The sequence below is a fragment of the Megalopta genalis genome, chromosome 9 (assembly GCF_051020955.1).
Source record: "Megalopta genalis isolate 19385.01 chromosome 9, iyMegGena1_principal, whole genome shotgun sequence".
Taxonomy (NCBI): domain Eukaryota; kingdom Metazoa; phylum Arthropoda; class Insecta; order Hymenoptera; family Halictidae; genus Megalopta; species Megalopta genalis.
This window is the reverse complement of record NC_135021.1, coordinates 9026325-9098413: the sequence shown is the minus strand read 5'-3', so window position 1 is coordinate 9098413 and position 72089 is coordinate 9026325.

Here is a 72089-nt window from a genome sequence, read left to right as displayed (position 1 = left end):
TCATTTGTTCATTTGTTCATTTGTTCATTTGTTCATTTGTTCATTTGTTCATTTGTTCATTTGTTCATTTGTTCATTTGTTCATTTGTTCATTTTTCATTTGTTCATTTGTTCATTTGATCATTTGTTCATTTGTTCATTTGTTCATTTGTTCATTTGTTCATTTGTTCATTTGTTCATTTGTTCATTTGTTCATTTGTTCACTTGTTCATTTGTTCATTTGCTCATTTGTTCATTTGTTCATTTGTTCATTTGTTCATTCGTTCGATTGTCTATTCGCCAAATTGTTCATTCGTTCATTAGTTCATTTGTTCCTTTGTTTATTTGGTCATTTGTTGACATGTTCACTTTTTCAATTGTTCATTTGTTCATTTGTTCACTTGTTAATTTGTTCATTTGTTCATTTGTTCACTTGTTCATTTGTTCATTTGTTCACTTGTTCATTTGTTCATTTGTTCATTTGCTCATTTGTTCATTTGTTCATTTGTTCATTTGTTCATTTGTTCATTTGTTCATTTGTTCATTTGTTCATTTGTTCATTTGTTCGTTTGTTCATTTGTTCATTTGTTCATATGTTCATTTGTTCATTTGTTCATTTGTTCATTTGTTCATTTGTTAATTTGTTAATTTGTTCATTTGTTCATTTGTTCATTTGTTCATTTGTTCATTTGATCATTTGTTCATTTGTTCATTTGTTCATTTGTTCATTTGTTCATTTGTTCAGTTGTTCAGTTGTTCATTTGTTCATTTGTTCATTTGTTCACTTGTTCATTTGTTCATTTGTTCATTTGTTCATTTGTTCATTTGTTCATTTGTTCATTTGTTCACTTGTTCATTTGTTCATTTGCTCATTTTTTCATTTGTTCATTTGTTCATTTGTTCATTTGTTCATTTGTTCATTTGTTCACTTGTTCATTTGTTGATTTGTTCATTTGTTCTTTTGATCATTTGTTCATTTGTTCATTTGTTCATTTGTTCATTTGTTCATTTGTTCATTTGTTCATTTGTTCATTTGTTCATTTGTTCATTTGTTCATTTGTTCATTTGTTCATTTGTTCATTTGTTCATTTGTTCATTTGTTCATTTGTTCATTTGTTCATTTGTTCATTTGTTCATTTGTTCATTTTTTCACTTGTTCACTTGTTCATTTGTTCATTTTTCATTTGTTCATATTTCATTTGTTCATTTGTTCATTTGTTCATTTTTCATTTGTTCATTTGTTCATTTGATCATTTGTTCATTTGTTCATTTGTTCATTTGTTCATCTGTTCATTTGTTCATTTGTTCATTTGTTCATCTGTTCATTTGTTCATTTGTTCATTTGTTCATTTGTTCATTTGTTCATTTGTTCATTCGTTCGATTGTCTATTCGCCAAATTGTTCATTCGTTCATTAGTTCATTTGTTCCTTTGTTTATTTGGTCATTTGTTGACATGTTCACTTTTTCAATTGTTCATTTGTTCATTTGTTCATTTGTTCACTTGTTCATTTGTTCACTTGTTCATTTGTTCATTTGTTCATTTGTTCATTTGTTCATTTGTTCATTTGTTCATTTGTTCATTTGTTCATTTGTTCATTTGTTCATTTGTTCATTTGTTCATTTGTTCATTTGTTCACTTTTTCAATTGTTCATTTGTTCACTTGTTCATTTGTTCATTTGTTCAGTTGTTCATTTGTTCATTTGTTAATTGGTTCATTTGTTCATTTGTTCATTTGTTCATTTGTTCATTTGTTCATTTGTTCATTTTTTTCGTTTGTTCATTTGTTCATTTGTTCATATGTTCATTTGTTCATTTGTTCATTTGTTCATTTGTTAATTTGTTCATTTGTTCATTTGTTCATTTGTTCATTTGTTCATTTGTTCATTTGTTCATTTGATCATTTGTTCATTTGTTCATTTGTTCATTTGTTCAGTTGTTCATTTGTTCATTTGTTCATTTGTTCATTTGTTCATTTGTTCACTTGTTCATTTGTTCATTTGTTCATTTGATCATTTGTTCATTTCTTCATTTCTTCATTTCTTCATTTCTTCATTTCTTCATTTGTTCATTTGTTCATTTGTTCATTTGTTCATTTGTTCATTTTTTCATTTGTTCACTTGTTCATTTGTTCATTTTTCGTTTGTTCATTTTTCATTTGTTCATTTGTTCATTTGTTCATTTTTCATTTGTTCATTTGTTCATTTGATCATTTGTTCATTTGTTCATTTGTTCATTTGTTCATTTGTTCATTTGTTCATTTGTTCACTTGTTCATTTGTTCATTTGCTCATTTGTTCATTTGTTCATTTGTTCATTTGTTCATTTGTTCATTTGTTCATTTGTTCATTTGTTCATTTGTTCATTTGTTCATTTGTTCATTTGTTCATTTGTTCATTTGTTCATTTGTTCATTTGTTCATTTGTTCATTCGTTCGATTGTTTATTCGCCAATTTGTTCATTCGTTCATTAGTTCATTTGTTCCTTTGTTTATTTGGTCATTTGTTGACATGTTCACTTTTTCAATTGTTCATTTGTTCATTTGTTCACTTGTTCATTTGTTCACTTGTTCATTTGTTCATTTGTTCATTTGTTCATTTGTTCATTTGTTCATTTGTTCATTTGTTCATTTGTTCATTTGTTCATTTGTTCACTATTTCAATTGTTCATTTGTTCACTTGTTCATTTTTCATTTGTTCATATTTCATTTGTTCATTTGTTCATTTGTTCATTTGTTCATTTGTTCATTTGTTCATTTGTTCATTTGTCCATTTGTTCATTTGTTCATTTGTTCATTTGTTCATTTGTTCATTTGTTCATTTGTTCATTTGTTCATTTGATCATTTGTTCATTTGTTCATTTGCTCATTTGTACATTTGTTCATTTGTTCATTTGTTCATTTGATCATTTGTTCATTTGTTCATTTGTTCATTTGTTCATTTTTCATTTGTTCATTTGTTCATTTGTTCATTTGTTCATTTGCACATTTGTTCATTTGTTTATTTGTTCATTTGTTCATTTGTTCATTTGTTCTTTTGTTCATTTGTTCATTTGTTCATTTGTTCTTTTGTTCATTTGTTCATTTGTTCATTTGTTCATTTGTTCGTTTGTTCGTTTGTTCATTTGTTCATTTGTTCGTTTGTTCATTTGTGCATTTGGTTACTAGTTCATTTGTTCATATGTTCATTTGTTTATATGTTCATTTGTTCATTTGTTCATTTGTGCGATTGTCTATTCGCTCATTTGTTCATTCGTTCATTTGCCTATTCGCTCATTTGTTCATTTGTTCATTTGTTCATTTGTTCATTTGTTCATTTGTTCATTTGTTCATTTGTTCATTTGTTCATTTGTTCATTTGTTCATTTGTTCATTTGTTGACATGTTCACATTTCAATTGTTCACTTGTTCATTTGTTCATTTGTTCATTTGTTCACTTGTTCACTTGTTCATTTGTTCATTTGTTCACTTGTTCATTTGTTCATTTGTTCATTTGTTCATTTGTTGACATGTTCACTTTTTCAATTGTTCATTTGTTCATTTGCTCATTTGTTCATTTGCTCATTTGTTCATTTGTTCATTTGTTCATTTGTTCATTTGATCATTTGTTCATTTGTTCATTTGTTCATTTGTTCATTTGTTCATTTGTTCATTTGTTCATTTGTTCATTTGTTCATTTGTTCATTTGTTCAGGTGTTCATTTGTTCATTTGTTCAGTTGTTCATTTTTTAATTTGTTCATTTTTTAATTTGTTCATTTGTTCACTTGTTCATTTGTTCATTTGTTCATTTGTTCATGTGTTCATTTGATCATTTGATCATTTTTTCATTTGTTCATTTGTTCATTTGTTCATTTGTTCATTTGTTCATTTGTTCATTTGTTCATTTGTTCATTTGTTCATTTGTTCATTTTTTCATTTGCCCATTTGTTCATTTGCTCATTTGTTCATTTGCTCATTTGTTCATTTGTTCATTTGTTCATTTGTTCATTTGTTCATTTGTTCATTTGTTCATTTGTTCATTTGTTCATTTGATCATTTGTTCATTTGTTCATTTGCTCATTTGTTCATTTGTTCATTTGTTCATTTGTTCATTTGTTCATTTGCACTTTTGTTCAATTGTTCATTTGTTCATTTGTTCATTTGTTCATTTGTTCATTTGTTCATTTGTTCATTTGTTCATTTGTTCATTTGTTCATTTGCACATTTGTTCATTTGTTTACTTCTTCATTTGTTCATTTGTTCATTTGTTCATTTGTTCACTTGCTCATTTGTTCATTTGTTCAGTTTTTCATTTGTTCATTTGTTCATTTGTTCATTTGTTCATTTGTTCATTTGTTCATTTGTTCGTTTGTTCGTTTGTTCATTTGTTCATTTGTTCGTTTGTTCATTTGTTCATTTGGTTACTAGTTCATTTGTTCATATGTTCATTTGTTCATTTGCTCATTTGTTCATTTGTTCATTTGTACATTTGTTCATTTGATCATTTGTTCATTTGTTCATTTGTTCATTTGTTCATTTGTTCACTTGTTCATTTGTTCACTTGTTCATTTGTTCATTTGTTCATTTGTTCATTTGTTCATTTGTTCATTTGTTCATTTGTTCATTTGTTCATTTGTTCACTATTTCAATTGTTCATTTGTTCACTTGTTCATTTGTTCATTTGTTCAGTTGTTCATTTGTTCATTTGTTAATTTGTTCATTTGTTCATTTGTTAATTTGTTCATTTGTTCATTTGTTCATTTGTTCATTTGTTCATTTGTTCATTTGTTCGTTTGTTCATTTGTTCATTTGTTCGTATGTTCATTTGTTCATTTGTTCATTTGTTCATTTGTTAATTTGTTCATTTGTTCATTTGTTCATTTGTTAATTTGTTCATTTGTTCATTTGTTCTTTTGATCATTTGTTCATTTGTTCATTTGTTCATTTGTTCATTTGTTCATTTGTTCATTTGTTCATTTGTTCATTTGTTCATTTGTTCATTTTTTCATTTGTTCACTTGTTCATTTGTTCATTTTTCATTTGTTCATTTGTTCATTTGTTCATTTGTTCATTTGTTCATTTGTTCATCTGTTCATTTGTTCCTTTGTTCATTTGTTCATTTGTTCATTCGTTCGATTGTCTATTCGCCAATTTGTTCATTCGTTCATTAGTTCATTTGTTCCTTTTTTTATTTGGTCATTTGTTGACATGTTCACTTTTTCAATTGTTCATTTGTTCACTTGTTCATTTGTTCATTTGTTCATTTGTTCACATGTTCATTTGTTCATTTGTTCATTTGTTCATTTGTTCATTTGTTCATTTGTTCATTTGTTCATTTGTTCATTTGCTCATTTGTTCATTTGTTCATTTGTTCATTTGTTCACTTGTTCATTTGTTCATTTGTTCATTTGTTCATTTGTTCATTTGTTCATTTGCTCATTTGTTCATTTGTTCATTTGTTCATTTGTTCATTTGATCATTTGTTCATTTGTTCATTTGTTCATTTGTTCATTTGTTCATTTGTTCATTTGTTCATTTGTTCATTTGTTCATTTGTTCGTTTGTTCGTTTGTTCATTTGTTCGTTTGTTCATATGTTCGTTTGTTCATTTGTTCATTTGTTCATTTGTTAATTTGTTCATTTGTTCATTTGTTCATTTGTTCATTTGTTCATTTGTTCAGTTGTTCATTTGTTCATTTGTTCATTTGTTCATTTGTTCATGTGTTCATTTGTTCATTTGTTCATTTGTTCATTTGTTCATTTGTTCATTTGTTCATTTGTTCATCTGTTCATTTGTTCATTTGTTCATTTGTTCATCTGTTCATTTGTTCATTTGTTCATTTGTTCATTTGTTCATTTGTTCATTTGTTCATTCGTTCGATTGTCTATTCGCCAAATTGTTCATTCGTTCATTAGTTCATTTGTTCCTTTGTTTATTTGGTCATTTGTTGACATGTTCACTTTTTCAATTGTTCATTTGTTCATTTGTTCATTTGTTCACTTGTTCATTTGTTCACTTGTTCATTTGTTCATTTGTTCATTTGTTCATTTGTTCATTTGTTCATTTGTTCATTTGTTCATTTGTTCATTTGTTCATTTGTTCATTTGTTCATTTGTTCATTTGTTCATTTGTTCACTTTTTCAATTGTTCATTTGTTCACTTGTTCATTTGTTCATTTGTTCAGTTGTTCATTTGTTCATTTGTTAATTGGTTCATTTGTTCATTTGTTCATTTGTTCATTTGTTCATTTGTTCATTTGTTCATTTGTTCATTTTTTTCGTTTGTTCATTTGTTCATTTGTTCATATGTTCATTTGTTCATTTGTTCATTTGTTCATTTGTTAATTTGTTCATTTGTTCATTTGTTCATTTGTTCATTTGTTCATTTGTTCATTTGTTCATTTGTTCATTTGTTCATTTGATCATTTGTTCATTTGTTCATTTGTTCATTTGTTCAGTTGTTCATTTGTTCATTTGTTCATTTGTTCATTTGTTCATTTGTTCACTTGTTCATTTGTTCATTTGTTCATTTGATCATTTGTTCATTTCTTCATTTCTTCATTTCTTCATTTCTTCATTTCTTCATTTGTTCATTTGTTCATTTGATCATTTGTTCATTTGTTCATTTTTTCATTTGTTCACTTGTTCATTTGTTCATTTTTCGTTTGTTCATTTTTCATTTGTTCATTTGTTCATTTGTTCATTTTTCATTTGTTCATTTGTTCATTTGATCATTTGTTCATTTGTTCATTTGTTCATTTGTTCATTTGTTCATTTGTTCATTTGTTCACTTGTTCATTTGTTCATTTGCTCATTTGTTCATTTGTTCATTTGTTCATTTGTTCATTTGTTCATTTGTTCATTTGTTCATTTGTTCATTTGTTCATTTGTTCATTTGTTCATTTGTTCATTTGTTCATTTGTTCATTTGTTCATTTGTTCATTCGTTCGATTGTTTATTCGCCAATTTGTTCATTCGTTCATTAGTTCATTTGTTCCTTTGTTTATTTGGTCATTTGTTGACATGTTCACTTTTTCAATTGTTCATTTGTTCATTTGTTCACTTGTTCATTTGTTCACTTGTTCATTTGTTCATTTGTTCATTTGTTCATTTGTTCATTTGTTCATTTGTTCATTTGTTCATTTGTTCATTTGTTCATTTGTTCACTATTTCAATTGTTCATTTGTTCACTTGTTCATTTTTCATTTGTTCATATTTCATTTGTTCATTTGTTCATTTGTTCATTTGTTCATTTGTTCATTTGTTCATTTGTTCATTTGTCCATTTGTTCATTTGTTCATTTGTTCATTTGTTCATTTGTTCATTTGTTCATTTGTTCATTTGTTCATTTGATCATTTGTTCATTTGTTCATTTGCTCATTTGTACATTTGTTCATTTGTTCATTTGTTCATTTGATCATTTGTTCATTTGTTCATTTGTTCATTTGTTCATTTGTTCATTTGTTCATTTTTCATTTGTTCATTTGTTCATTTGTTCATTTGTTCATTTGCACATTTGTTCATTTGTTTATTTGTTCATTTGTTCATTTGTTCATTTGTTCTTTTGTTCATTTGTTCATTTGTTCATTTGTTCTTTTGTTCATTTGTTCATTTGTTCATTTGTTCGTTTGTTCGTTTGTTCATTTGTTCATTTGTTCGTTTGTTCATTTGTGCATTTGGTTACTAGTTCATTTGTTCATATGTTCATTTGTTTATATGTTCATTTGTTCATTTGTTCATTTGTGCGATTGTCTATTCGCTCATTTGTTCATTCGTTCATTTGCCTATTCGCTCATTTGTTCATTTGTTCATTTGTTCATTTGTTCATTTGTTCATTTGTTCATTTGTTCATTTGTTCATTTGTTCATTTGTTCATTTGTTCATTTGTTCATTTGTTGACATGTTCACATTTCAATTGTTCACTTGTTCATTTGTTCATTTGTTCATTTGTTCACTTGTTCACTTGTTCATTTGTTCATTTGTTCACTTGTTCATTTGTTCATTTGTTCATTTGTTCATTTGTTGACATGTTCACTTTTTCAATTGTTCATTTGTTCATTTGCTCATTTGTTCATTTGCTCATTTGTTCATTTGTTCATTTGTTCATTTGTTCATTTGATCATTTGTTCATTTGTTCATTTGTTCATTTGTTCATTTGTTCATTTGTTCATTTGTTCATTTGTTCATTTGTTCATTTGTTCAGGTGTTCATTTGTTCATTTGTTCAGTTGTTCATTTTTTAATTTGTTCATTTTTTAATTTGTTCATTTGTTCACTTGTTCATTTGTTCATTTGTTCATTTGTTCATGTGTTCATTTGATCATTTGATCATTTTTTCATTTGTTCATTTGTTCATTTGTTCATTTGTTCATTTGTTCATTTGTTCATTTGTTCATTTGTTCATTTGTTCATTTGTTCATTTTTTCATTTGCCCATTTGTTCATTTGCTCATTTGTTCATTTGCTCATTTGTTCATTTGTTCATTTGTTCATTTGTTCATTTGTTCATTTGTTCATTTGTTCATTTGTTCATTTGATCATTTGTTCATTTGTTCATTTGCTCATTTGTTCATTTGTTCATTTGTTCATTTGTTCATTTGTTCATTTGCACTTTTGTTCAATTGTTCATTTGTTCATTTGTTCATTTGTTCATTTGTTCATTTGTTCATTTGTTCATTTGTTCATTTGTTCATTTGCACATTTGTTCATTTGTTTACTTCTTCATTTGTTCATTTGTTCATTTGTTCATTTGTTCACTTGCTCATTTGTTCATTTGTTCAGTTTTTCATTTGTTCATTTGTTCATTTGTTCATTTGTTCATTTGTTCATTTGTTCATTTGTTCGTTTGTTCGTTTGTTCATTTGTTCATTTGTTCGTTTGTTCATTTGTTCATTTGGTTACTAGTTCATTTGTTCATATGTTCATTTGTTCATTTGCTCATTTGTTCATTTGTTCATTTGTACATTTGTTCATTTGATCATTTGTTCATTTGTTCATTTGTTCATTTGTTCATTTGTTCACTTGTTCATTTGTTCACTTGTTCATTTGTTCATTTGTTCATTTGTTCATTTGTTCATTTGTTCATTTGTTCATTTGTTCATTTGTTCATTTGTTCACTATTTCAATTGTTCATTTGTTCACTTGTTCATTTGTTCATTTGTTCAGTTGTTCATTTGTTCATTTGTTAATTTGTTCATTTGTTCATTTGTTAATTTGTTCATTTGTTCATTTGTTCATTTGTTCATTTGTTCATTTGTTCATTTGTTCGTTTGTTCATTTGTTCATTTGTTCGTATGTTCATTTGTTCATTTGTTCATTTGTTCATTTGTTAATTTGTTCATTTGTTCATTTGTTCATTTGTTAATTTGTTCATTTGTTCATTTGTTCTTTTGATCATTTGTTCATTTGTTCATTTGTTCATTTGTTCATTTGTTCATTTGTTCATTTGTTCATTTGTTCATTTGTTCATTTGTTCATTTGTTCATTTGTTCATTTGTTCATTTGTTCATTTGTTCATTTTTTCATTTGTTCACTTGTTCATTTGTTCATTTTTCATTTGTTCATTTGTTCATTTGTTCATTTGTTCATTTGTTCATTTGTTCATCTGTTCATTTGTTCCTTTGTTCATTTGTTCATTTGTTCATTCGTTCGATTGTCTATTCGCCAATTTGTTCATTCGTTCATTAGTTCATTTGTTCCTTTTTTTATTTGGTCATTTGTTGACATGTTCACTTTTTCAATTGTTCATTTGTTCACTTGTTCATTTGTTCATTTGTTCATTTGTTCACATGTTCATTTGTTCATTTGTTCATTTGTTCATTTGTTCATTTGTTCATTTGTTCATTTGTTCATTTGTTCATTTGCTCATTTGTTCATTTGTTCATTTGTTCATTTGTTCACTTGTTCATTTGTTCATTTGTTCATTTGTTCATTTGATCATTTGTTCATTTGTTCATTTGTTCATTTGTTCATTTGTTCATTTGTTCATTTTTCATTTGTTCATTTGTTCATTTGTTCATTTGTTCATTTGCACATTTGTTCATTTGTTTATTTGTTCATTTGTTCATTTGTTCATTTGTTCTTTTGTTCATTTGTTCATTTGTTCATTTGTTCTTTTGTTCATTTGTTCATTTGTTCATTTGTTCGTTTGTTCGTTTGTTCATTTGTTCATTTGTTCGTTTGTTCATTTGTGCATTTGGTTACTAGTTCATTTGTTCATATGTTCATTTGTTTATATGTTCATTTGTTCATTTGTTCATTTGTGCGATTGTCTATTCGCTCATTTGTTCATTCGTTCATTTGCCTATTCGCTCATTTGTTCATTTGTTCATTTGTTCATTTGTTCATTTGTTCATTTGTTCATTTGTTCATTTGTTCATTTGTTCATTTGTTCATTTGTTCATTTGTTCATTTGTTGACATGTTCACATTTCAATTGTTCACTTGTTCATTTGTTCATTTGTTCATTTGTTCACTTGTTCACTTGTTCATTTGTTCATTTGTTCACTTGTTCATTTGTTCATTTGTTCATTTGTTCATTTGTTGACATGTTCACTTTTTCAATTGTTCATTTGTTCATTTGCTCATTTGTTCATTTGCTCATTTGTTCATTTGTTCATTTGTTCATTTGTTCATTTGATCATTTGTTCATTTGTTCATTTGTTCATTTGTTCATTTGTTCATTTGTTCATTTGTTCATTTGTTCATTTGTTCATTTGTTCAGGTGTTCATTTGTTCATTTGTTCAGTTGTTCATTTTTTAATTTGTTCATTTTTTAATTTGTTCATTTGTTCACTTGTTCATTTGTTCATTTGTTCATTTGTTCATGTGTTCATTTGATCATTTGATCATTTTTTCATTTGTTCATTTGTTCATTTGTTCATTTGTTCATTTGTTCATTTGTTCATTTGTTCATTTGTTCATTTGTTCATTTGTTCATTTTTTCATTTGCCCATTTGTTCATTTGCTCATTTGTTCATTTGCTCATTTGTTCATTTGTTCATTTGTTCATTTGTTCATTTGTTCATTTGTTCATTTGTTCATTTGTTCATTTGATCATTTGTTCATTTGTTCATTTGCTCATTTGTTCATTTGTTCATTTGTTCATTTGTTCATTTGTTCATTTGCACTTTTGTTCAATTGTTCATTTGTTCATTTGTTCATTTGTTCATTTGTTCATTTGTTCATTTGTTCATTTGTTCATTTGTTCATTTGCACATTTGTTCATTTGTTTACTTCTTCATTTGTTCATTTGTTCATTTGTTCATTTGTTCACTTGCTCATTTGTTCATTTGTTCAGTTTTTCATTTGTTCATTTGTTCATTTGTTCATTTGTTCATTTGTTCATTTGTTCATTTGTTCGTTTGTTCGTTTGTTCATTTGTTCATTTGTTCGTTTGTTCATTTGTTCATTTGGTTACTAGTTCATTTGTTCATATGTTCATTTGTTCATTTGCTCATTTGTTCATTTGTTCATTTGTACATTTGTTCATTTGATCATTTGTTCATTTGTTCATTTGTTCATTTGTTCATTTGTTCACTTGTTCATTTGTTCACTTGTTCATTTGTTCATTTGTTCATTTGTTCATTTGTTCATTTGTTCATTTGTTCATTTGTTCATTTGTTCATTTGTTCACTATTTCAATTGTTCATTTGTTCACTTGTTCATTTGTTCATTTGTTCAGTTGTTCATTTGTTCATTTGTTAATTTGTTCATTTGTTCATTTGTTAATTTGTTCATTTGTTCATTTGTTCATTTGTTCATTTGTTCATTTGTTCATTTGTTCGTTTGTTCATTTGTTCATTTGTTCGTATGTTCATTTGTTCATTTGTTCATTTGTTCATTTGTTAATTTGTTCATTTGTTCATTTGTTCATTTGTTAATTTGTTCATTTGTTCATTTGTTCTTTTGATCATTTGTTCATTTGTTCATTTGTTCATTTGTTCATTTGTTCATTTGTTCATTTGTTCATTTGTTCATTTGTTCATTTGTTCATTTGTTCATTTGTTCATTTGTTCATTTGTTCATTTGTTCATTTTTTCATTTGTTCACTTGTTCATTTGTTCATTTTTCATTTGTTCATTTGTTCATTTGTTCATTTGTTCATTTGTTCATTTGTTCATCTGTTCATTTGTTCCTTTGTTCATTTGTTCATTTGTTCATTCGTTCGATTGTCTATTCGCCAATTTGTTCATTCGTTCATTAGTTCATTTGTTCCTTTTTTTATTTGGTCATTTGTTGACATGTTCACTTTTTCAATTGTTCATTTGTTCACTTGTTCATTTGTTCATTTGTTCATTTGTTCACATGTTCATTTGTTCATTTGTTCATTTGTTCATTTGTTCATTTGTTCATTTGTTCATTTGTTCATTTGTTCATTTGCTCATTTGTTCATTTGTTCATTTGTTCATTTGTTCACTTGTTCATTTGTTCATTTGTTCATTTGTTCATTTGTTCATTTGTTCATTTGCTCATTTGTTCATTTGTTCATTTGTTCATTTGTTCATTTGATCATTTGTTCATTTGTTCATTTGTTCATTTGTTCATTTGTTCATTTGTTCATTTGTTCATTTGTTCATTTGTTCATTTGTTCATTTGTTCGTTTGTTCGTTTGTTCATTTGTTCGTTTGTTCATATGTTCGTTTGTTCATTTGTTCATTTGTTCATTTGTTAATTTGTTCATTTGTTCATTTGTTCATTTGTTCATTTGTTCATTTGTTCATTTGTTCAGTTGTTCATTTGTTCATTTGTTCATTTGTTCATTTGTTCATGTGTTCATTTGTTCATTTGTTCATTTGTTCATTTGTTCATTTGTTCATTTGTTCATTTGTTCATTTGTTCATTTCTTCATTTGTTCATTTGTTCATTTGTTCATTTGTTCATTTGTTCATTTGTTCATTTGTTCATTTGTTCATTTGTTCATTTGTTAATTTGTTCATTTGTTCATTTGTTCATTTGTTCATTTGTTCATTTGTTCATTTGTTCATTTGTTCATTTGCTCATTTGTTCATTTGTTCATTTGTTCATTTGTTCATTTGTTCACTTGTTCATTTGTTCATTTGTTCATTTGTTCATTTGTTCATTTGTTCATTTGCTCATTTGTTCATTTGTTCATTTGTTCATTTGTTCATTTGATCATTTGTTCATTTGTTCATTTGTTCATTTGTTCATTTGTTCATTTGTTCATTTGTTCATTTGTTCATTTGTTCATTTGTTCATTTGTTCATTTGTTCATTTGTTCATTTGTTCATTTGTTCATTTGTTCATTTGTTCATTTGTTCATTTGTTCATTTGTTCATTTGTTCATTTGTTCATTTGTTCATTTGTTCATTTGTTCATTTGTTCATTTGTTCATTTGTTCATTTGTTCATTTGTTCATTTGTTCATTTGTTCATTTGTTCATTTGTTCATTTGTTCATTTGTTCATTTTTTCATTTGTTCATTTTTTCATTTGTTCACTTGTTCATTTTTTCATTTGTTCACTTGTTCATTTGTTCATTTTTCATTTGTTCATTTGTTCATTTGTTCATTTTTTATTTGTTCATTTGTTCATTTGATCATTTGTTCATTTGTTCATTTGTTCATTTGTCCATTTGTTCATTTGTTCATTTGTTCACTCGTTCATTTGTTCATTTGTTCATTTGCTCATTTGTTCATTTGTTCATTTGTTCATTTGTTCATTTGTTCATCTGTTCATTTGTTCATTTGTTCATTTGTTCATTTGTTCATTCGTTCGAATGTCTATTCGCCAATTTGTTCATTCGTTCATTAGTTCATTTGTTCCTTTGTTTATTTGGTCATTTGTTGACATGTTCACTTTTTCAATTGTTAATTTGTTCATTTGTTCATTTGTTCATTTGTTCATTTGTTCATTTGTTCACTTGTTCATTTGTTCATTTGTTCACTTGTTCATTTGTACATTTGTTCATTTGTTCATTTGTTCATTTGTTCATTTGTTCATTTGTTGACATGTTCACTTTTTCATTTGTTCATTTGTTCACTTGTTCATTTGTTCATTTGTTCAGTTGTACATTTGTTCATTTGTTCATTTGTTCATTTGTTCATTTGTTCATGTGTTCATTTGTTCATTTGTTCATGTGTTCATTTGTTCATTTGTTCATTTGTTCATTTGTTCATTTGTTCATTTCTTCATTTGTTCATTTGTTCATTTTTCATTTGTTCATTTGTTCATTTGATCATTTGTTCATTTGTTCATTTGTTCATTTGTCCATTTGTTCATTTGTTCATTTGTTCACTTGTTCATTTGTTCATTTGTTCATTTGTTCATTTGTTCATTTGTTCATTTGTTCATTTGTTCATTTGTTCATTTGTTCATTTGTTCATTTCTTCATTTGTTCATTTGTTCATTTGTTCATTTGTTCATTTTTTCATTTGTTCATTTTTTCATTTGTTCACTTGTTCATTTTTTCATTTGTTCACTTGTTCATTTGTTCATTTTTCATTTGTTCATTTGTTCATTTGTTCATTTTTTATTTGTTCATTTGTTCATTTGATCATTTGTTCATTTGTTCATTTGTTCATTTGTCCATTTGTTCATTTGTTCATTTGTTCACTCGTTCATTTGTTCATTTGTTCATTTGCTCATTTGTTCATTTGTTCATTTGTTCATTTGTTCATTTGTTCATCTGTTCATTTGTTCATTTGTTCATTTGTTCATTTGTTCATTCGTTCGAATGTCTATTCGCCAATTTGTTCATTCGTTCATTAGTTCATTTGTTCCTTTGTTTATTTGGTCATTTGTTGACATGTTCACTTTTTCAATTGTTAATTTGTTCATTTGTTCACTTGTTCATTTGTTCATTTGTTCATTTGTTCATTTGTTCATTTGTTCATTTGTTCATTTGTTCATTTGTTCATTTGTTCATTTGTTCATTTGTTCATTTGTTCATTTGTTCATTTGTTCATTTGTTCATTTGTTCATTTGTTCATTTGTTCATTTGTTCATTTGTTCATTTGTTCATTTGTTCACTTGTTCATTTGTTCATTTGTTCATTTGTTCATTTGTTCATTTTTTCATTTGTTCATTTGTTCATTTGTTCATTTGTTCATTTGTTCATTTGTTCATTTGTTCATTTGCTCATTTGTTCATTTGTTCATTTGTTCATTTGTTCATTTGATCATTTGTTCACTTGTTCATTTGTTCACTTGTTCATTTGTTCATTTGTTCATTTGTTCATTTGTTCATTTGTTCATTTGTTCATTTGTTCATTTGTTCATTTGTTCATTTGTTCATTTGTTCATTTGTTCATTTGTTCATTTGTTCATTTGTTCATTTGTTCATTTGTTCATTTGTTCATTTGTTCATTTGTTCATTTGATCATTTGTTCAATTGTTCATTTGTTCAGTTGTTCATTTGTTCATTTGTTCATTTGTTCATTTGTTCATTTGTTCATTTGTTCATTTTTTCATTTGTTCATTTGTTCATTTGTTCATTTGTTCATTTGTTCATTTGTTCATTTGTCCATTTGTTCATTTGTTCATTTGTTCATTTGTTCATTTGTTCATTTGTTGACATGTTCACTTTTTCATTTGTTCATTTGTTCATTTGTTCATTTGTTCTTTTGTTCATTTGTTCATTTGTTCATTTGTTCATTTGTTCATTTGTTCATTTGTTCATTTGTTCATTTGTTCATTTGTTCATTTGTTCATTTGTCAATTTGTTCATTTGTTCATTTGTTCATTTGTTCATTTGTTCATTTGTTCATTTGTTCATTTGTTCATTTGTTCATTTGTTCATTTGTTCATTTGTTCATTTGTTCATTTGTTCATTTGTTCATTTGTTCACTTGTTCATTTGTTCATTTGTTCATTTGTTCACTTGTTCATTTGTACATTTGTTCATTTGTTCATTTGTTCATTTGTTCATTTGTTCATTTGTTGACATGTTCACTTTTTCAATTGTTCATTTGTTCACTTGTTCATTTGTTCATTTGTTCAGTTGTACATTTGTTCATTTGTTAATTTGTTCATTTGTTCATTTGTTCATGTGTTCATTTGTTCATTTGTTCATGTGTTCATTTGTTCATTTGTTCATTTGTTCATTTGTTCATTTCTTCATTTGTTCATTTGTTCATTTGTTCAATTGTTCATTTGTTCATTTGTTCATTTGTTCATTTGTTCATTTGTTCATTTGTTCGTTTGTTCATTTGTTCGTTTGTTCATTTGTTCATTTGTTCATTTGTTCATTTGTTCATTTGTTCATTTGTTCATTTGTTCATTTGTTCATTTGTTCATTTGTTCATTTGTTCATTTGTTCATTTGTTCATTTGTTCATTTGTTCATTTGTTCATTTGTTCATTTGTTCATTTGTTCATTTGTTCATTTGTTCATTTGTTCATTTGTTCATTTGTTCATTTGTTCATTTGTTCATTTGTTCATTTGTTCATTTGTTCATTTGTTCATTTCTTCATTTCTTCATTTGTTCATTTGTTCATTTGTTCATTTGATCATTTGTTCATTTGTTCATTTGTTCATTTGTGCGATTGTCTATTCGCTCATTTGTTCATTCGTTCATTTGCCTATTCGCTCATTTGTTCATTTGTTCATTTGTTCATTTGTTCTTTTGTGCGATTGTCTATTCGCTCATTTGTTCATTCGTTCGATTGACTATTCGCCAATTTGTTCATTTGTTCATTTGTTCCTTTGTTCATTTGTTCATTTGTTGACATGTTCACTTTTTCAATTGTTCATTTGTTCATTTGTTCATTTGTTCATTTGTTCATTAGTTCATTTGTTCATTTGTTCATTCGTTCATTTGCCTATTCGCTCATTTGATCATTTGTTCATTTGTTGACATGTTCACTTTTTCAATTGTTCATTTGTTCACTTGTTCATTTGTTCATTTGTTCATTTGTTCATTTGTTCATTTGTTCATCTGTTCATTTGTTCATTTGTTCATTTGTTCATTTGTTCATTCGTTCGAATGTCTATTCGCCAATTTGTTCATTCGTTCATTAGTTCATTTGTTCCTTTGTTGACATGTTCACTTTTTCAATTGTTCATTTGTTCATTTGTTCACTTGTTCATTTGTTCATTTGTTCATTTGTTCATTTGTTCATTTGTTCACTTTTTCAATTGTTCATTTGTTCACTTGTTCATTTGTTCATTTGATCACTTGTTCATTTGTTCATTTGTTCATTTGTTCATTTGTTCATTTGCTCATTTGTTCATTTGATCATTTGTTCATTAGTTCATTTGTTCAATTGTTCATTTGTTCATTTGTTCATTTGTTCATTTGTTCATTTGTTCATTTGTTCACTTGTTCATTTGTTCATTTGTTCATTTGTTCATTTGTTCATTTGTTCACTTGTTCATTTGTTCATTTGTTCATTTGTTCATTTGTTCATTTGTTGACGTGTTCACTTTCTCAATTGTTCATTTGTTCACTTGTTCATTTGTTCATTTGTTCTGTTGTTCATTTGTTCATTTGTTCATATGTTCATTTGTTCATTCGTTCATTTGCCTATTCGCTCATTTGTTCATTTGTTCATTTGTTCATTTGTTGACATGTTCACTTTTTCAATTGTTCATTTGTTCACTTGTTCATTTGTTCATTTGTTCAGTTGTTCATTTGTTAATTTGTTAATTTGTTCATTTGTTCATTTGTTCATTTGTTCATTTGTTCAGTTGCTCATTTCTTCATTTGCTCATTTGTTCATTTGTTCATTTGTTCATATGTTCATTTGTTCATTTGATCATTTGTTCATTTGTTCATTTGATCATTTGTACATTTGTTCATTTATTCATTTGTTCATTTGTTCATTTGTTCATTTGTTCATTTTTCATTTGTTCATTTGTTCATTTGTTCATTTGATCTTTTAATCATTTTTTCATTTGTTCATTTGTTCATTTGTTCATTTGTTCATTTGTTCATTTGTTCATCTGTTCATTTGTTCATTTGTTCATTTGTTCATTTGTTCATTCGTTCGAATGTCTATTCGCCAATTTGTTCATTCGTTCATTAGTTCATTTGTTCCTTTGTTGACATGTTCACTTTTTCAATTGTTCATTTGTTCATTTGTTCACTTGTTCATTTGTTCATTTGTTCATTTGTTCACTTGTTCAGTTGTTCATTTGTTCATTTGTTCATTTGTTCATTTGTTCACTTTTTCAATTGTTCATTTGTTCACTTGTTCATTTGTTCATTTGTTCACTTGTTCATTTGTTCATTTGTTCATTTGTTCATTTGTTCATTTGTTCACTTGTTCATTTGTTCATTTGTTCATTTGTTCATTTGTTGACGTGTTCACTTTCTCAATTGTTCATTTGTTCACTTGTTCATTTGTTCATTTGTTCTGTTGTTCATTTGTTCATTTGTTCATTTGTTCATTTGTTCATTCGTTCATTTGCCTATTCGCTCATTTGTTCATTTGTTCATTTGTTCATTCGTTCGATTGTCTATTCGCCAAATTGTTCATTCGTTCATTAGTTCATTTGTTCCTTTGTTTATTTGGTCATTTGTTGACATGTTCACTTTTTCAATTGTTCATTTGTTCATTTGTTCATTTGTTCACTTGTTCATTTGTTCACTTGTTCATTTGTTCATTTGTTCATTTGTTCATTTGTTCATTTGTTCATTTGTTCATTTGTTCATTTGTTCATTTGTTCATTTGTTCATTTGTTCATTTGTTCATTTGTTCACTTTTTCAATTGTTCATTTGTTCACTTGTTCATTTGTTCATTTGTTCAGTTGTTCATTTGTTCATTTGTTAATTGGTTCATTTGTTCATTTGTTCATTTGTTCATTTGTTCATTTGTTCATTTGTTCATTTGTTCATTTTTTTCGTTTGTTCATTTGTTCATTTGTTCATATGTTCATTTGTTCATTTGTTCATTTGTTCATTTGTTAATTTGTTCATTTGTTCATTTGTTCATTTGTTCATTTGTTCATTTGTTCATTTGTTCATTTGTTCATTTGTTCATTTGATCATTTGTTCATTTGTTCATTTGTTCATTTGTTCAGTTGTTCATTTGTTCATTTGTTCATTTGTTCATTTGTTCATTTGTTCACTTGTTCATTTGTTCATTTGTTCATTTGATCATTTGTTCATTTCTTCATTTCTTCATTTCTTCATTTCTTCATTTCTTCATTTGTTCATTTGTTCATTTGTTCATTTGTTCATTTGTTCATTTGTTCATTTGTTCATTTGTTCATTTGTTCATTTGTTCATTTGTTCATTTGTTCATTTGTTCATTTGTTCATTCGTTCGATTGTTTATTCGCCAATTTGTTCATTCGTTCATTAGTTCATTTGTTCCTTTGTTTATTTGGTCATTTGTTGACATGTTCACTTTTTCAATTGTTCATTTGTTCATTTGTTCACTTGTTCATTTGTTCACTTGTTCATTTGTTCATTTGTTCATTTGTTCATTTGTTCATTTGTTCATTTGTTCATTTGTTCATTTGTTCATTTGTTCATTTGTTCACTATTTCAATTGTTCATTTGTTCACTTGTTCATTTTTCATTTGTTCATATTTCATTTGTTCATTTGTTCATTTGTTCATTTGTTCATTTGTTCATTTGTTCATTTGTTCATTTGTCCATTTGTTCATTTGTTCATTTGTTCATTTGTTCATTTGTTCATTTGTTCATTTGTTCATTTGTTCATTTGATCATTTGTTCATTTGTTCATTTGCTCATTTGTACATTTGTTCATTTGTTCATTTGTTCATTTGATCATTTGTTCATTTGTTCATTTGTTCATTTGTTCATTTTTCATTTGTTCATTTGTTCATTTGTTCATTTGTTCATTTGCACATTTGTTCATTTGTTTATTTGTTCATTTGTTCATTTGTTCATTTGTTCTTTTGTTCATTTGTTCATTTGTTCATTTGTTCTTTTGTTCATTTGTTCATTTGTTCATTTGTTCGTTTGTTCGTTTGTTCATTTGTTCATTTGTTCGTTTGTTCATTTGTGCATTTGGTTACTAGTTCATTTGTTCATATGTTCATTTGTTTATATGTTCATTTGTTCATTTGTTCATTTGTGCGATTGTCTATTCGCTCATTTGTTCATTCGTTCATTTGCCTATTCGCTCATTTGTTCATTTGTTCATTTGTTCATTTGTTCATTTGTTCATTTGTTCATTTGTTCATTTGTTCATTTGTTCATTTGTTGACATGTTCACATTTCAATTGTTCACTTGTTCATTTGTTCATTTGTTCATTTGTTCACTTGTTCACTTGTTCATTTGTTCATTTGTTCACTTGTTCATTTGTTCATTTGTTCATTTGTTCATTTGTTGACATGTTCACTTTTTCAATTGTTCATTTGTTCATTTGCTCATTTGTTCATTTGCTCATTTGTTCATTTGTTCATTTGTTCATTTGTTCATTTGATCATTTGTTCATTTGTTCATTTGTTCATTTGTTCATTTGTTCATTTGTTCATTTGTTCATTTGTTCATTTGTTCATTTGTTCAGGTGTTCATTTGTTCATTTGTTCAGTTGTTCATTTTTTAATTTGTTCATTTTTTAATTTGTTCATTTGTTCACTTGTTCATTTGTTCATTTGTTCATTTGTTCATGTGTTCATTTGATCATTTGATCATTTTTTCATTTGTTCATTTGTTCATTTGTTCATTTGTTCATTTGTTCATTTGTTCATTTGTTCATTTGTTCATTTGTTCATTTGTTCATTTTTTCATTTGCCCATTTGTTCATTTGCTCATTTGTTCATTTGCTCATTTGTTCATTTGTTCATTTGTTCATTTGTTCATTTGTTCATTTGTTCATTTGTTCATTTGTTCATTTGATCATTTGTTCATTTGTTCATTTGCTCATTTGTTCATTTGTTCATTTGTTCATTTGTTCATTTGTTCATTTGCACTTTTGTTCAATTGTTCATTTGTTCATTTGTTCATTTGTTCATTTGTTCATTTGTTCATTTGTTCATTTGTTCATTTGTTCATTTGTTCATTTGCACATTTGTTCATTTGTTTACTTCTTCATTTGTTCATTTGTTCATTTGTTCATTTGTTCACTTGCTCATTTGTTCATTTGTTCAGTTTTTCATTTGTTCATTTGTTCATTTGTTCATTTGTTCATTTGTTCATTTGTTCATTTGTTCGTTTGTTCGTTTGTTCATTTGTTCATTTGTTCGTTTGTTCATTTGTTCATTTGGTTACTAGTTCATTTGTTCATATGTTCATTTGTTCATTTGCTCATTTGTTCATTTGTTCATTTGTACATTTGTTCATTTGATCATTTGTTCATTTGTTCATTTGTTCATTTGTTCATTTGTTCACTTGTTCATTTGTTCACTTGTTCATTTGTTCATTTGTTCATTTGTTCATTTGTTCATTTGTTCATTTGTTCATTTGTTCATTTGTTCATTTGTTCACTATTTCAATTGTTCATTTGTTCACTTGTTCATTTGTTCATTTGTTCAGTTGTTCATTTGTTCATTTGTTAATTTGTTCATTTGTTCATTTGTTAATTTGTTCATTTGTTCATTTGTTCATTTGTTCATTTGTTCATTTGTTCATTTGTTCATTTGTTCGTTTGTTCATTTGTTCATTTGTTCGTATGTTCATTTGTTCATTTGTTCATTTGTTCATTTGTTAATTTGTTCATTTGTTCATTTGTTCATTTGTTAATTTGTTCATTTGTTCATTTGTTCTTTTGATCATTTGTTCATTTGTTCATTTGTTCATTTGTTCATTTGTTCATTTGTTCATTTGTTCATTTGTTCATTTGTTCATTTGTTCATTTGTTCATTTGTTCATTTGTTCATTTTTTCATTTGTTCACTTGTTCATTTGTTCATTTTTCATTTGTTCATTTGTTCATTTGTTCATTTGTTCATTTGTTCATTTGTTCATCTGTTCATTTGTTCCTTTGTTCATTTGTTCATTTGTTCATTCGTTCGATTGTCTATTCGCCAATTTGTTCATTCGTTCATTAGTTCATTTGTTCCTTTTTTTATTTGGTCATTTGTTGACATGTTCACTTTTTCAATTGTTCATTTGTTCACTTGTTCATTTGTTCATTTGTTCATTTGTTCACATGTTCATTTGTTCATTTGTTCATTTGTTCATTTGTTCATTTGTTCATTTGTTCATTTGTTCATTTGTTCATTTGCTCATTTGTTCATTTGTTCATTTGTTCATTTGTTCACTTGTTCATTTGTTCATTTGTTCATTTGTTCATTTGTTCATTTGTTCATTTGCTCATTTGTTCATTTGTTCATTTGTTCATTTGTTCATTTGATCATTTGTTCATTTGTTCATTTGTTCATTTGTTCATTTGTTCATTTGTTCATTTGTTCATTTGTTCATTTGTTCATTTGTTCATTTGTTCGTTTGTTCGTTTGTTCATTTGTTCGTTTGTTCATATGTTCGTTTGTTCATTTGTTCATTTGTTCATTTGTTAATTTGTTCATTTGTTCATTTGTTCATTTGTTCATTTGTTCATTTGTTCATTTGTTCAGTTGTTCATTTGTTCATTTGTTCATTTGTTCATTTGTTCATGTGTTCATTTGTTCATTTGTTCATTTGTTCATTTGTTCATTTGTTCATTTGTTCATTTGTTCATTTGTTCATTTCTTCATTTGTTCATTTGTTCATTTGTTCATTTGTTCATTTGTTCATTTGTTCATTTGTTCATTTGTTCATTTGTTCATTTGTTCATTTGTTAATTTGTTCATTTGTTCATTTGTTCATTTGTTCATTTGTTCATTTGTTCATTTGTTCATTTGTTCATTTGCTCATTTGTTCATTTGTTCATTTGTTCATTTGTTCATTTGTTCACTTGTTCATTTGTTCATTTGTTCATTTGTTCATTTGTTCATTTGTTCATTTGCTCATTTGTTCATTTGTTCATTTGTTCATTTGTTCATTTGATCATTTGTTCATTTGTTCATTTGTTCATTTGTTCATTTGTTCATTTGTTCATTTGTTCATTTGTTCATTTGTTCATTTGTTCATTTGTTCATTTGTTCATTTGTTCATTTGTTCATTTGTTCATTTGTTCATTTGTTCATTTGTTCATTTGTTCATTTGTTCATTTGTTCATTTGTTCATTTGTTCATTTGTTCATTTGTTCATTTGTTCATTTGTTCATTTGTTCATTTGTTCATTTGTTCATTTGTTCATTTGTTCATTTGTTCATTTGTTCATTTGTTCATTTGTTCATTTGTTCATTTGTTCATTTTTTCATTTGTTCATTTTTTCATTTGTTCACTTGTTCATTTTTTCATTTGTTCACTTGTTCATTTGTTCATTTTTCATTTGTTCATTTGTTCATTTGTTCATTTTTTATTTGTTCATTTGTTCATTTGATCATTTGTTCATTTGTTCATTTGTTCATTTGTCCATTTGTTCATTTGTTCATTTGTTCACTCGTTCATTTGTTCATTTGTTCATTTGCTCATTTGTTCATTTGTTCATTTGTTCATTTGTTCATTTGTTCATCTGTTCATTTGTTCATTTGTTCATTTGTTCATTTGTTCATTCGTTCGAATGTCTATTCGCCAATTTGTTCATTCGTTCATTAGTTCATTTGTTCCTTTGTTTATTTGGTCATTTGTTGACATGTTCACTTTTTCAATTGTTAATTTGTTCATTTGTTCATTTGTTCATTTGTTCATTTGTTCATTTGTTCACTTGTTCATTTGTTCATTTGTTCATTTGTTCACTTGTTCATTTGTACATTTGTTCATTTGTTCATTTGTTCATTTGTTCATTTGTTCATTTGTTGACATGTTCACTTTTTCAATTGTTCATTTGTTCACTTGTTCATTTGTTCATTTGTTCAGTTGTACATTTGTTCATTTGTTCATTTGTTCATTTGTTCATTTGTTCATGTGTTCATTTGTTCATTTGTTCATGTGTTCATTTGTTCATTTGTTCATTTGTTCATTTGTTCATTTGTTCATTTCTTCATTTGTTCATTTGTTCATTTTTCATTTGTTCATTTGTTCATTTGATCATTTGTTCATTTGTTCATTTGTTCATTTGTCCATTTGTTCATTTGTTCATTTGTTCACTTGTTCATTTGTTCATTTGTTCATTTGTTCATTTGTTCATTTGTTCATTTGTTCATTTGTTCATTTGTTCATTTGTTCATTTGTTCATTTGTTCATTTCTTCATTTGTTCATTTGTTCATTTGTTCATTTGTTCATTTGTTCATTTGTTCATTTGTTCATTTTTTCATTTGTTCATTTTTTCATTTGTTCACTTGTTCATTTTTTCATTTGTTCACTTGTTCATTTGTTCATTTTTCATTTGTTCATTTGTTCATTTGTTCATTTTTTATTTGTTCATTTGTTCATTTGATCATTTGTTCATTTGTTCATTTGTTCATTTGTCCATTTGTTCATTTGTTCATTTGTTCACTCGTTCATTTGTTCATTTGTTCATTTGCTCATTTGTTCATTTGTTCATTTGTTCATTTGTTCATTTGTTCATCTGTTCATTTGTTCATTTGTTCATTTGTTCATTTGTTCATTCGTTCGAATGTCTTTTCGCCAATTTGTTCATTCGTTCATTAGTTCATTTGTTCCTTTGTTTATTTGGTCATTTGTTGACATGTTCACTTTTTCAATTGTTAATTTGTTCATTTGTTCACTTGTTCATTTGTTCATTTGTTCATTTGTTCATTTGTTCATTTGTTCATTTGTTCATTTGTTCATTTGTTCATTTGTTCATTTGTTCATTTGTTCATTTGTTCATTTGTTCATTTGTTCATTTGTTCATTTGTTCATTTGTTCATTTGTTCATTTGTTCATTTGTTCATTTGTTCATTTGTTCATTTGTTCACTTGTTCATTTGTTCATTTGTTCATTTGTTCATTTGTTCATTTGTTCATTTTTTCATTTGTTCATTTGTTCATTTGTTCATTTGTTCATTTGTTCATTTGTTCATTTGTTCATTTGCTCATTTGTTCATTTGTTCATTTGTTCATTTGTTCATTTGATCATTTGTTCACTTGTTCATTTGTTCACTTGTTCATTTGTTCATTTGTTCATTTGTTCATTTGTTCATTTGTTCATTTGTTCATTTGTTCATTTGTTCATTTGTTCATTTGTTCATTTGTTCATTTGTTCATTTGTTCATTTGTTCATTTGTTCATTTGTTCATTTGTTCATTTGTTCATTTGTTCATTTGTTCATTTGTTCATTTGTTCATTTGATCATTTGTTCAATTGTTCATTTGTTCAGTTGTTCATTTGTTCATTTGTTCATTTGTTCATTTGTTCATTTGTTCATTTGTTCATTTTTTCATTTGTTCATTTGTTCATTTGTTCATTTGTTCATTTGTTCATTTGTTCATTTGTCCATTTGTTCATTTGTTCATTTGTTCATTTGTTCATTTGTTCATTTGTTGACATGTTCACTTTTTCATTTGTTCATTTGTTCATTTGTTCATTTGTTCTTTTGTTCATTTGTTCATTTGTTCATTTGTTCATTTGTTCATTTGTTCATTTGTTCATTTGTTCATTTGTTCATTTGTTCATTTGTTCATTTGTCAATTTGTTCATTTGTTCATTTGTTCATTTGTTCATTTGTTCATTTGTTCATTTGTTCATTTGTTCATTTGTTCATTTGTTCATTTGTTCATTTGTTCATTTGTTCATTTGTTCATTTGTTCATTTGTTCATTTGTTCATTTGTTCACTTGTTCATTTGTTCATTTGTTCATTTGTTCACTTGTTCATTTGTACATTTGTTCATTTGTTCATTTGTTCATTTGTTCATTTGTTCATTTGTTGACATGTTCACTTTTTCAATTGTTCATTTGTTCACTTGTTCATTTGTTCATTTGTTCAGTTGTACATTTGTTCATTTGTTAATTTGTTCATTTGTTCATTTGTTCATGTGTTCATTTGTTCATTTGTTCATGTGTTCATTTGTTCATTTGTTCATTTGTTCATTTGTTCATTTCTTCATTTGTTCATTTGTTCATTTGTTCAATTGTTCATTTGTTCATTTGTTCATTTGTTCATTTGTTCATTTGTTCATTTGTTCGTTTGTTCATTTGTTCGTTTGTTCATTTGTTCATTTGTTCATTTGTTCATTTGTTCATTTGTTCATTTGTTCATTTGTTCATTTGTTCATTTGTTCATTTGTTCATTTGTTCATTTGTTCATTTGTTCATTTGTTCATTTGTTCATTTGTTCATTTGTTCATTTGTTCATTTGTTCATTTGTTCATTTGTTCATTTGTTCATTTGTTCATTTGTTCATTTGTTCATTTGTTCATTTCTTCATTTCTTCATTTCTTCATTTGTTCATTTGTTCATTTGTTCATTTGATCATTTGTTCATTTGTTCATTTGTTCATTTGTGCGATTGTCTATTCGCTCATTTGTTCATTCGTTCATTTGCCTATTCGCTCATTTGTTCATTTGTTCATTTGTTCATTTGTTCTTTTGTGCGATTGTCTATTCGCTCATTTGTTCATTCGTTCGATTGACTATTCGCCAATTTGTTCATTTGTTCATTTGTTCCTTTGTTCATTTGTTCATTTGTTGACATGTTCACTTTTTCAATTGTTCATTTGTTCATTTGTTCATTTGTTCATTTGTTCATTAGTTCATTTGTTCATTTGTTCATTCGTTCATTTGCCTATTCGCTCATTTGATCATTTGTTCATTTGTTGACATGTTCACTTTTTCAATTGTTCATTTGTTCACTTGTTCATTTGTTCATTTGTTCATTTGTTCATTTGTTCATTTGTTCATCTGTTCATTTGTTCATTTGTTCATTTGTTCATTTGTTCATTCGTTCGAATGTCTATTCGCCAATTTGTTCATTCGTTCATTAGTTCATTTGTTCCTTTGTTGACATGTTCACTTTTTCAATTGTTCATTTGTTCATTTGTTCACTTGTTCATTTGTTCATTTGTTCATTTGTTCATTTGTTCATTTGTTCACTTTTTCAATTGTTCATTTGTTCACTTGTTCATTTGTTCATTTGTTCACTTGTTCATTTGTTCATTTGTTCATTTGTTCATTTGTTCATTTGCTCATTTGTTCATTTGATCATTTGTTCATTAGTTCATTTGTTCAATTGTTCATTTGTTCATTTGTTCATTTGTTCATTTGTTCATTTGTTCATTTGTTCACTTGTTCATTTGTTCATTTGTTCATTTGTTCATTTGTTCATTTGTTCACTTGTTCATTTGTTCATTTGTTCATTTGTTCATTTGTTCATTTGTTGACGTGTTCACTTTCTCAATTGTTCATTTGTTCACTTGTTCATTTGTTCATTTGTTCTGTTGTTCATTTGTTCATTTGTTCATATGTTCATTTGTTCATTCGTTCATTTGCCTATTCGCTCATTTGTTCATTTGTTCATTTGTTCATTTGTTGACATGTTCACTTTTTCAATTGTTCATTTGTTCACTTGTTCATTTGTTCATTTGTTCAGTTGTTCATTTGTTAATTTGTTAATTTGTTCATTTGTTCATTTGTTCATTTGTTCATTTGTTCAGTTGCTCATTTCTTCATTTGCTCATTTGTTCATTTGTTCATTTGTTCATATGTTCATTTGTTCATTTGATCATTTGTTCATTTGTTCATTTGATCATTTGTACATTTGTTCATTTATTCATTTGTTCATTTGTTCATTTGTTCATTTGTTCATTTTTCATTTGTTCATTTGTTCATTTGTTCATTTGATCTTTTAATCATTTTTTCATTTGTTCATTTGTTCATTTGTTCATTTGTTCATTTGTTCATTTGTTCATCTGTTCATTTGTTCATTTGTTCATTTGTTCATTTGTTCATTCGTTCGAATGTCTATTCGCCAATTTGTTCATTCGTTCATTAGTTCATTTGTTCCTTTGTTGACATGTTCACTTTTTCAATTGTTCATTTGTTCATTTGTTCACTTGTTCATTTGTTCATTTGTTCATTTGTTCACTTGTTCAGTTGTTCATTTGTTCATTTGTTCATTTGTTCATTTGTTCACTTTTTCAATTGTTCATTTGTTCACTTGTTCATTTGTTCATTTGTTCACTTGTTCATTTGTTCATTTGTTCATTTGTTCATTTGTTCATTTGTTCACTTGTTCATTTGTTCATTTGTTCATTTGTTCATTTGTTGACGTGTTCACTTTCTCAATTGTTCATTTGTTCACTTGTTCATTTGTTCATTTGTTCTGTTGTTCATTTGTTCATTTGTTCATTTGTTCATTTGTTCATTCGTTCATTTGCCTATTCGCTCATTTGTTCATTTGTTCATTTGTTCACTTTTTCAATTGTTCATTTGTTCACTTGTTCATTTGTTCATTTGTTCAGTTGTTCATTTGTTAATTTGTTAATTTGTTCATTTGTTCATTTGTTCATTTGTTCATTTGTTCAGTTGCTCATTTCTTCATTTGCTCATTTGTTCATTTGTTCATTTGTTCATATGTTCATTTGTTCATTTGATCATTTGTTCATTTGATCATTTGATCATTTGTACATTTGTTCATTTATTCATTTGTTCATTTGTTCATTTGTTCATTTGTTCATTTGTTCATTTGTTCATTTGTTCATTTGTTCATTTGATCTTTTAATCATTTTTTCATTTGTTCATTTGTTCATTTGTTCATTTGTTCATTTGTTCATTTGTTCATTTGTTCATTTGTTCATTTGTTCATTTGATCATTTGTTCATTTGTTCATTTGCTCATTTGTACATTTGTTCATTTGTTCATTTGTTCATTTGACCATTTGTTCATTTGTTCATTTGTTCATTTGTTCATTTGTTCATTTGTTCATTTGTTCATTTGTTCATTTGTTCATTTGTTCATTTGTTCATTTGTTCTTTTGTTTATTTGTTCATTTGTTCATTTGTTCATTTGTTCATTTTTCATTTGTTCATTTGTTCATTTGTTCATTTGTTCATTTGTTCCTTTGTTCATTTGTTCATTTGTTCATTTGTTCATTTGTTCATTTGTTCGTTTGTTCATTTGTTCGTTTGTTCATTTGTTCGTTTGTTCGTATGTTCGTTTGTTGATTTGTTCATTTGTTCATTTGTTCATTTGTTCATTTGTTCATTTGTTCATTTGTTCATTTGTTCATTTGTTCTTTTGTTCTTTTGTTCATTTGTTCGTTTGTTCATTTGTTCGTTTGTTCATTTGTTCATTTGTTCATTTGTGCATTTGTTCATTTGTTCATTTGTTCATTTGTTCATTTGTTCATTTGTTCATGTGTTCATTTGTTCATTTGTTCATTTGTTCATTTGTTCATTTGTTCATTTGTTCATTTGCTCATTTGTTCATTTGATCATTTGTTCATTAGTTCATTTGTTCAATTGTTCATTTGTTCATTTGTTCATTTGTTCATTTGTTCATTTGTTCATTTGTTCATTTGTTCATTTGTTCATTTGTTCATTTTTCATTTGTTCATTTTTCATTTGATCATTTGTTCATTTGTTCATTTGTTCATTTGTTCATCTGTTCATCTGTTCATCTGTTCATTTGTTCATTTGTTCATTTGTTCATTTGTTCATTTGTTCATTTGTTCATTTGTTCATTTGTTCATTTGTTCATTTGTTCATTTGTTCATTTGTTCATTTGTTCATTTGTTCATTTGTTCACTTGATCATTTGTTCATTTGTTCATTTGTTCATTTGTTCATTTGTTCATTTGTTCATTTGTTCATTTGTTCATTTGTTCATTTGTTCATTCGTTCATTTGTTCATTTGTTCATTTGTTCATTTGTTCATTTGTTCATTTGTTCATTTGTTCATTCGTTCATTTGTTCATTTGTTCATTTGTTTATTTGTTCATTTGTTCATTCGTTCATTTGTTCATTTGTTCATTTGTTCATTTGTTCATTTGTTCATTTCTTCATTTGTTCATTTCTTCATTTCTTCATTTGTTCATTTGTTCATTTCTTCATTTGTTCATTTGTTCATTTGTTCATTTGATCATTTGTTCATTTGTTCATTTGTTCATTTGTGCGATTGTCTATTCGCTCATTTGTTCATTCGTTCATTTGCCTATTCGCTCATTTGTTCATTTGTTCATTTGTTCTTTTGTGCGATTGTCTATTCGCTCATTTGTTCATTCGTTCGATTGACTATTCGCCAATTTGTTCATTTGTTCATTTGTTCATTTGTTGACATGTTCACTTTTTCAATTGTTCATTTGTTCATTTGTTCATTTGTTCATTTGTTCATTCGTTCATTTGCCTATTCGCTCATTTGATCATTTGTTCATTTGTTGACATGTTCACTTTTTCAATTGTTCATTTGTTCACTTGTTCATTTGTTCATTTGTTCAGTTGTTCATTTGTTAATTTGTTCATTTGTTCATTTGTTCATTTGTTCATTTGTTCATTTGTTCATTTGCTCATTTCTTCATTTGCTCATTTGTTCATTTGTTCATTTGTTCATATGTTCATTTGTTCATTTGATCATTTGTTCATTTGTTCATTTGATCATTTGTACATTTGTTCATTTATTCATTTGTTCATTTGTTCATTTGTTCATTTGTTCATTTGTTCATTTGTTCATTTGTTCATTTGTTCATTTGTTCATTTGTTCATTTGTTCATTTGTTCATTTGTTCATTTGTTCATTTGTTCATTTGTTCATTTGTTCATTTGTTCATTTGTTCATTTGTTCATTTGCTCATTTGTTCATTTGTTCATTTGTTCACTTGTTCATTTGTTCATTTGTTCATTTGTTCATCTGTTCATTTGTTCATTTGTTCATTTGTTCATTTGTTCATTTGTTCATTCGTTCGAATGTCTATTCGCCAATTTGTTCATTCGTTCATTAGTTCATTTGTTCCATTGTTGACATGTTCACTTTTTCAATTGTTCATTTGTTCATTTGTTCACTTGTTCATTTGTTCATTTGTTCATTTGTTCACTTGTTCACTTGTTCAGTTGTTCATTTGTTCATTTGTTCATTTGTTCATTTGTTCACTTTTTCAATTGTTCATTTGTTCACTTGTTCAATTGTTCATTTGTTCACTTGTTCATTTGTTCATTTGTTCACTTGTTCATTTGTTCATTTGTTCATTTGTTCATTTGTTCATTTGTTCACTTGTTAATTTGTTCATTTGTTCATTTGTTGACGTGTTCACTTTCTCAATTGTTCATTTGTTCACTTGTTCATTTGTTCATTTGTTCTGTTGTTCATTTGTTCATTTGTTCATTTGTTCATTTGTTCATTCGTTCATTTGCCTATTCGCTCATTTGTTCATTTGTTGACATGTTCACTTTTTCAATTGTTCATTTGTTCACTTGTTCATTTGTTCATTTGTTCAGTTGTTCATTTGTTAATTTGTTAATTTGTTCATTTGTTCATTTGTTCATTTGTTCATTTGTTCATTTGCTCATTTCTTCATTTGCTCATTTGTTCATTTGTTCATTTGTTCATATGTTCATTTGTTCATTTGATCATTTGTTCATTTGTTCATTTGATCATTTGTACATTTGTTCATTTATTCATTTGTTCATTTGTTCATTTGTTCATTTGTTCATTTGTTCATTTTTCATTTGTTCATTTGTTCATTTGTTCATTTGTTCATTTGTTCATTTGTTCATTTGTTCATTTGTTCATTTGTTCATTTGTTCATTTGTTCATTTGTTCACTTGTTCATTTGTTCATTTGATCATTTAATCATTTTTTCATTTGTTCATTTGTTCATTTGTTCATTTGTTCATTTGTTCATTTGTTCATTTGTTCATTTGTTCATTTGTTCATTTGATCATTTGTTCATTTGTTCATTTGCTCATTTGTACATTTGTTCATTTGTTCATTTGTTCATTTGACCATTTGTTCATTTGTTCATTTGTTCATTTGTTCATTTGTTCATTTGTTCATTTGTTCATTTGTTCATTTGTTCATTTGTTCATTTGTTCATTTGTTCTTTTGTTCATTTGTTCATTTGTTCATTTGTTCATTTGTTCATTTTTCATTTGTTCATTTGTTCATTTTTTCATTTGTTCATTTGTTCCTTTGTTCATTTGTTCATTTGTTCATTTGTTCGTTTGTTCATTTGTTCGTTTGTTCATTTGTTCGTTTGTTCGTATGTTCGTTTGTTCATTTGTTCATTTGTTCATTTGTTCATTTGTTCATTTGTTCATTTGTTCATTTGTTCATTTGTTCTTTTGTTCTTTTGTTCATGTGTTCATTTGTTCATTTGTTCATTTGTTCATTTGTTCATTTGTTCAATTGTTCATTTGTTCATTTGTTCATTTGTTCATTTGTTCATTTGTTCATTTGTTCATTTGTTCGTTTGTTCATTTGTTCATTTGTTCATTTGTTCATTTGTTCATTTGTTCATTTGTTCATTTGTTCATTTGTTCATTTGTTCATTTGTTCATTTGTTCATTTGTTCATTTGTTCATTTGTCCATTTGTTCATTTGTTCATTTGTTCATTTGTTCATTTGTTCATTTGTTCATTTGTTCATTTGTTCATTTGTTCATTTGTTCATTTGTTCATTTTTTCATTTGTTCATTTGTTCATTTGTTCATTTGTTCATTTGTTCATTTGTTCATTTGTTCATTTGTTCATTTCTTCATTTCTTCATTTCTTCATTTCTTCATTTGTTCATTTCTTCATTTGTTCATTTGTTCATTTCTTCATTTGTTCATTTGTTCATTTGTTCATTTGATCATTTGTTCATTTGTTCATTTGTTCATTTGTGCGATTGTCTATTCGCTCATTTGTTCATTCGTTCATTTGCCTATTCGCTCATTTGTTCATTTGTTCATTTGTTCATTTGTTCTTTTGTGCGATTGTCTATTCGCTCATTTGTTCATTCGTTCGATTGACTATTCGCCAATTTGTTCAATTGTTCATTTGTTCCTTTGTTCATTTGTTCATTTGTTGACATGTTCACTTTTTCAATTGTTCATTTGTGCATTTGTTTATTTGTTCATTTGTTCATTTGTTCATTTGTTCATTTGTTCATTTGTTCTTTTGTTCATTTGTTCATTTGTTCATTTGTTCATTTGTTCATTTGTTCATTTGTTCATTTGTTCATTTGTTCATTTGTTCATTTGTTCATTTGTTCATTTGTTCATTTGTTCATTTGTTCATTTGTTCATTTGTTCGTTTGTTCGTTTGTTCGTTTTTTCGTTTGTTCATTTGTTCATTTGTTCATTTGTGCATTTGTTCATTTGTTCATTTGTTCATTTGTTCATTTGTTCATTTGTTAATTTGTTCATTTGTTAATTTGTTCATTTGTTCATTTGTTCATTTGTTCATTTGTTCATTTGTTCATTTGTTCATTTGTTCATTTGTTCATTTGATCATTTGTTCAATTGTTCATTTGTTCATTTGTTCATTTGTTCATTTGTTCATTTGTTCATTTGTTCATTTGTTCATTTGTTCATTTGTTCATTTGTTCATTTGTTCATTTGTTCATTTGTTCATTTGTTCATTTGTTCATTTGTTCATTTGTTCATTTGTTCATTTGTTCATTTGTTCATTTGTTCATTTGTTCACTTGTTCATTTGTTCATTTGTTCATTTGTTCATTTGTTCATTTGTTCATTTGTTCATTTGTTCATTTGTTCATTGTTTCATTTGTTCATTTGTTCATTTGTTCATTTGTTCATTTGTTCATTTGTTCATTTGTTCATTTGTTCATTTGTTCATTTGTTCATTTGTTCATTTGTTCATTTGTTAATTTGTTCATTTGTTCATTTGTTCATTTGTTCATTTGGTCATTTGTTCATTTGTTCATTTGTTCATTTGTTCATTTGTTCATTTGTTCATTTGTTCATTTGTTCATTTTTTCATTTGTTCGTTTGTTCATTTGTTCGTTTGTTCATTTGTTCGTTTGTTCATTTGTTCATTTGTTCATTTGTTCATTTGTTCATTTGTTCGTTTGTTCATTTGATCGTTTGTTCATTTGTTCGTTTGTTCATTTGTGCATTTGTTCATTTGTTCATTTGTTCATTTGTTCATTTGTTCATTTGTTCATTTGTTAATTTGTTCATTTGTTCATTTGTTCATTTGTTCATTTGTTCATTTGTTCATTTGTTCATTTGTTCATTTGTTCATTTGTTCATTTGTTCATTTGTTCATTTGATCATTTGTTCAATTGTTCATTTGTTCATTTGTTCATTTGTTCATTTGTTCATTTGTTCATTTGTTCATTTGTTCATTTGTTCATTTGTTCATTTGTTCATTTGTTCATTTGTTCATTTGTTCATTTGTTCATTTGTTCATTTGTTCATTTGTTCATTTGTTCATTTGTTCATTTGTTCATTTGTTCATTTGTTCACTTGTTCATTTGTTCATTTGTTCATTTGTTCATTTGTTCATTTGTTCATTTGTTCATTTGTTCATTTGTTCATTTGTTCATTTGTTCATTTGTTCATTTGTTCACTTGTTCATTTGTTCATTTGTTCATTTGATCATTTGTTCATTTGATCATTTGTTCAATTGTTCATTTGTTCATTTGTTCACTTGTTCATTTGTTCATTTGTTCATTTGTTCATTTGTTCATTTGTTCATTTGTTCATTTGTTCATTTGTTCATTTGTTCATTTGTTCATTTGTTCATTTGTTCATTTGTTCATTTGTTCATTTGTTCATTTGTTCATTTGTTCATTTGTTCATTTGTTCGTTTGTTCGTTTGTTCATTTGGTCATTTGTTCGTTTGTTCATTTGTTCATTTGGTTACTAGTTCATTTGTTCATATGTTCATTTGTTCATTTGCTCATTTGTTCATTTGTTCATTTGTTCATTTGTTCATTTGTTCATTTGTTCATTTGTTCATTTGTTCATTTGTTCATTTGTTCATTTGTTCCTTTGTTCATTTGTTCATTTGTTCATTTGTTCATTTGCTCATTTGTTCACTTGTTCATTTGTTCATTTGTTCATTTGTTCATTTGTTCATTTGTTCATTTGTTCATTTGTTCATTTTTTCATTTGTTCATTTGTTCATTTGTTCATTTGTTCATTTTTTCATTTGTTCATTTGTTCATTTGTTCATTTGTTCATTTGTTCATTTGTTCATTTGTTCATTTGTTCATTTGTTCATTTGTTCATTTGTTCATTTGTTCATTTGTTCATTTGTTCATTTGTTCATTCGTTCATTAGTTCATTTGTTCCTTTGTTTATTTGGTCATTTGTTGGCATGTTCACTTTTTCAATTGTTCATTTGTTCATTTGTTCACTTGTTCATTTGTTCATTTGTTCATTTGTTCACTTGTTCATTTGTTCATTTGTTCATTTGTTCATTTGTTGACATGTTCACTTTTTCAATTGTTCATTTGTTCACTTGTTAATTTGTTCATTTGTTCAGTTGTACATTTGTTCATTTGTTAATTTGTTCATTTGTTCATTTGTTCATTTGTTCATTTGTTCATGTGTTCATTTGTTCATGTGTTCATTTGTTCATTTGTTCATTTGTTCATTTGTTCATTTGTTCATTTGTTCATTTGTTCATTTGTTCATTTGTTCATTTGTTCATTTGTTCATTTGTTCATTTGTTCATTTGTTCATTTGTTCATTTGTTCATTTGTTCATTTGTTCATTTGTTCATTTGTTCATTTGTTCATTTGTTCATTTGTTCATTTGTTCATTTGTTCATTTGTTCATTTGTTCATTTGTTCATTTGTTCATTTGTTCATTTGTTCATTTGTTCATTTGTTCATTTGTTCATTTGTTAATTTGTTAATTTGTTCATTTGTTCATTTGTTCATTTGTTCATTTGTTCATTTGTTCATTTGTTCATTTGTTTATTTGTTCATTTGATCATTTGTTCATTTGTTCATTTGTTCATTTGTTCATTTGTTCATTTCTTCATTTGTTCATTTGTTCATTTGTTCATTTGATCATTTGTTCATTTGTTCATTTGTTCATTTGTGCGATTGTCTATTCGCTCATTTGTTCATTCGTTCATTTGCCTATTCGCTCATTTGTTCATTTGTTCATTTGTACATTTGTTCTTTTGTGCGATTGTCTATTCGCTCATTTGATCATTCGTTCGATTGACTATTCGCCAATTTGTTCATTTGTTCATTTGTTCCTTTGTTCATTTGTTCATTTGTTGACATGTTCAATATTTCAATTGTTCATTTGTGCATTTGTTTATTTGTTCATTTTTTCATTTGTTCATTTGTTCACTTGTACATTTGTTCATTTGTTCATTTGTTCACTTGTTCATTTGTTCATTTGTTCATTTGTTCACTTGTTCATTTGTTCATTTGTTCATTTGTTGACGTGTTCACTTTCTCAATTGTTCATTTGTTCACTTGTTCATTTGTTCATTTGTTCTGTTGTTCATTTGTTCATTTGTTCATTTGTTCATTTGTTCATTTGTTCATTTGTTCATTTGTTCATTTGTTCATTCGTTCATTTGCCTATTCGCTCATTTGTTCATTTGTTCATTTGTTCATTTGTTGACATGTTCACTTTTTCAATTGTTCATTTGTTCACTTGTTCATTTGTTCATTTGTTCAGTTGTTCATTTGTTAATTTGTTAATTTGTTCATTTGTTCATTTGCTCATTTCTTCATTTGCTCATTTGTTCATTTGTTCATTTGTTCATTTGATCATTTGTTCATTTGTTCATTTGATCATTTGTACATTTGTTCATTTATTCATTTGTTCATTTGTTCATTTGTTCATTTGTTCATTTGTTCATTTGTTCATTTGTTCATTTGTTCATTTGTTCATTTGTTCATTTGTTCATTTGTTCATTTGATCATTTGTTCATTTGTTCATTTGTTCATTTGTTCATTTGTTCATTTGTTCATCTGTTCATTTGTTCATTTGTTCATTCGTTCGATTGTCTATTCGCCAAATTGTTCATTCGTTCATTAGTTCATTTGTTCCTTTGTTTATTTGGTCATTTGTTGACATGTTCACTTTTTCAATTGTTCATTTGTTCATTTGTTCACTTGTTAATTTGTTCATTTGTTCATTTGTTCACTTGTTCATTTGTTCATTTGTTCACTTGTTCATTTGTTCATTTGTTCATTTGCTCATTTGTTCATTTGTTCATTTGTTCATTTGTTCATTTGTTCATTTGTTCATTTGTTCATTTGTTCATTTGTTCGTTTGTTCATTTGTTCATTTGTTCATATGTTCATTTGTTCATTTGTTCATTTGTTCATTTGTTAATTTGTTCATTTGTTCATTTGTTCATTTGTTCATTTGTTCATTTGATCATTTGTTCATTTGTTCATTTGTTCATTTGTTCATTTGTTCATTTGTTCAGTTGTTCAGTTGTTCATTTGTTCATTTGTTCATTTGTTCATTTGTTCATTTGTTCATTTGTTCATTTGTTCATTTGTTCATTTGTTCATTTGTTCATTTGTTCATTTGTTCATTTGTTCACTTGTTCATTTGTTCATTTGCTCATTTTTTCATTTGTTCATTTGTTCATTTGTTCATTTGTTCATTTGTTCATTTGTTCACTTGTTCATTTGTTGATTTGTTCATTTGTTCTTTTGATCATTTGTTCATTTGTTCATTTGTTCATTTGTTCATTTGTTCATTTGTTCATTTGTTCATTTGTTCATTTGTTCATTTGTTCATTTGTTCATTTGTTCATTTGTTCATTTGTTCATTTGTTCATTTGTTCATTTTTTCACTTGTTCACTTGTTCATTTGTTCATTTTTCATTTGTTCATATTTCATTTGTTCATTTGTTCATTTGTTCATTTTTCATTTGTTCATTTGTTCATTTGATCATTTGTCCATTTGTTCATTTGTTCATTTGTTCATCTGTTCATTTGTTCATTTGTTCATTTGTTCATCTGTTCATTTGTTCATTTGTTCATTTGTTCATTTGTTCATTTGTTCATTTGTTCATTCGTTCGATTGTCTATTCGCCAAATTGTTCATTCGTTCATTAGTTCATTTGTTCCTTTGTTTATTTGGTCATTTGTTGACATGTTCACTTTTTCAATTGTTCATTTGTTCATTTGTTCATTTGTTCACTTGTTCATTTGTTCATTTGTTCATTTGTTCACTTGTTCATTTGTTCATTTGTTCATTTGTTCATTTGTTCATTTGTTCATTTGTTCATTTGTTCATTTGTTCATTTGTTCATTTGTTCATTTGTTCACTTTTTCAATTGTTCATTTGTTCACTTGTTCATTTGTTCATTTGTTCAGTTGTTCATTTGTTCATTTGTTAATTGGTTCATTTGTTCATTTGTTCATTTGTTCATTTGTTCATTTGTTCATTTGTTCATTTTTTCGTTTGTTCATTTGTTCATTTGTTCATATGTTCATTTGTTCATTTGTTCATTTGTTCATTTGTTAATTTGTTCATTTGTTCATTTGTTCATTTGTTCATTTGTTCATTTGTTCATTTGTTCATTTGATCATTTGTTCATTTGTTCATTTGTTCATTTGTTCAGTTGTTCATTTGTTCATTTGTTCATTTGTTCATTTGTTCATTTGTTCACTTGTTCATTTGTTCATTTGTTCATTTGATCATTTGTTCATTTGTTCATTTGTTCATTTCTTCATTTCTTCATTTCTTCATTTGTTCATTTGTTCATTTGTTCATTTGTTCATTTGTTCATTTTTTCATTTGTTCACTTGTTCATTTGTTCATTTTTCGTTTGTTCATTTTTCATTTGTTCATTTGTTCATTTGTTCATTTTTCATTTGTTCATTTGTTCATTTGATCATTTGTTCATTTGTTCATTTGTTCATTTGTTCATTTGTTCATTTGTTCATTTGTTCACTTGTTCATTTGTTCATTTGCTCATTTGTTCATTTGTTCATTTGTTCATTTGTTCATTTGTTCATTTGTTCATTTGTTCATTTGTTCATTTGTTCATTTGTTCATTTGTTCATTTGTTCATTTGTTCATTTGTTCATTTGTTCATTTGTTCATTTGTTCATTCGTTCGATTGTCTATTCGCCAATTTGTTCATTCGTTCATTAGTTCATTTGTTCCTTTGTTTATTTGGTCATTTGTTGACATGTTCACTTTTTCAATTGTTCATTTGTTCATTTGTTCACTTGTTCATTTGTTCACTTGTTCATTTGTTCATTTGTTCATTTGTTCATTTGTTCATTTGTTCATTTGTTCATTTGATCATTTGTTCATTTGTTCATTTGCTCATTTGTACATTTGTTCATTTGTTCATTTGTTCATTTGATCATTTGTTCATTTGTTCATTTGTTCATTTGTTCATTTTTCATTTGTTCATTTGTTCATTTGTTCATTTGTTCATTTGCACATTTGTTCATTTGTTTATTTGTTCATTTGTTCATTTGTTCATTTGTTCAGTTTTTCATTTGTTCATTTGTTCTTTTGTTCATTTGTTCATTTGTTCATTTGTTCGTTTGTTCGTTTGTTCATTTGTTCATTTGTTCGTTTGTTCATTTGTGCATTTGGTTACTAGTTCATTTGTTCATATGTTCATTTGTTTATATGTTCATTTGTTCATTTGTTCATTTGTGCGATTGTCTATTCGCTCATTTGTTCATTCGTTCATTTGCCTATTCGCTCATTTGTTCATTCGTTCATTTGCCTATTCGCTCATTTGTTCATTTGTTCATTTGTTCATTTGTTCATTTGTTCATTTGTTCATTTGTTCATTTGTTCATTTGTTCATTTGTTCATTTGTTCATTTGTTGACATGTTCACATTTCAATTGTTCATTTGTTCATTTGTTCATTTGTTCATTTGTTCACTTGTTCACTTGTTCATTTGTTCATTTGTTCACTTGTTCATTTGTTCATTTGTTCATTTGTTCATTTGTTGACATGTTCACTTTTTCAATTGTTCATTTGTTCATTTGCTCATTTGTTCATTTGCTCATTTGTTCATTTGTTCATTTGTTCATTTGTTCATTTGATCATTTGTTCATTTGTTCATTTGTTCATTTGTTCATTTGTTCATTTGTTCATTTGTTCATTTGTTCATTTGTTCATTTGTTCAGTTGTTCATTTTTTAATTTGTTCATTTTTTAATTTGTTCATTTGTTCACTTGTTCATTTGTTCATTTGTTCATTTGTTCATTTGTTCATTTGATCATTTGATCATTTTTTCATTTGTTCATTTGTTCATTTGTTCATTTGTTCATTTGTTCATTTGTTCATTTGTTCATTTGTTCATTTGTTCATTTGTTCATTTTTTCATTTGCCCATTTGTTCATTTGCTCATTTGTTCATTTGCTCATTTGTTCATTTGTTCATTTGTTCATTTGTTCATTTGTTCATTTGTTCATTTGTTCATTTGTTCATTTGTTCATTTGATCATTTGTTCATTTGTTCATTTGCTCATTTGTTCATTTGTTCATTTGTTCATTTGTTCATTTGTTCATTTGCACTTTTGTTCAATTGTTCATTTGTTCATTTGTTCATTTGTTCATTTGTTCATTTGTTCATTTGTTCATTTGTTCATTTGCACATTTGTTCATTTGTTTACTTCTTCATTTGTTCATTTGTTCATTTGTTCATTTGTTCACTTGTTCATTTGTTCATTTGTTCAGTTTTTCATTTGTTCATTTGTTCATTTGTTCATTTGTTCATTTGTTCATTTGTTCATTTGTTCGTTTGTTCGTTTGTTCATTTGTTCATTTGTTCGTTTGTTCATTTGTTCATTTGGTTACTAGTTCATTTGTTCATATGTTCATTTGTTCATTTGCTCATTTGTTCATTTGTTCATTTGTACATTTGTTCATTTGATCATTTGTTCATTTGTTCATTTGTTCATTTGTTCATTTGTTCACTTGTTCATTTGTTCACTTGTTCATTTGTTCATTTGTTCATTTGTTCATTTGTTCATTTGTTCATTTGTTCATTTGTTCATTTGTTCACTATTTCAATTGTTCATTTGTTCACTTGTTCATTTGTTCATTTGTTCAGTTGTTCATTTGTTCATTTGTTAATTTGTTCATTTGTTCATTTGTTAATTTGTTCATTTGTTCATTTGTTCATTTGTTCATTTGTTCATTTGTTCATTTGTTCGTTTGTTCATTTGTTCATTTGTTCGTATGTTCATTTGTTCATTTGTTCATTTGTTCATTTGTTAATTTGTTCATTTGTTCATTTGTTCATTTGTTCATTTGTTCATTTGTTCTTTTGATCATTTGTTCATTTGTTCATTTGTTCATTTGTTCATTTGTTCATTTGTTCATTTGTTCATTTGTTCATTTGTTCATTTGTTCATTTGTTCATTTTTTCATTTGTTCACTTGTTCATTTGTTCATTTTTCATTTGTTCATTTGTTCATTTGTTCATTTGTTCATTTGTTCATCTGTTCATTTGTTCATTTGTTCATTTGTTCATTTGTTCATTCGTTCGATTGTCTATTCGCCAATTTGTTCATTCGTTCATTAGTTCATTTGTTCCTTTGTTTATTTGGTCATTTGTTGACATGTTCACTTTTTCAATTGTTCATTTGTTCACTTGTTCATTTGTTCATTTGTTCATTTGTTCACATGTTCATTTGTTCATTTGTTCATTTGTTCATTTGTTCATTTGTTCATTTGTTCATTTGTTCATTTGTTCATTTGTTCATTTGTTCATTTGCTCATTTGTTCATTTGTTCATTTGTTCATTTGTTCACTTGTTCATTTGTTCATTTGTTCATTTGTTCATTTGTTCATTTGCTCATTTGTTCATTTGTTCATTTGTTCATTTGTTCATTTGATCATTTGTTCATTTGTTCATTTGTTCATTTGTTCATTTGTTCATTTGTTCATTTGTTCGTTTGTTCATTTGTTCGTTTGTTCATATGTTCGTTTGTTCATTTGTTCATTTGTTCATTTGTTAATTTGTTCATTTGTTCATTTGTTCATTTGTTCATTTGTTCATTTGATCATTTGTTCATTTGTTCATTTGTTCATTTGTTCAGTTGTTCATTTGTTCATTTGTTCATTTGTTCATGTGTTCATTTGTTCATTTGTTCATTTGTTCATTTGTTCATTTGTTCATTTGTTCATTTGTTCATTTGTTCATTTCTTCATTTGTTCATTTGTTCATTTGTTCATTTGTTCATTTGTTCATTTGTTCATTTGTTCATTTGTTCATTTGTTCATTTGTTCATTTGTACATTTGTTCATTTGTTCATTTGTTCATTTGTTCATTTGTTCATTTGTTCATTTGTTCATTTGTTCATTTGCTCATTTGTTCATTTGCTCATTTGTTCATTTGCTCATTTGTTCATTTGTTCATTTGTTCATTTGTTCATTTGTTCATTTGTTCATTTGTTCATTTGTTCATTTGTTCATTTGTTCATTTGTACATTTGTTCATTTGATCATTTGTTCATTTGTTCATTTGTTCATTTGTTCACTTGTTCACTTGTTCATTTGTTCATTTGTTCATTTGTTCACTTGTTCATTTGTTCATTTGTTCATTTGTTCATTTGTTCATTTGTTCATTTGTTCACTTGTTCATTTGTCCACTTGTTCATTTGTCCACTTGTTCATTTGTTCATTTGTTCATTTGTTCATTTGTTCATTTGTTCATTTGTTCATTTGCACATTTGTTCATTTGTTTATTTCTTCATTTGTTCATTTGTTCATTTGTTCATTTGTTCATTTGTTCATTTGTTCATTTGTTCATTTGTTCATTTGTTCATTTGTTCATTTGTTCATTTGTTCATTTGTTCATTTGTTCATTTGTTCATTTGTTCATTTGTTCATTTGTTCATTTGTTCATTTGTTCATTTGTTCATTTGTTCATTTGTTCATTTGTTCATTTGTTCACTTGTTCATTTGTTCATTTGTTCAGTTGTACATTTGTTCATTTGTTCATTTGTTCATTTGTTCATTTGTTCATGTGTTCATTTGTTCATTTGTTCATGTGTTCATTTGTTCATTTGTTCATTTGTTCATTTGTTCATTTGTTCATTTGTTCATTTCTTCATTTGTTCATTTGTTCATTTTTCATTTGTTCATTTGTTCATTTGATCATTTGTTCATTTGTTCATTTGTTCATTTGTCCATTTGTTCATTTGTTCATTTGTTCACTTGTTCATTTGTTCATTTGTTCATTTGTTCATTTGTTCATTTGTTCATTTGTTCATTTGTTCATTTGTTCATTTGTTCATTTGTTCATTTGTTCATTTGTTCATTTCTTCATTTGTTCATTTGTTCATTTGTTCATTTGTTCATTTGTTCATTTGTTCATTTGTTCATTTGTTCATTTTTTCATTTGTTCATTTTTTCATTTGTTCACTTGTTCATTTTTTCATTTGTTCACTTGTTCATTTGTTCATTTTTCATTTGTTCATTTGTTCATTTGTTCATTTTTTATTTGTTCATTTGTTCATTTGATCATTTGTTCATTTGTTCATTTGTTCATTTGTCCATTTGTTCATTTGTTCATTTGTTCACTCGTTCATTTGTTCATTTGTTCATTTGCTCATTTGTTCATTTGTTCATTTGTTCATTTGTTCATTTGTTCATTTGTTCATCTGTTCATTTGTTCATTTGTTCATTTGTTCATTTGTTCATTCGTTCGAATGTCTATTCGCCAATTTGTTCATTCGTTCATTAGTTCATTTGTTCCTTTGTTTATTTGGTCATTTGTTGACATGTTCACTTTTTCAATTGTTAATTTGTTCATTTGTTCACTTGTTCATTTGTTCATTTGTTCATTTGTTCATTTGTTCATTTGTTCATTTGTTCATTTGTTCATTTGTTCATTTGTTCATTTGTTCATTTGTTCATTTGTTCATTTGTTCATTTGTTCATTTGTTCATTTGTTCATTTGTTCATTTGTTCATTTGTTCATTTGTTCATTTGTTCATTTGTTCATTTGTTCATTTGTTCATTTGTTCATTTGTTCATTTGTTCATTTGTTCATTTGTTCATTTGTTCATTTGTTCATTTGTTCATTTGTTCATTTGTTCATTTGTTCACTTGTTCATTTGTTCATTTGTTCATTTGTTCATTTGTTCATTTGTTCATTTTTTCATTTGTTCATTTGTTCATTTGTTCATTTGTTCATTTGTTCATTTGTTCATTTGTTCATTTGCTCATTTGTTCATTTGTTCATTTGTTCATTTGATCATTTGTTCACTTGTTCATTTGTTCACTTGTTCATTTGTTCATTTGTTCATTTGTTCATTTGTTCATTTTTTCATTTGTTCATTTGTTCATTTGTTCATTTGTACATTTGTTCATTTGTTCATTTGTTCATTTGTTCATTTGTTCATTTGTTCATTTGTTCATTTGTTCATTTGATCATTTGTTCAATTGTTCATTTGTTCAGTTGTTCATTTGTTCATTTGTTCATTTGTTCATTTGTTCATTTGTTCATTTGTTCATTTTTTCATTTGTTCATTTGTTCATTTGTTCATTTGTTCATTTGTTCATTTGTTCATTTGTTCATTTGTCCATTTGTTCATTTGTTCATTTGTTCATTTGTTCATTTGTTCATTTGTTGACATGTTCACTTTTTCATTTGTTCATTTGTTCATTTGTTCATTTGTTCTTTTGTTCATTTGTACATTTGTTCATTTGTTCATTTGTTCATTTGTTCATTTGTTCATTTGTTGACATGTTCACTTTTTCAATTGTTCATTTGTTCACTTGTTCATTTGTTCATTTGTTCAGTTGTACATTTGTTCATTTGTTAATTTGTTCATTTGTACATTTGTTCATGTGTTCATTTGTTCATTTGTTCATGTGTTCATTTGTTCATTTGTTCATTTGTTCATTTGTTCATTTGTTCATTTCTTCATTTGTTCATTTGTTCATTTGTTCAATTGTTCATTTGTTCATTTGTTCATTTGTTCATTTGTTCATTTGTTCATTTGTTCGTTTGTTCATTTGTTCGTTTGTTCATTTGTTCATTTGTTCATTTGTTCATTTGTTCATTTGTTCATTTGTTCATTTGTTCATTTGTTCATTTGTTCATTTGTTCATTTGTTCATTTGTTCATTTGTTCATTTGTTCATTTGTTCATTTGTTCATTTGTTCATTTGTTCATTTGTTCATTTGTTCATTTGTTCATTTGTTCATTTGTTCATTTGTTCATTTGTTCATTTGTTCATTTGTTCATTTGTTCATTTGTTCATTTGTTCATTTGTTCATTTGTTCATTTGTTCATTTGTTCATTTGTTCATTTGTTCATTTGTTCATTTGTTCATTTCTTCATTTCTTCATTTCTTCATTTGTTCATTTGTTCATTTGTTCATTTGATCATTTGTTCATTTGTTCATTTGTTCATTTGTGCGATTGTCTATTCGCTCATTTGTTCATTCGTTCATTTGCCTATTCGCTCATTTGTTCATTTGTTCATTTGTTCATTTGTTCTTTTGTGCGATTGTCTATTCGCTCTTTTGTTCATTCGTTCGATTGACTATTCGCCAATTTGTTCATTTGTTCATTTGTTCCTTTGTTCATTTGTTCATTTGTTGACATGTTCACTTTTTCAATTGTTCATTTGTTCATTTGTTCATTTGTTCATTTGTTCATTAGTTCATTTGTTCATTTGTTCATTCGTTCATTTGCCTATTCGCTCATTTGATCATTTGTTCATTTGTTGACATGTTCACTTTTTCAATTGTTCATTTGTTCACTTGTTCATTTGTTCATTTGTTCAGTTGTTCATTTGTTAATTTGTTAATTTGTTCATTTGTTCATTTGTTCATTTGTTCATTTGTTCATTTGCTCATTTCTTCATTTGCTCATTTGTTCATTTGTTCATTTGTTCATATGTTCATTTGTTCATTTGATCATTTGTTCATTTGTTCATTTGATCATTTGTACATTTGTTCATTTATTCATTTGTTCATTTGTTCATTTGTCCATTTGTTCATTTGTTCATTTGTTCATTTGTTCATTTGTTCATTTGTTCATTTGTTCATTTGTTCATTTGTTCATTTGTTCATTTGTTCATTTGTTCATTTGTTCATTTGTTCATTTGTTCATTTGTTCATTTGTTCATTTGTTCATTTGCTCATTTGTTCATTTGTTCGTTTGTTCATTTGTTCGTTTGTTCATTTGTTCGTTTGTTCGTATGTTCGTTTGTTCGTATGTTCGTTTGTTGATTTGTTCATTTGTTCATTTGTTCATTTGTTCATTTGTTCATTTGTTCATTTGTTCTTTTGTTCTTTTGTTCATGTGTTCATTTGTTCATTTGTTCATTTGTTCATTTGTTCATTTGTTCAATTGTTCATTTGTTCATTTGTTCATTTGTTCATTTGTTCATTTGTTCATTTGTTCATTTGTTCGTTTGTTCATTTGTTCATTTGTTCATTTGTTCATTTGTTCATTTGTTCATTTGTTCATTTGTTCATTTGTTCATTTGTTCATTTGTTCATTTGTTCATTTGTTCATTTGTTCATTTGTTCATTTGTTCATTTGTTCATTTGATCATTTGTTTAATTGTTCATTTGTTCAGTTGTTCATTTGTTCATTTGTTCATTTGTTCATTTGTTCATTTGTTCATTTGTTCATTTTTTCATTTGTTCATTTGTTCATTTGTTCATTTGTTCATTTGTTCATTTGTTCATTTGTTCATTTGTCCATTTGTTCATTTGTTCATTTGTTCATTTGTTCATTTGTTCATTTGTTGACATGTTCACTTTTTCATTTGTTCATTTGTTCATTTGTTCATTTGTTCTTTTGTTCATTTGTACATTTGTTCATTTGTTCATTTGTTCATTTGTTCATTTGTTCATTTGTTGACATGTTCACTTTTTCAATTGTTCATTTGTTCACTTGTTCATTTGTTCATTTGTACATTTGTTCATTTGTTAATTTGTTCATTTGTACATTTGTTCATGTGTTCATTTGTTCATTTGTTCATGTGTTCATTTGTTCATTTGTTCATTTGTTCATTTGTTCATTTGTTCATTTCTTCATTTGTTCATTTGTTCATTTGTTCAATTGTTCATTTGTTCATTTGTTCATTTGTTCATTTGTTCATTTGTTCATTTGTTCATTTGTTCGTTTGTTCATTTGTTCGTTTGTTCATTTGTTCATTTGTTCATTTGTTCATTTGTTCATTTGTTCATTTGTTCATTTGTTCATTTGTTCATTTGTTCATTTGTTCATTTGTTCATTTGTTCATTTGTTCATTTGTTCATTTGTTCATTTGTTCATTTGTTCATTTGTTCATTTGTTCATTTGTTCATTTGTTCATTTGTTCATTTGTTCATTTGTTCATTTGTTCATTTGTTCATTTGTTCATTTGTTCATTTGTTCATTTGTTCATTTGTTCATTTGTTCATTTGTTCATTTGTTCATTTGTTCATTTGTTCATTTGTTCATTTGTTCATTTGTTCATTTGCTCATTTGTTCATTTCTTCATTTCTTCATTTGTTCATTTGTTCATTTGTTCATTTGATCATTTGTTCATTTGTTCATTTGTTCATTTGTGCGATTGTCTATTCGCTCATTTGTTCATTCGTTCATTTGCCTATTCGCTCATTTGTTCATTTGTTCATTTGTTCATTTGTTCTTTTGTGCGATTGTCTATTCGCTCTTTTGTTCATTCGTTCGATTGACTATTCGCCAATTTGTTCATTTGTTCATTTGTTCCTTTGTTCATTTGTTCATTTGTTGACATGTTCACTTTTTCAATTGTTCATTTGTTCATTTGTTCATTTGTTCATTTGTTCATTTGTTCATTTGTTCATTAGTTCATTTGTTCATTTGTTCATTCGTTCATTTGCCTATTCGCTCATTTGATCATTTGTTCATTTGTTGACATGTTCACTTTTTCAATTGTTCATTTGTTCACTTGTTCATTTGTTCATTTGTTCAGTTGTTCATTTGTTAATTTGTTAATTTGTTCATTTGTTCATTTGTTCATTTGTTCATTTGTTCATTTGCTCATTTCTTCATTTGCTCATTTGTTCATTTGTTCATTTGTTCATATGTTCATTTGTTCATTTGATCATTTGTTCATTTGTTCATTTGATCATTTGTACATTTGTTCATTTATTCATTTGTTCATTTGTTCATTTGTCCATTTGTTCATTTGTTCATTTGTTCATTTGTTCATTTGTTCATTTGTTCATTTGTTCATTTGTTCATTTGTTCATTTGTTCATTTGTTCATTTGTTCATTTGTTCATTTGTTCATTTGTTCATTTGTTCATTTGCTCATTTGTTCATTTGTTCGTTTGTTCATTTGTTCGTTTGTTCATTTGTTCGTTTGTTCATTTGTTCATTTGTTCATTTGTTCATTTGCTCATTTGTTCATTTGTTCATTTGTTCATTTGTTCATTTGTTCATTTGTTCATTTGTTCATCTGTTCATTTGTTCATTTGTTCATTTGTTCATTTGTTCATTCGTTCGAATGTCTATTCGCCAATTTGTTCATTCGTTCATTAGTTCATTTGTTCCTTTGTTGACATGTTCACTTTTTCAATTGTTCATTTGTTCATTTGTTCACTTGTTCATTTGTTCATTTGTTCATTTGTTCACTTGTTCAGTTGTTCATTTGTTCATTTGTTCATTTGTTCATTTGTTCACTTTTTCAATTGTTCATTTGTTCACTTGTTCATTTGTTCATTTGTTCACTTGTTCATTTGTTCATTTGTTCATTTGTTCATTTGTTCATTTGTTCACTTGTTCATTTGTTCATTTGTTCATTTGTTCATTTGTTGACGTGTTCACTTTCTCAATTGTTCATTTGTTCACTTGTTCATTTGTTCATTTGTTCTGTTGTTCATTTGTTCATTTGTTCATTTGTTCATTTGTTCATTCGTTCATTTGCCTATTCGCTCATTTGTTCATTTGTTCATTTGTTCATTTGTTGACATGTTCACTTTTTCAATTGTTCATTTGTTCACTTGTTCATTTGTTCATTTGTTCAGTTGTTCATTTGTTAATTTGTTAATTTGTTCATTTGTTCATTTGTTCATTTGTTCATTTGTTCATTTGTTCATTTGCTCATTTCTTCATTTGCTCATTTGTTCATTTGTTCATTTGTTCATATGTTCATTTGTTCATTTGTTCATTTGTTCATTTGTTCACTTGTTCATTTGTTCATTTGATCATTTAATCATTTTTTCATTTGTTCATTTGTTCATTTGTTCATTTGTTCATTTGTTCATTTGTTCATTTGTTCATTTGTTCATTTGTTCATTTGTTCATTTGATCATTTGTTCATTTGTTCATTTGCTCATTTGTACATTTGTTCATTTGTTCATTTGTTCATTTGACCATTTGTTCATTTGTTCATTTGTTCCTTTGTTCATTTGTTCATTTGTTCATTTGTTCGTTTGTTCATTTGTTCGTTTGTTCATTTGTTCGTTTGTTCGTATGTTCGTTTGTTCATTTGTTCATTTGTTCATTTGTTCATTTGTTCATTTGTTCATTTGTTCATTTGTTCATTTGTTCATTTGTTCTTTTGTTCTTTTGTTCATGTGTTCATTTGTTCATTTGTTCATTTGTTCATTTGTTCATTTGTTCATTTGTTCATTTGTTCAATTGTTCATTTGTTCATTTGTTCATTTGTTCATTTGTGCGATTGTCTATTCGCTCATTTGTTCATTCGTTCATTTGCCTATTCGCTCATTTGTTCATTTGTTCATTTGTTCATTTGTTCATTTGTTCATTTGTTCATTTGTTCATTTGTTCATTTGTTCATTTGTTCATTTGTTCATTTGTTCATTTGTTCGTTTGTTCGTTTGTTCATTTGTTCATTTGTTCATTTGTTCATTTGTTCATTTGTTCATTTGTTCATTTGTTCATTTGTTCGTTTGTTCGTTTGTTCGTTTGTTCGTTTGTTCGTTTGTTCATTTGTTCATTTGTGCATTTGTTCATTTGTTCATTTGTTCATTTGTTCATTTGTTCATTTGTTCATTTGTTCATTTGTTCATTTGTTCATTTGTTCATTTGTTCATTTGTTCATTTGTTCATTTGTTCATTTGTTCATTTGTTCATTTGATCATTTGTTCAATTGTTCATTTGTTCATTTGTTCATTTGTTCATTTGTTCATTTGTTCATTTGTTCATTTGTTCATTTGTTCATTTGTTCATTTGTTCATTTGTTCATTTGTTCATTTGTTCATTTGTTCATTTGTTCACTTGTTCATTTGTTCATTTGTTCATTTGTTCATTTGTTCATTTGTTCATTTGTTCATTTGTTCATTTGTTCATTTGTTCACTTGTTCATTTGTTCACTTGTTCATTTGTTCATTTGTTCATTTGTTCATTTGTTCATTTGTTCATTTGTTCATTTGTTCATTTGTTCATTTGTTCATTTGTTCATTTGTTCATTTGTTCATTTGTTCATTTGTTCATTTGTTCATTTGATCATTTGATCATTTGTTTATTTGTTCATTTGTTCATTTGTTCATTTGATCATTTGTTCATTTGATCATTTGTTCATTTGATCATTTGTTCAATTGTTCATTTGTTCAGTTGTTCATTTGTTCATTGTTTCATTTGTTCATTTGTTCATTTGTTCATTTGTTCATTTGTTCATTTGTTCATTTGTTCATTTGTTCATTTGTTCATTTGTTCATTTGTTCATTTGTTAATTTGTTCATTTGTTCATTTGTTCATTTGTTCATTTGTTCATTTGTTCATTTGTTCATTTGTTCATTTGTTCATTTGTTCATTTGTTCATTTGTTCGTTTGTTCATTTGTTCGTTTGTTCATTTGTTCGTTTGTTCATTTGTGCATTTGTTCATTTGTTCATTTGTTCATTTGTTCATTTGTTCATTTGTTAATTTGTTCATTTGTTAATTTGTTCATTTGTTCATTTGTTCATTTGTTCATTTGTTCATTTGTTCATTTGTTCATTTGTTCATTTGTTCATTTGTTCATTTGATCATTTGTTCAATTGTTCATTTGTTCATTTGTTCATTTGTTCATTTGTTCATTTGTTCATTTGTTCATTTGTTCATTTGTTCATTTGTTCATTTGTTCATTTGTTCATTTGTTCATTTGTTCATTTGTTCATTTGTTCATTTGTTCATTTGTTCATTTGTTCATTTGTTCACTTGTTCATTTGTTCATTTGTTCATTTGTTCATTTGTTCATTTGTTCATTTGTTCATTTGATCATTTGTACATTTGTTCATTTGTTCATTTGTTCATTTGTTCACTTGTTCATTTGTTCATTTGTTCATTTGATCATTTGTTCATTTGATCATTTGTTCAATTGTTCATTTGTTCATTTGTTCATTTGTTCATTTGTTCATTTGTTCATTTGTTCTTTTGTTCTTTTGTTCATGTGTTCATTTGTTCATTTGTTCATTTGTTCATTTGTTCATTTGTTCACTTGTTCATTTGTTCATTTGTTCATTTGTTCATTTGTTCATTTGTTCATTTGTTCATTTGTTCATTTGTTCATTTGTTCATTTGTTCATTTGTTCATTTGATCATTTGTTCATTTGATCATTTGTTCAATTGTTCATTTGTTCATTTGTTCATTTGTTCATTTGTTCATTTGTTCATTTGTTCATTTGTTCACTTGTTCATTTGTCCACTTGTTCATTTGTTCATTTGTTCATTTGTTCATTTGTTCATTTGTTCATTTGTTCATTTGTTCATTTGTTCATTTGTTCATTTGTTCATTTGTTCATTTGTTCATTTGTTCATTTGTTCATTTGTCCATTTGTTCATTTGTTCATTTGATCATTTGCTCATTTGTTCATTTCATCATTTGTTCATTTGTTCATTTGTTCAATTGTTCATTTGTTCATTTGTTCATTTGTTCATTTGTTCATTTGTTCATTTGTTCATTTGTTCATTTGTTCATTTGTTCATTTGTTCATTTTTCATTTGTTCATTTTTCATTTGATCATTTGTTCATTTGTTCATTTGTTCATTTGTTCATCTGTTCATCTGTTCATTTGTTCATTTGTTCATTTGTTCATTTGTTCATTTGTTCACTTGTTCATTTGTTCATTTGTTCATTTGTTCATTTGTTCATTTGTTCATTTGTTCATTTGTTCATTTGTTCATTTGTTCATTTGTTCATTTGTTCATTTGTTCATTTGTTCATTTGTTCATTTGTTCATTTGTTCATTTGTTCATTTGTTCATTTGTTCATTTGTTCATTTGTTCATTTGTTCATTTGTTTATTTGTTCGTTTGTTCGTTTGTTCGTTTGTTCGTTTGTTCGTTTGTTCGTTTGTTCATTTGTTCATTTGTTCATTTGTTCATTTGTTCATTTGTTCATTTGTTCATTTGTTCATTTGTTCATTTGTTCATTTGTTCATTTGTTCATTTGTTCATTTGTTCATTTGTTCATTTGTTCATTTGTTCATTTGTTCATTTGTTCATTTGTTCATTTGTTCATTTGTTCATTTGTTCACTTGTTCGTTTGTTCATTTGTTCATTTGTTCATTTGTTCATTTGTTCATTTGTTCATTTGTTCATTTGTTCATTTGTTCATTTGTTCATTTGTTCATTTGTTCATTTGTTCATTTGTTCATTTGTTCACTTGTTCATTTAACCACTTGTTCATTTGTTCATTTGTTCATTTGTTCATTTGTTCATTTGTTCATTTGTTCATTTGTTCATTTGTTCATTTGTTCATTTGTACATTTGTTCATTTGTTCATTTGCTCATTTGTTCATTTGATCATTTGTTCATTTGTTCATTTGTTCAATTGTTCATTTGTTCATTTGTTCATTTGTTCATTTGTTCATTTGTTCATTTGTTCATTTGTTCATTTTTCATTTGTTCATTTTTCATTTGATCATTTGTTCATTTGTTCATTTGTTCATTTGTTCATCTGTTCATCTGTTCATTTGTTCATTTGTTCATTTGTTCATTTGTTCATTTGTTCATTTGTTCATTTGTTCATTTGTTCATTTGTTCATTTGTTCATTTGTTCATTTGTTCATTTGTGCATTTGTTCATTTGTTCATTTGTTCATTTGTTCATTTGTTCATTTGTTCCTTTGTTCATTTGTTCATTTGTTCATTTGTTCGTTTGTTCATTTGTTCGTTTGTTCATTTGTTCATTTGTTCATTTGTTCATTTGTTCATTTGTTCATTTGTTCATTTGTTCATTTGTTCATTTGTTCATTTGTTCATTTGTTCATTTGTTCATTTGTTCATTTGTTCATTTGTTCATTTGTTCATTTGTTCATTTGTTCATTTGTTCATTTGTTCATTTGTTCATTTGTTCATTTGTTCATTTGTTCATTTGTTCATTTGTTCATTTGTTCATTTGTTCATTTGTTCATTTGTTCATTTGTTCATTTGTTCATTTGTTCATTTGTTCATTTCTTCATTTCTTCATTTCTTCATTTGTTCATTTGTTCATTTGTTCATTTGATCATTTGTTCATTTGTTCATTTGTTCATTTGTGCGATTGTCTATTCGCTCATTTGTTCATTCGTTCATTTGCCTATTCGCTCATTTGTTCATTTGTTCATTTGTTCATTTGTTCTTTTGTGCGATTGTCTATTCGCTCTTTTGTTCATTCGTTCGATTGACTATTCGCCAATTTGTTCATTTGTTCATTTGTTCCTTTGTTCATTTGTTCATTTGTTGACATGTTCACTTTTTCAATTGTTCATTTGTTCATTTGTTCATTTGTTCATTTGTTCATTAGTTCATTTGTTCATTTGTTCATTCGTTCATTTGCCTATTCGCTCATTTGATCATTTGTTCATTTGTTGACATGTTCACTTTTTCAATTGTTCATTTGTTCACTTGTTCATTTGTTCATTTGTTCATTTGTTCATTTGTTCATTTGTTCATTTGCTCATTTCTTCATTTGCTCATTTGTTCATTTGTTCATTTGTTCATATGTTCATTTGTTCATTTGATCATTTGTTCATTTGTTCATTTGATCATTTGTACATTTGTTCATTTATTCATTTGTTCATTTGTTCATTTGTCCATTTGTTCATTTGTTCATTTGTTCATTTGTTCATTTGTTCATTTGTTCATTTGTTCATTTGTTCATTTGTTCATTTGTTCATTTGTTCATTTGTTCATTTGTTCATTTGTTCATTTGTTCATTTGCTCATTTGTTCATTTGTTCGTTTGTTCATTTGTTCGTTTGTTCATTTGTTCGTTTGTTCGTATGTTCGTTTGTTGATTTGTTCATTTGTTCATTTGTTCATTTGTTCATTTGTTCATTTGTTCATTTGTTCATTTGTTCTTTTGTTCTTTTGTTCATGTGTTCATTTGTTCATTTGTTCATTTGTTCATTTGTTCATTTGTTCAATTGTTCATTTGTTCATTTGTTCATTTGTTCATTTGTTCATTTGTTCATTTGTTCATTTGTTCGTTTGTTCATTTGTTCATTTGTTCATTTGTTCATTTGTTCATTTGTTCATTTGTTCATTTGTTCATTTGTTCATTTGTTCATTTGTTCATTTGTTCATTTGTTCATTTGTTCATTTGTTCATTTGTTCATTTGTTCATTTGTTCATTTGTTCATTTGTTCATTTGTTCATTTGTTCATTTGTTCATTTGTTCATTTTTTCATTTGTTCATTTGTTCATTTGTTCATTTGTTCATTTGTTCATTTGTTCATTTGCTCATTTGTTCATTTGTTCATTTGTTCATTTGTTCATTTGTTCATTTGTTCATTTGTTCATCTGTTCATTTGTTCATTTGTTCATTTGTTCATTTGTTCATTCGTTCGAATGTCTATTCGCCAATTTGTTCATTCGTTCATTAGTTCATTTGTTCCTTTGTTGACATGTTCACTTTTTCAATTGTTCATTTGTTCATTTGTTCACTTGTTCATTTGTTCATTTGTTCATTTGTTCATTTGTTCATTTGTTCACTTGTTCAGTTGTTCATTTGTTCATTTGTTCATTTGTTCATTTGTTCACTTTTTCAATTGTTCATTTGTTCACTTGTTCATTTGTTCATTTGTTCACTTGTTCATTTGTTCATTTGTTCATTTGTTCATTTGTTCATTTGTTCACTTGTTCATTTGTTCATTTGTTCATTTGTTCATTTGTTGACGTGTTCACTTTCTCAATTGTTCATTTGTTCACTTGTTCATTTGTTCATTTGTTCTGTTGTTCATTTGTTCATTTGTTCATTTGTTCATTTGTTCATTCGTTCATTTGCCTATTCGCTCATTTGTTCATTTGTTCATTTGTTCATTTGTTGACATGTTCACTTTTTCAATTGTTCATTTGTTCACTTGTTCATTTGTTCATTTGTTCAGTTGTTCATTTGTTAATTTGTTAATTTGTTCATTTGTTCATTTGTTCATTTGTTCATTTGTTCATTTGCTCATTTCTTCATTTGCTCATTTGTTCATTTGTTCATTTGTTCATATGTTCATTTGTTCATTTGATCATTTGTTCATTTGTTCATTTGATCATTTGTACATTTGTTCATTTATTCATTTGTTCATTTGTTCATTTGTTCATTTCTTCATTTGTTCATTTTTCATTTGTTCATTTGTTCATTTGTTCATTTGTTCATTTGTTCATTTGTTCATTTGTTCATTTGTTCATTTGTTCATTTGTTCATTTGTTCACTTGTTCATTTGTTCATTTGATCATTTAATCATTTTTTCATTTGTTCATTTGTTCATTTGTTCATTTGTTCATTTGTTCATTTGTTCATTTGTTCATTTGTTCATTTGTTCATTTGTTCATTTGATCATTTGTTCATTTGTTCATTTGCTCATTTGTACATTTGTTCATTTGTTCATTTGTTCATTTGACCATTTGTTCATTTGTTCATTTGTTCATTTGTTCATTTGTTCATTTGTTCATTTGTTCATTTGTTCATTTGTTCATTTGTTCATTTGTTCATTTGTTCATTTGTTCATTTGTTCATTTGTTCATTTGTTCATTTGTTCATTTGTTCTTTTGTTCATTTGTTCATTTGTTCATTTGTTCATTTGTTCATTTGCTCTTTTGCTCATTTGTTCATTTGTTCATTTGTTCATTTGTTCCTTTGTTCATTTGTTCATTTGTTCATTTGTTCGTTTGTTCATTTGTTCGTTTGTTCATTTGTTCGTTTGTTCGTATGTTCGTTTGTTCATTTGTTCATTTGTTCATTTGTTCATTTGTTCATTTGTTCATTTGTTCATTTGTTCATTTGTTCATTTGTTCTTTTGTTCTTTTGTTCATGTGTTCATTTGTTCATTTGTTCATTTGTTCATTTGTTCATTTGTTCATTTGTTCATTTGTTCAATTGTTCATTTGTTCATTTGTTCATTTGTTCATTTGTGCGATTGTCTATTCGCTCATTTGTTCATTCGTTCATTTGCCTATTCGCTCATTTGTTCATTTGTTCATTTGTTCATTTGTTCTTTTGTGCGATTGTCTATTCGCTCATTTGTTCATTCGTTCGATTGACTATTCGCCAATTTGTTCATTTGTTCATTTGTTCATTTGTTCATTTGTTCATTTGTTCATTTGTTCATTTGTTCATTTGTTCATTTGTTCATTTGTTCATTTGTTCATTTGTTCATTTGTTCATTTGTTCATTTGTTCATTTGTTCATTTGTTCGTTTGTTCGTTTGTTCATTTGTTCATTTGTTCATTTGTTCATTTGTTCATTTGTTCATTTGTTCATTTGTTCATTTGTTCGTTTGTTCGTTTGTTCGTTTGTTCGTTTGTTCGTTTGTTCATTTGTTCATTTGTGCATTTGTTCATTTGTTCATTTGTTCATTTGTTCATTTGTTCATTTGTTAATTTGTTCATTTGTTCATTTGTTCATTTGTTCATTTGTTCATTTGTTCATTTGTTCATTTGTTCATTTGTTCATTTGATCATTTGTTCAATTGTTCATTTGTTCATTTGTTCATTTGTTCATTTGTTCATTTGTTCATTTGTTCATTTGTTCATTTGTTCATTTGTTCATTTGTTCATTTGTTCATTTGTTCATTTGTTCATTTGTTCATTTGTTCATTTGTTCATTTGTTCATTTGTTCATTTGTTCATTTGTTCATTTGTTCACTTGTTCATTTGTTCACTTGTTCATTTGTTCATTTGTTCATTTGTTCATTTGTTCATTTGTTCATTTGTTCATTTGTTCATTTGTTCATTTGTTCATTTGTTCATTTGTTCATTTGTTCATTTGTTCATTTGTTCATTTGATCATTTGTTCATTTGATCATTTGTTCATTTGTTCATTTGTTCATTTGTTCATTTGATCATTTGTTCATTTGATCATTTGTTCATTTGATCATTTGTTCAATTGTTCATTTGTTCAGTTGTTCATTTGTTCATTGTTTCATTTGTTCATTTGTTCATTTGTTCATTTGTTCATTTGTTCATTTGTTCATTTGTTCATTTGTTCATTTGTTCATTTGTTCATTTGTTAATTTGTTCATTTGTTAATTTGTTCATTTGTTCATTTGTTCATTTGTTCATTTGTTCATTTGTTCATTTGTTCATTTGTTCATTTGTTCATTTGTTCGTTTGTTCATTTGTTCGTTTGTTCATTTGTTCGTTTGTTCATTTGTGCATTTGTTCATTTGTTCATTTGTTCATTTGTTCATTTGTTAATTTGTTCATTTGTTAATTTGTTCATTTGTTCATTTGTTCATTTGTTCATTTGTTCATTTGTTCATTTGTTCATTTGTTCATTTGTTCATTTGATCATTTGTTCAATTGTTCATTTGTTCATTTGTTCATTTGTTCATTTGTTCATTTGTTCATTTGTTCATTTGTTCATTTGTTCATTTGTTCATTTGTTCATTTGTTCATTTGTTCATTTGTTCATTTGTTCATTTGTTCATTTGTTCATTTGTTCACTTGTTCATTTGTTCATTTGTTCATTTGTTCATTTGTTCATTTGTTCATTTGTTCATTTGTTCATTTGTTCATTTGTTCATTTGTTCATTTGTTCATTTGTTCACTTGTTCATTTGTTCATTTGTTCATTTGATCATTTGTTCATTTGATCATTTGTTCAATTGTTCATTTGTTCATTTGTTCATTTGTTCATTTGTTCATTTGTTCATTTGTTCATTTGTTCTTTTGTTCTTTTGTTCATGTGTTCATTTGTTCATTTGTTCATTTGTTCATTTGTTCATTTGTTCACTTGTTCATTTGTTCATTTGTTCATTTGTTCATTTGTTCATTTGTTCATTTGTTCATTTGTTCATTTGTTCATTTGTTCATTTGTTCATTTGATCATTTGTTCATTTGATCATTTGTTCAATTGTTCATTTGTTCATTTGTTCATTTGTTCATTTGTTCATTTGTTCATTTGTTCTTTTGTTCTTTTGTTCATGTGTTCATTTGTTCATTTGTTCATTTGTTCATTTGTTCATTTGTTCATTTGTTTATTTGTTCATTTGTTCATTTGTTCATTTGTTCATTTGTTCATTTGTTCATTTGTTCATTTGTTCATTTGTTCATTTGTTCATTTGTTCATTTGTTCATTTGTTCATTTGTTCATTTGTTCATTTGTTCACTTGTTCATTTGTCCACTTGTTCATTTGTTCATTTGTTCATTTGTTCATTTGTTCATTTGTTCATTTGTTCATTTGTTCATTTGTTCATTTGTTCATTTGTTCATTTGTTCATTTGTTCATTTGTCCATTTGTTCATTTGTTCATTTGATCATTTGCTCATTTGTTCATTTCATCATTTGTTCATTTGTTCATTTGTTCAATTGTTCATTTGTTCATTTGTTCATTTGTTCATTTGTTCATTTGTTCATTTGTTCATTTGTTCATTTGTTCATTTGTTCATTTGTTCATTTGTTCATTTGTTCATTTGTTCATTTTTCATTTGTTCATTTTTCATTTGATCATTTGTTCATTTGTTCATTTGTTCATCTGTTCATCTGTTCATTTGTTCATTTGTTCATTTGTTCATTTGTTCATTTGTTCACTTGTTCATTTGTTCATTTGTTCATTTGTTCATTTGTTCATTTGTTCATTTGTTCATTTGTTCATTTGTTCATTTGTTCATTTGTTCATTTGTTCATTTGTTCATTTGTTCATTTGTTCATTTGTTCATTTGTTCATTTGTTCATTTGTTCATTTGTTCATTTGTTCATTTGTTCATTTGTTCATTTGTTCATTTGTTCATTTGTTCATTTGTTCATTTGTTTATTTGTTCGTTTGTTCGTTTGTTCGTTTGTTCGTTTGTTCGTTTGTTCGTTTGTTCATTTGTTCATTTGTTCATTTGTTCATTTGTTCATTTGTTCATTTGTTCATTTGTTCATTTGTTCATTTGTTCATTTGTTCATTTGTTCATTTGTTCATTTGTTCATTTGTTCATTTGTTCATTTGTTCATTTGTTCATTTGTTCATTTGTTCATTTGTTCATTTGTTCATTTGTTCATTTGTTCACTTGTTCATTTGTTCATTTGTTCATTTGTTCATTTGTTCATTTGTTCATTTGTTCATTTGTTCATTTGTTCATTTGTTCATTTGTTCATTTGTTCATTTGTTCATTTGTTCATTTGTTCATTTGTTCATTTGTTCATTTGTTCATTTGTTCATTTGTTCATTTGTTCATTTGATCATTTGTTCATTTGATCATTTGTTCATTTGTTCATTTGTTCATTTGTTCATTTGATCATTTGTTCATTTGATCATTTGTTCATTTGATCATTTGTTCAATTGTTCATTTGTTCAGTTGTTCATTTGTTCATTTGTTCATTTGTTCATTGTTTCATTTGTTCATTTGTTCATTTGTTCATTTGTTCATTTGTTCATTTGTTCATTTGTTCATTTGTTCATTTGTTCATTTGTTCATTTGTTCATTTGTTCATTTGTTCATTTGTTCATTTGTTAATTTGTTAATTTGTTCATTTGTTAATTTGTTCATTTGTTCATTTGTTCATTTGTTCATTTGTTCATTTGTTCATTTGTTCATTTGTTCATTTGTTCATTTGTTCATTTGTTCATTTGTTCATTTGTTCACTTGTTCATTTGTTCATTTGTTCATTTGTTCATTTGTTCATTTGTTCATTTGTTCATTTGTTCATTTGTTCATTTGTTCATTTGTTCATTTGTTCATTTGTTCATTTGTTCATTTGTTCATTTGTTCATTTGTTCATTTGTTCATTTGTTCATTTGTTCATTTGTTCATTTGTTCATTTGTTCATTTGTTCATTTGTTCATTTGTTCATTTGTTCATTTGTTCATTTGTTCATTTGTTCATTTGATCATTTGTTCATTTGATCATTTGTTCAATTGTTCATTTGTTCATTTGTTCATTTGTTCATTTGTTCTTTTGTTCTTTTGTTCATGTGTTCATTTGTTCATTTGTTCATTTGTTCATTTGTTCATTTGTTCATTTGTTCATTTGTTCATTTGTTCATTTGTTCATTTGTTCATTTGTTCATTTGTTCATTTGTTCATTTGTTCATTTGTTCATTTGTTCATTTGTTCATTTGTTCATTTGCTCATTTGTTCATTTGTTCATTTGTTCATTTGTTCATTTGATCATTTGTTCATTTGATCATTTGTTCATTTCTTCATTTGTTCACTTGTTCATTTGTTCATTTGTTCATTTGTTCATTTGTTCATTTCTTCATTTGTTCATTTGTTCATTTCTTCATTTGTTCATTTGTTCATTTGTTCATTTGATCATTTGTTCATTTGATCATTTGTTCAATTGTTCATTTGTTCAGTTGTTCATTTGTTCATTGTTTCATTTGTTCATTTGTTCATTTGTTCATTTGTTCATTTGTCCATTTCTTCATTTCTTCATTTGTTCATTTGTTCACTTGTTCATTTGTTCATTTGTTGACATGTTCACTTTTTATTTGTTCATTTGTTCATTTGTTCATTTGTTCATTTGTTCATTTGTTCTTTTGTTCATTTGTTCATTTGTTCATTTGTTCATTTGTTCATTTGTTCATTTGTTAATTTGTTCATTTGTTCATTTGTTCATTTGTTCATTTGTTCATTTGTTCATTTGTTCATTTGTTCATTTGTTCATTTGTTCATTTGTTCATTTGTTCATTTGTTCATTTGTTCATTTGTTCACTTGTTCATTTGTTCATTTGTTCATTTGTTCACTTGTTCATTTGTTCATTTGTTCATTTGTTCATTTGTTCATTTGTTCATTTGTTCATTTGTTCATTTGTTCATTTGTTCATTTGTTCATTTGTTCATTTGTTCACTTGTTCATTTGTTCATTTGTTCATTTGTTCATTTGTTCATTTGTTCATTTGTTCGTTTGTTCATTTGTTCATTTGTTCATTTGTTCATTTGTTCATTTGTTCATTTGTTCATTTGCTCATTTGTTCATTTGTTCATTTGTTCATTTGTTCATTTGTTCATTTGTTCATTTGTTCATTTGTTCATTTGTTCATTTGATCATTTAATCATTTTTCATTTGTTCATTTGTTCATTTGTTCATTTGTTCATTTGTTCATTTGTTCATTTGATCATTTGTTCACTTGTTCATTTGTTCATTTGTTCATTTGTTCATTTGTTCATTTGTTCATTTGTTCATTTGTTCATTTGTTCATTTGTTCATTTGTTCATTTGTTCATTTGTTCATTTGTTCATTTGTTCATTTGTTCATTTGTTCATTTGTTCATTTGTTCATTTGTTCATTTGTTCATTTGTTCATTTGTTCATTTGTTCATTTGTTCATTTGTTCATTTGTTCATTTGTTCATTTGTTCATTTGTTCATTTGTTCATTTGTTCATTTGTTCATTTGTTCATTTGTTCATTTGTTCACTTGTTCATTTAACCACTTGTTCATTTAACCACTTGTTCATTTGTTCATTTGTTCATTTGTTCATTTGTTCATTTGTTCATTTGTTCATTTGTTCATTTGTTCATTTGTTCATTTGTTCATTTGTTCATTTGTTCATTTGTTCATTTGTTCATTTGCTCATTTGTTCATTTGATCATTTGTTCATTTGTTCATTTGTTCAATTGTTCATTTGTTCATTTGTTCATTTGTTCATTTGTTCATTTGTTCATTTGTTCATTTTTCATTTGTTCATTTGTTCATTTGTTCATTTGTTCGTTTGTTCATTTGTTCGTTTGTTCATTTGTTCATTTGTTCATTTGTTCATTTGTTCATTTGTTCATTTGTTCATTTGTTAATTTGTTCATTTGTTAATTTGTTCATTTGTTCATTTGTTCATTTGTTCATTTGTTCATTTGTTCATTTGTTCATTTGTTCATTTGTTCATTTGTTCATTTGATCATTTGTTCAATTGTTCATTTGTTCATTTGTTCATTTGTTCATTTGTTCATTTGTTCATTTGTTCATTTGTTCATTTGTTCATTTGTTCATTTGTTCATTTGTTCATTTGTTCATTTGTTCATTTGTTCATTTGTTCATTTGTTCATTTGTTCATTTGTTCATTTGTTCATTTGTTCATTTGTTCATTTGTTCACTTGTTCATTTGTTCATTTGTTCATTTGTTCATTTGTTCATTTGTTCATTTGTTCATTTGTTCATTTGTTCATTTGTTCATTTGTTCATTTGTTCATTTGTTCACTTGTTCATTTGTTCATTTGTTCATTTGATCATTTGTTCATTTGATCATTTGTTCAATTGTTCATTTGTTCATTTGTTCATTTGTTCATTTGTTCATTTGTTCATTTGTTCATTTGTTCTTTTGTTCTTTTGTTCATGTGTTCATTTGTTCATTTGTTCATTTGTTCATTTGTTCATTTGTTCACTTGTTCATTTGTTCATTTGTTCATTTGTTCATTTGTTCATTTGTTCATTTGTTCATTTGTTCATTTGTTCATTTGTTCATTTGTTCATTTGATCATTTGTTCATTTGATCATTTGTTCAATTGTTCATTTGTTCATTTGTTCATTTGTTCATTTGTTCATTTGTTCATTTGTTCTTTTGTTCTTTTGTTCATGTGTTCATTTGTTCATTTGTTCATTTGTTCATTTGTTCATTTGTTCATTTGTTCATTTGTTCATTTGTTTATTTGTTCGTTTGTTCGTTTGTTCGTTTGTTCGTTTGTTCGTTTGTTCGTTTGTTCGTTTGTTCCTTTGTTCATTTGTTCATTTGTTCATTTGTTCATTTGTTCATTTGTTCATTTGTTCATTTGTTCATTTGTTCATTTGTTCATTTGTTCATTTGTTCATTTGTTCATTTGTTCATTTGTTCACTTGTTCATTTGTTCATTTGTTCATTTGTTCATTTGTTCATTTGTTCATTTGTTCATTTGTTCATTTGTTCATTTGTTCATTTGTTCATTTGTTCATTTGTTCATTTGTTCATTTGTTCATTTGTTCATTTGTTCATTTGTTCATTTGTTCATTTGTTCATTTGTTCATTTGTTCATTTGTTCATTTGTTCATTTGTTCATTTGTTCATTTGTTCATTTGTTCATTTGTTCATTTGATCATTTGTTCATTTGATCATTTGTTCATTTGTTCATTTGTTCATTTGTTCATTTGATCATTTGTTCATTTGATCATTTGTTCATTTGATCATTTGTTCAATTGTTCATTTGTTCAGTTGTTCATTTGTTCATTTGTTCATTTGTTCATTGTTTCATTTGTTCATTTGTTCATTTGTTCATTTGTTCATTTGTTCATTTGTTCATTTGTTCATTTGTTCATTTGTTCATTTGTTCATTTGTTCATTTGTTCATTTGTTCATTTGTTCATTTGTTCATTTGTTAATTTGTTAATTTGTTCATTTGTTAATTTGTTCATTTGTTCATTTGTTCATTTGTTCATTTGTTCATTTGTTCATTTGTTCATTTGTTCATTTGTTCATTTGTTCATTTGTTCATTTGTTCACTTGTTCATTTGTTCATTTGTTCATTTGTTCATTTGTTCATTTGTTCATTTGTTCATTTGTTCATTTGTTCATTTGTTCATTTGTTCATTTGTTCATTTGTTCATTTGTTCATTTGTTCATTTGTTCATTTGTTCATTTGTTCATTTGTTCATTTGATCATTTGTTCATTTGATCATTTGTTCAATTGTTCATTTGTTCATTTGTTCATTTGTTCATTTGTTCTTTTGTTCTTTTGTTCATGTGTTCATTTGTTCATTTGTTCATTTGTTCATTTGTTCATTTGTTCATTTGTTCATTTGTTCATTTGTTCATTTGTTCATTTGTTCATTTGTTCATTTGTTCATTTGTTCATTTGTTCATTTGTTCATTTGTTCATTTGTTCATTTGTTCATTTGTTCATTTGCTCATTTGTTCATTTGTTCATTTGTTCATTTGTTCATTTGATCATTTGTTCATTTGATCATTTGTTCATTTCTTCATTTGTTCACTTGTTCATTTGTTCATTTGTTCATTTGTTCATTTGTTCATTTCTTCATTTGTTCATTTGTTCATTTCTTCATTTGTTCATTTGTTCATTTGTTCATTTGATCATTTGTTCATTTGATCATTTGTTCAATTGTTCATTTGTTCAGTTGTTCATTTGTTCATTGTTTCATTTGTTCATTTGTTCATTTGTTCATTTGTTCATTTGTCCATTTCTTCATTTCTTCATTTGTTCATTTGTTCACTTGTTCATTTGTTCATTTGTTGACATGTTCACTTTTTATTTGTTCATTTGTTCATTTGTTCATTTGTTCATTTGTTCATTTGTTCTTTTGTTCATTTGTTCATTTGTTCATTTGTTCATTTGTTCATTTGTTCATTTGTTAATTTGTTAATTTGTTCATTTGTTCATTTGTTCATTTGTTCATTTGTTCATTTGTTCATTTGTTCATTTGTTCATTTGTTCATTTGTTCATTTGTTCATTTGTTCATTTGTTCATTTGTTCATTTGTTCATTTGTTCACTTGTTCATTTGTTCATTTGTTCATTTGTTCACTTGTTCATTTGTTCATTTGTTCATTTGTTCATTTGTTCATTTGTTCATTTGTTCATTTGTTCATTTGTTCATTTGTTCATTTGTTCATTTGTTCATTTGTTCACTTGTTCATTTGTTCATTTGTTCATTTGTTCATTTGTTCATTTGTTCATTTGTTCATTTGTTCATTTGTTCATTTGTTCATTTGTTCATTTGTTCATTTGTTCATTTGTTCATTTGTTCATTTGCTCATTTGTTCATTTGTTCATTTGTTCATTTGTTCATTTGTTCATTTGTTCATTTGTTCATTTGTTCATTTGTTCATTTGTTCATTTGTTCATTTGATCATTTAATCATTTTTTCATTTGTTCATTTGTTCATTTGTTCATTTGTTCATTTGTTCATTTTTTCATTTGATCATTTGTTCACTTGTTCATTTGTTCATTTGTTCATTTGTTCATTTGTTCATTTGTTCATTTGTTCATTTGTTCATTTGTTCATTTGTTCATTTGTTCATTTGTTCATTTGTTCATTTGTTCATTTGTTCATTTGTTCATTTGTTCATTTGTTCATTTGTTCATTTGTTCATTTGTTCATTTGTTCATTTGTTCATTTGTTCATTTGTTCATTTGTTCATTTGTTCATTTGTTCATTTGTTCATTTGTTCACTTGTTCATTTAACCACTTGTTCATTTGTTCATTTGTTCATTTGTTCATTTGTTCATTTGTTCATTTGTTCATTTGTTCATTTGTTCATTTGTTCATTTGTTCATTTGTTCATTTGTTCATTTGTTCATTTGTTCATTTGCTCATTTGTTCATTTGATCATTTGTTCATTTGTTCATTTGTTCAATTGTTCATTTGTTCATTTGTTCATTTGTTCATTTGTTCATTTGTTCATTTGTTCATTTTTCATTTGTTCATTTTTCATTTGATCATTTGTTCATTTGTTCATTTGTTCATTTGTTCATCTGTTCATCTGTTCATTTGTTCATTTGTTCATTTGTTCATTTGTTCATTTGTTCATTTGTTCATTTGTTCATTTGTTCATTTGTTCATTTGTGCATTTGTTCATTTGTTCATTTGTTCATTTGTTCATTTGTTCATTTGTTCATTTGTTCATTTGTTCATTTGTTCATTTGTTCATTTGTTCATTTGTTCATTTGTTCATTTGTTCATTTGTTCATTTGTTCATTTGTTCATTTGTTCATTTGTTCATTTGTTCATTTGTTCATTTGTTCATTTGTTCATTTGTTCATTTGTTCATTTGTTCATTTGTTCATTTGTTCATTTGTTCATTTGTTCATTTGTTCGTTTGTTCGTTTGTTCGTTTGTTCGATTGTTCGTTTGTTCGTTTGTTCGTTTGTTCGTTTGTTCGCTTGTTCGTTTGTTCGTTTGTTCGTTTGTTCGTTTGTTCATTTGTTCATTTGTTCATTTGTTCATTTGTTCATTTGTTCATTTGTTCATTTGTTCATTTGTTAATTTGTTCATTTGTTCATTTCTTCATTTCTTCATTTGTTCATTTGTTCATTTCTTCATTTGTTCATTTGTTCATTTGTTCATTTGATCATTTGTTCATTTGTTCATTTGTTCATTTGTGCGATTGTCTATTCGCTCATTTGTTCATTCGTTCATTTGCCTATTCGCTCATTTGTTCATTTGTTCATTTGTTCATTTGTTCTTTTGTGCGATTGTCTATTCGCTCATTTGTTCATTCGTTCGATTGACTATTCGCCAATTTGTTCATTTGATCATTTGTTCCTTTGTTCATTTGTTCATTTGTTGACATGTTCACTTTTTCAATTGTTCATTTGTTCATTTGTTCATTTGTTCATTTGTTCATTTGTTCATTCGTTCATTTGCCTATTCGCTCATTTGATCATTTGTTCATTTGTTGACATGTTCACTTTTTCAATTGTTCATTTGTTCACTTGTTCATTTGTTCATTTGTTCAGTTGTTCATTTGTTAATTTGTTCATTTGTTCATTTGTTCATTTGTTCATTTGTTCATTTGCTCATTTCTTCATTTGCTCATTTGTTCATTTGTTCATTTGTTCATATGTTCATTTGTTCATTTGATCATTTGTTCATTTGTTCATTTGATCATTTGTACATTTGTTCATTTATTCATTTGTTCATTTGTTCATTTGTTCATTTGTTCATTTGTTCATTTGTTCATTTGTTCATTTGTTCATTTGTTCATTTGTTCATTTGTTCATTTGTTCATTTGTTCATTTGTTCATTTGTTCATTTGTTCATTTGTTCATTTGTTCATTTGTTCATTTGTTCATTTGCTCATTTGTTCATTTGTTCATTTGTTCATTTGTTCATTTGTTCATTTGTTCATTTGTTCATCTGTTCATTTGTTCATTTGTTCATTTGTTCATTTGTTCATTTGTTCATTCGTTCGAATGTCTATTCGCCAATTTGTTCATTCGTTCATTAGTTCATTTATTCCTTTGTTGACATGTTCACTTTTTCAATTGTTCATTTGTTCATTTGTTCACTTGTTCATTTGTTCATTTGTTCATTTGTTCACTTGTTCACTTGTTCAGTTGTTCATTTGTTCATTTGTTCATTTGTTCATTTGTTCACTTTTTCAATTGTTCATTTGTTCACTTGTTCATTTGTTCATTTGTTCACTTGTTCATTTGTTCATTTGTTCATTTGTTCATTTGTTCATTTGTTCACTTGTTCATTTGTTCATTTGTTCATTTGTTGACGTGTTCACTTTCTCAATTGTTCATTTGTTCACTTGTTCATTTGTTCATTTGTTCTGTTGTTCATTTGTTCATTTGTTCATTCGTTCATTTGCCTATTCGCTCATTTGTTCATTTGTTCATTTGATCATTTGTTGACATGTTCACTTTTTCAATTGTTCATTTGTTCACTTGTTCATTTGTTCATTTGTTCAGTTGTTCATTTGTTAATTTGTTAATTTGTTAATTTGTTCATTTGTTCATTTGTTCATTTGTTCATTTGTTCATTTGCTCATTTCTTCATTTGCTCATTTGTTCATTTGTTCATTTGTTCATATGTTCATTTGTTCATTTGATCATTTGTTCATTTGTTCATTTGATCATTTGTACATTTGTTCATTTATTCATTTGTTCATTTGTTCATTTGTTCATTTGTTCATTTGTTCATTTTTCATTTGTTCATTTGTTCATTTGTTCATTTGTTCATTTGTTCATTTGTTCATTTGTTCATTTGTTCATTTGTTCATTTGTTCATTTGATCATTTAATCATTTTTTCATTTGTTCATTTGTTCATTTGTTCATTTGTTCTTTTGTTTACTTGTTCATTTGTTCATTTGTTCATTTGTTCATTTGTTCATTTTTCATTTGTTCATTTGTTCATTTGTTCATTTGTTCCTTTGTTCATTTGTTCATTTGTTCATTTGTTCATTTGTTCGTTTGTTCATTTGTTCGTTTGTTCATTTGTTCGTTTGTTCGTATGTTCGTTTGTTGATTTGTTCATTTGTTCATTTGTTCATTTGTTCATTTGTTCATTTGTTCATTTGTTCATTTGTTCATTTGTTCTTTTGTTCTTTTGTTATTGTTTTCATTTGTTCATTTGTTCATTTGTTCATTTGTTCATTTGTTCAATTGTTCATTTGTTCATTTGTTCATTTGTTCATTTGTTCATTTGTTCATTTGTTCATTTGTTCATTTGTTCATTTGTTCGTTTGTTCATTTGTTCGTTTGTTCGTTTGTTCATTTGTTCACTTTTTCAATTGTTCATTTGTTCACTTGTTCATTTGTTCATTTGTTCCTTTGTTCATTTGTTCATTTGTTCATTTGTTCATTTGTTCGTTTGTTCATTTGTTCGTTTGTTCATTTGTTCGTTTGTTCGTATGTTCGTTTGTTCATTTGTTCATTTGTTCATTTGTTCATTTGTTCATTTGTTCATTTGTTCATTTGTTCATTTGTTCATTTGTTCATTTGTTCTTTTGATCTTTTGTTCATGTGTTCATTTGTTCATTTGTTCATTTGTTCATTTGTTCAATTGTTCATTTGTTCATTTGTTCATTTGTTCATTTGTTCATTTGTTCATTTGTTCATTTGTTCATTTGTTCGTTTGTTCATTTGTTCATTTGTTCATTTGTTCATTTGTTCATTTGTTCATTTGTTCATTTGTTCATTTGTTCATTTGTTCATTTGTTCTTTTGTTCTTTTGTTCATGTGTTCATTTGTTCATTTGTTCATTTGTTCATTTGTTCAATTGTTCATTTGTTCATTTGTTCATTTGTTCATTTGTTCATTTGTTCATTTGTTCATTTGTTCATTTGTTCGTTTGTTCGTTTGTTCATTTGTTCATTTGTTCATTTGTTCATTTGTACATTTGTTCATTTGTTCATTTGTTCACTTGTTCATTTGTTCATTTGTTCATTTGTTCACTTGTTCATTTGTTCATTTGTTCATTTGTTGACGTGTTCACTTTCTCAATTGTTCATTTGTTCACTTGTTCATTTGTTCATTTGTTCTGTTGTTCATTTGTTCATTTGTTCATTTGTTCATTTGTTCATTCGTTCATTTGCCTATTCGCTCATTTGTTCATTTGTTCTTTTGTTCATTTGTTGACATGTTCACTTTTTCAATTGCTCATTTGTTCACTTGTTCATTTGTTCATTTGTTCAGTTGTTCATTTGTTAATTAGTTAATTTGTTCATTTGTTCATTTGTTCATTTGTTCATTTGTTCATTTGCTCATTTGTTAATTTGTTAATTTGTTCATTTGTTCATTTGTTCATTTGTTCATTTGTTCATTTGATCATTTGTTCATTTGTTCATTTGATCATTTGTACATTTGTTCATTTATTCATTTGTTCATTTGTTCATTTGTTCATTTGTTCATTTTTCATTTGTTCATTTGTTCATTTGTTCATTTGTTCATTTGTTCATTTGTTCATTTGTTCATTTGTTCATTTGTTCATTTGTTCATTTGTTCATTTGTTCATTTGTTCATTTGTTCATTTGATCTTTTAATCATTTTTTCATTTGTTCATTTGTTCATTTGTTCATTTGTTCATTTGTTCATTTGTTCATTTGTTCATTTGATCATTTGTTCATTTGTTCATTTGCTCATTTGTACATTTGTTCATTTGTTCATTTGTTCATTTGACCATTTGTTCATTTGTTCATTTGTTCATTTGTTCATTTGTTCATTTGTTCATTTGTTCATTTGTTCATTTGTTCATTTGTTCATTTGTTCATTTGTTCATTTGTTCATTTGTTCATTTGTTCATTTGTTCATTTGTTCATTTGTTCATTTGTTCATTTGTTCTTTTGTTTATTTGTTCATTTGTTCATTTGTTCATTTGTTCATTTTTCATTTGTTCATTTGCTCATTTGTTCATTTGTTCATTTGTTCCTTTGTTCATTTGTTCATTTGTTCATTTGTTCATTTGTTCGTTTGTTCATTTGTTCGTTTGTTCATTTGTTCGTTTGTTCGTATGTTCGTTTGTTCATTTGTTCATTTGTTCATTTGTTCATTTGTTCATTTGTTCATTTGTTCATTTGTTCATTTGTTCTTTTGTTCTTTTGTTCTTTTGTTCATGTGTTCATTTGTTCATTTGTTCATTTGTTCATTTGTTCATTTGTTCAATTGTTCATTTGTTCATTTGTTCCTTTGTTCATTTGTTCATTTGTTCATTTGTTCATTTGTTCGTTTGTTCGTTTGTTCATTTGTTCATTTGTTCATTTGTTCATTTGTTCATTTGTTCATTTGTTCATTTGTTCATTTGTTCATTTGTTCATTTGTTCATTTGTTCATTTGTTCGTTTGTTCATTTGTTCATTTGTTCATTTGATCATTTAATCATTTTTTCATTTGTTCATTTTTTCATTTGTTCATTTGTTCATTTGTTCATTTGTTCATTTGTTCATTTGTTCATTTGTTCATTTGATCATTTGTTCATTTGTTCAGTTTTTCATTTGTTCATTTGTTCATTTGTTCATTTGTTCATTAGTTCATTTGTTCATTTGTTCATTTGTTCATTTGTTCATTTGTTCATTTGTTAATTTGTTCACTTGTTCATTTGTCCACTTGTTCATTTGTTCATTTGTTCATTTGTTCATTTGTTCATTTGTTCATTTGTTCATTTGTTCATTTGTTCATTTGTTCATTTGTTCATTTGTTCATTTGTTCATTTGTTCATTTGTTCATTTGTTCCTTTGTTCATTTGTTCATTTGCTCATTTGTTCATTTGTTCAGTTGTTCATTTGTTAATTTGTTCATTTGTTCATTTGTTCATTTGTTCATTTGTTCATTTGTTCATTTGCTCATTTGTTCATTTGCTCATTTGTTCATTTGTCCATTTTTCATTTGTTCATTTTTCATTTGTTCATTTGTTCATTTGTTCATTTGTTCATTTGTTCATTTGTTCATTTGTTCATCTGTTCATTTGTTCATTTGTTCATTTGTTCATTTGTTCATTTGTTCATTTGTTCATTTGTTCATTTGTTCATTTGTTCATTTGTTCATTTGTTCATTTGTTCATTTGTTCATTTGTTCATTTGTTCATTTGTTCATTTGTTCATTTGTTCATTTGTTCATTTGTTCATTTGTTCATTTGTTCATTTGTTCATTTGTTCATTTGTTCATTTGTTCATTTGTTCATTTGTTCATTTGTTCATTTGTTCATTTGTTCATTTGTTCATTTGTTCATTTGTTCATTTGTTCATTTGTTCATTTGTTCATTTGTTCATTTGTTCATTTGTTCATTTGTTCATTTGTTCATTTGTTCATTTGTTCATTTGTTCATTTGTTCATTTGTTCATTTGTTCATTTGTTCATTTGTTCATTTGTTCATTTGTTCATTTGTTCATTTGTTCATTTGTTCATTTGTTCATTTGTTCATTTGTTCATTTGTTCATTTGTTCATTTGTTCATTTGTTCATTTGTTCATTTGTTCATTTGTTCATTTGTTCATTTGTTCATTTGTTCATTTGTTCATTTGTTCATTTGTTCATTTGTTCATTTGTTCATTTGTTCATTTGTTCATTTGTTCATTTGTTCATTTGATCATTTGATCACTTGTTCATTTGTTCACTTGTTCATTTGTTCATTTGTTCATTTGTTCATTTGTTCATTTGTTCATTTGTTCATTTGTTCATTTGTTCATTTGTTCATTTGTTCATTTGTTCATTTGTTCATTTGTTCATTTGTTCATTTGTTCATTTGTTCATTTGTTCATTTGTTCAATTGTTCATTTGTTCAGTTGTTCATTTGTTCATTTGTTCATTTGTTCATTTGTTCATTTGTTCACTTGTTCATTTGTTCATTTGTTCATTTGTTCATTTGTTCATTTGTTCATTTGTTCAATTGTTCTTTTGTTCATTTGTTCATTTGTTCATTTGTTCATTTGCTCTTTTGTTCATTTGTTCATTTGTTCATTTGTTCATTTGTTCATTTGTTCATTTGTTCATTTGTTCATTTGTTCATTTGTTCATTTGTTCATTTGTTCACTTGTTCATTTGTTCATTTGTTCATTTGTTCACTTGTTCATTTGTTCATTTGTTCATTTGTTGACATGTTCACTTTTTCAATTGTTCATTTGTTCATTTGTTCATTTGATCATTTGATCACTTGTTCATTTGTTCACTTGTTCATTTGTTCATTTGTTCATTTGTTCATTTGTTCATTTGTTCATTTGTTCATTTGTTC